This window comes from Sinohyriopsis cumingii, chromosome 6, assembly GCF_028554795.1.
Source record: "Sinohyriopsis cumingii isolate HCF-2022 chromosome 6, ASM2855479v2, whole genome shotgun sequence".
NCBI classification, from domain to species: Eukaryota; Metazoa; Mollusca; class Bivalvia; order Unionida; family Unionidae; genus Sinohyriopsis; species Sinohyriopsis cumingii.
This window is the reverse complement of record NC_142966.1, coordinates 118,614,601-118,686,689: the sequence shown is the minus strand read 5'-3', so window position 1 is coordinate 118,686,689 and position 72,089 is coordinate 118,614,601. Positions and strand designations below refer to the sequence as shown.

Genomic DNA, 72,089 nt, shown 5'->3' with positions numbered 1-72,089 from the left:
TTGTCTTATGACATTCTAGTAGGTTTGACGGATAGCGTAAGGAGAGTACAACATATAGTATTTACACTATTTATCTTGCTCTCTCTAGATTGTCTTATGACATTCTCGTAGGTTTGACGGGTAGCGTAAGGACAGTTCAACATATATATACACACATTATTTACCGTGCCCCCTCTAGATTGTCTTATTACATTCCAGTAGGCTTGACGGTTATGGACAGATAACTTATACTATGGACAGCACAGACAGATACGGGGTTATATTCTACGCTCAACAGGTTTGCACACCTCCCCCAAAATCAATCCCGCGTGGTGCAAAATGTCACCTCGTCGTGGTGATAACGCGGAAGGTGTGCAACTTTGTTGGGTTTCGAAACCCCAGTATATAATTCAAACGCTATAGTATATAAACTGACTGATACTTGTAAATTCAAAAATAGCTCACGCGATGGGCGTGGCTTAGTTTGCTGTTTTTGTATTTCTCTTTTTCTTAAATATAATCGCAGAAACAATACAGATGAACCAGAAAACCAAAAGAATTCAGTAAAGCAAGTATATTGTCTGTGAAAAAAATTATTTATTGTAAATAAACGATTACGCCTGCCCGTGTTGACAGTCATTGGTAAAATCCTTGATAAAATCAGGGGGAAGCAATTGGATAATTTTTACTTCGTGTTTATTTTACAATTGGTTACCTGTGAAAGGTAATAGCGTGTGTTGCGCAATCTCAGGAAGGTAAGTGCATCATTGACTTTTACACAATCGCTGCAGAGTTATCTCCCGTTATCTGCATCTACATAGGAAAACGAAATCCGGTTTGCCAACAGGGGTGAAAAAGCTGATTTGGCCACTTTATTTGCAACACGTTGGACCGAAAGCATACAGATACCAAAATACTTGCCAGCCGCGTTCATCGACTTAAATATTTTCTCTTCACCGGTCGCTATATTTAAAGATCTGACAGCTCTCTTTCCAATTCTCTTAAACCGACTAGTACCCCCTCGTGCAGCATTCTCACTCTGCGTGACAGTCTGAAGATTCTGTAAAGAATTATCGTTTCTTTTGCCGTTGATGTGATCGATCACAAGACCGTCTTTGATCTCTCCGTGATAAACCTCAAATACGAATCGATGACAGAAATACTTTTTCTTCCCAGCGGTAAATCTAAGATAGACATGATCAGCAACACCAACTGGTTTTTACAGCCTACAATGTCTAACTATTCCATTTCGAGACGCTTCATAATCCTTGATGGAGGGATGTCTGACAAATTCTTGATTCATTATACAATAATATATTTGTCTAATTTATAATTTGTCTGAAAAACTTATTTAAATAATCCTCTTCACACGCTATAACTCTACCCATGATTTTGTCAGGGACAGAGTCGGGTTTCTTTTATCATAATATCTTTTGACTTCCCTGTATCGCTTACCACCACAACTCGCACATAACTGTGTTTTACCCCTGACTCCAACATCACATCGCAGACATGGCATTGGTCCTAAACTCCCTCTTCGAACACTTTGTGAATGTTCCCCGCAAAATTCTTTTCTGCAGAATTTATTACAAGGGGTTACAGATCCCACTTTAAGCCACTTGCAGTGATTGGTTTGAGACATTATATATATATATATATTATTTAAATGTTTGTCTTAATTTTAATATGGATGAGTTTGAGAGATTATCTGCAATCAAGCCCTGGAAGGCTTCTAGTTTCGATCTTGACAGACTAACCCCCGCTCGCGGAGGCGAGCTCTGACTGATCTGATTGATATTATCAGGGATGCCAAAAAAGAATTTCGTGATGATGGGGCATCTCACGTGTGGTCTACATTCAAAATTATACGCGACACTGACGAAGTCAGCGTTGACTCTGTCAAGGACGCTACAATGAGCGATACACGAGCGAAAACGATCATCGATTACATCCCCCTTGATGAACATCAAAGTGATCAAAAATATTTTTTCAGAGTAAAATTTATCGTGCTAGCAGAAAGAGGTAATCGGATTATCCGTGACAAACGTGACCCTGTCCTTGCTAATGGAAAAACTGTCATAGTGAGTAAAAATTCCAAACCAGTAACGCAAAATGGGATTGATAAACCATATTATGAGCGAGCGTATCCTGTAACAGCAGTCATTTATGGAATTTATCCGATACAAAAAACCAACATTAATGATCTTGCCCCAATGAGATTTTCATCACTGAATTGTGTAGCTGAACGAGTAACAGAAATTTTACAAATGCGATGCGTAGAAACGGTCTAACGGCGTTACGACGTAAAAAAATAAACAAATGGGCTGAACGGGTCAAGGATACCAGAGCTACAATAAACGATGTTTCCGAGTTAGAAAAAAGACTAAGATTCCCAATAACCGTAGCAACGATAACAGGGGAAGCATTATACGAATCGAAATATAATCGGAAAGGAGCTCCAATAAATATCATTGATCATAACGCTCACGCTTGGACCAGTGCAATCACAATATTCCCACGAGATCGAACTGTAAGATTTTACCCCCCGGAGTTTTCCGGGGAGAACTCTGGGAGAAACATGTTTAATATTATTAATGAGATAGGTAAAAATGATCATGTGTCAGTGTGGTTATTTTCGAGTTCAGATAATGAAAAATATGATCAATTTGTACGCGTTAACGGTGAAATATACCGTAAAGAATCTGTATGAAACAATGAGCAAACTTGCGCAGAGATACTCAAAAGATACTGACCGATTACTAACTAATTGTTTCACTGTTCCATCAGTTGCGGCCCACGCTGCCAGAGAAAAAAAATTCCTGGAAGCCAACCCGAAGTGAGTTTCTCGAAGATGTACAATTAAATTGTTGTGAATACGGATACGGCGGATTGTAGAATACCAAGCATAATTACAAGGAAATGATATCAGTTGATATGGTTGCGTGTTATCCAGGAAGTTTTCTCGGGATGGGAGAATGCTCTGGATACTTTAAAAGATTTGGACATCCCACGAACTCCATGACGCGAGTGGCCATTAATGGGCCATTACCCGATTTTGACCTGACAGGATTCGCTCGTGTAGTGTCATTCGAAATGGCTAAGGGTCTTCATGTTATTTGTTATGTTTGGTTTGGTCAGCATTTTAGTGAGACAATTATATCACATCGGGCACAGACTGAAGTTTGGTTACCAACGCCTGAACTGGTTGATTGCGAAAGTGATGATTACAGTATATTAATCGCCAACCTCGAAGAGAAAAGAACCGCGAAGGATCTCGGTAGAAGAATAATTGGCAACTTTGCTCAAGGCGGTGCATATGATCATAAACGACATTATGTACGACTAATTATGTACGATGTTGAATACGATTTTATAATCGCTGATGCAACTGCGAGAGATATATTTGTAAGTCGAGAAAACGCTTATTTATCTGACGAAACTCGGCTGGGTACAATTGTAAGTTATACTGATGGCGAGTCACCTCAGTATACTCATTTAAGATCTTCAATGCTAGCTTATGTTTCCATCAATATGCTATCGATGATAAATAGATTCCCTGACACTGCAGTTCGAGTTGCAACGGATTCGTTTTACATCAACAAGAAATACCTGAATTCGGTAACTCGTTTTACAACTGATGATGCATCATGAGGTCCGTGATGAATAAAAGAAGAAATGGTATATGATTATTGTGAGTCCGCAGATGTTGAGATCAAAGACAGTTATTATAAATCAAAATTATCAGAAATGTCGAGTGCACCATCTGTGTACGATCCAGTATCCAGACACAAGACTGTTTATCTCACTGGGCCGGGAGAGTCTGGTAAAACGACTCGAACGATTGAATTATTTCAGAATTCAGATATGATCGTGTTAACACCTACACACAGACTCGCGCGAGAGATGAAACAACGAGGGGTTAACTCATGTACTTATCACAGCTTTTTCAGATACAAGGGCGACGCATGAACTCCTGATCGAATGGGAGAGAAATATATTCCAAGGATTATAATTTGGGATGAAATATATACGGTACCGTTAGAAACATTAAAAATATTTTTCGATTGGTTATTAACAAAAAATACAGCTGTGATAATGTGTGGCGATCATGGTCAACCACCGCCCTTTGTTGGACCATCTCCACATTTGTGGTTAAAAGATTTTGTTGATTATTATGAAGAAACAAATGATGATTATAGAGCGCTTGATGCAGAATTAAGCGAGTTCAAGAAATTAATCAGACTACAACCGAATATAATTCAATGCGAAATAATGCGTAAAATAATTTCAGAGACTTCAATGAGCGACTTTATACAAATGTGGAGACGAAACGATTTGTTAGTGGCAAGTAGAAAGATAGTCAGAGACACACTTCAACACCGGTTGTTTCAGTTAGAACGAGAAAAATTCCCGACGCTGCCAGTGCCGTTGGGTTATAGACCAGCTGATACACGACAGCAAAATATTGACGTTGATATACCAGGACAGACCGAGAAACAAAATCTCGTATTAAATGATATTGTCACAGTTGATGTCAATGTTGTTGAAGATGCACTGCGCGCTGATAAATCCCCGTGGACGCTAGGATACGCAATGACGATACTTTCATCACAAGGACTGACTATCTCTGATACAGTTGTTTGGATCGTTGATGATCATATCGAGTGGTCAAACTTAGTTTACTTGGCCGTGTCCAGAGTCAGCAGAATATCTCAACTGCGGTGTCTTGGATGAGCCAGTGATCAATAATGATGATATTGACAACGATATAATAAGAAAAAAATTAGCTGGTTGTAAACAAGGTGATAAAAAATAAGCGCGATTTTGATCTTGATGTTGAATTTATCATGACACTGAAGCAATAGCAGAATAATCATTGTGCAAGCTGTAATTGTATAATGTCGTGGCAGTATTCGGATAAACATCCAAGACAATTCACCGTAGATAGAAAGGATAACAGCCGTTTTCATACACGCGAGAATGTGATGCTGACCTGTCTTGAGTGTAATCGGCGTAGGGGTGCTAGTTAAGTGATCTGGGCGGTAGTTGTGTATCCTCGGGAATTACTTGTAGTTGTTCACGTGTAAACCCACGCTGAGGAGCAGTTGAATCCAGCCTGTAGATTGCTGGTCTACCCGAGGATCTAGTTATACTAGATATCTTGTGTGTAGTAATGCTCCAGATAGGATCAGTCGTTCTTTTTTTTTACCACCTTCGAGTTCACCTGGTTCATATAAATATCTCACAGTGACATTACCCAGTATTGGTTGTGCTGAAAACTCACGTCGTTGTACGGGTATATTTTTTTTTGGTAATTGCGTTAATAGGTTTCATGTTGGTTCTTCGAGTAATTTCATTATTTAATGCAGTTATCACACCTGGTAATCTTGCAACCCATTCGCGTGATCTCTTGTCCTGAATGAATTCCTTCGCGTACTGATATCCAAATAACCGCTCAGCAAGTGTTCGATTAAATCGGTCAACAATTCCCTGATCACGATGAATTGCAGTATGACCTCGTCTGATGGTGACATTATGTTGCTTCATCAACGATGATACTGGACCCTGAAATTCCTTGCCAGGATCAACTTGTAGCAGCTGTGGCCATCGTAGACCACCTCGTTGATAAATTCGTTCAAAACAGAAGCAACCTCAGCAGCCGTCTTCGTTGACAACGGTTCTGCATCTTATATCTACCTGCAACATCAACTACAGTTAGCGCATACTTGTATGTAATTTGACGTCTTTGTATTTTAACGGTATCATGACGTAAAAATAAAATATCAGCCTGATGAACTTCATTAGGAACACTAACATCAAAATGTGCAAAGTGAATTTGTTTAGGCGGTGGTTGGTAAATTTGCCATATTGCCCGTTTGGATAACCACTTTTTAGCAGTAACACGTGTAACTTTTGCTGCTTCAGCGAGTTTACTAATTGCTGCGCTACCCCTCCAGTATCCTCTTGGGGAATAATAAATCGATTCCATTATAATTAATTACCAGCACCTAGCGCTAATTTACCTTTCATTGCGGATCTAACCAACCAATTAGCTAATGATTCTTTGAAAGATTTATTTGTAATAGAATTTAACGCGTGAATTAATTTCACATCTGCGAGATGCCTATCTTGTAGATTTTTACTTTTATAAGCTACATCATGAGCATGACAAGCTCGATCAATAGATCAATAGCGTTTATTGGATACTCACCTGGTTTTGGTTGGTCTTGGTTGTCAAGTCTGATATCAAGTCGGGTTCCAGGGCCACAGTAATTATATCCTGGAAGATGTTTTTCTCCTGGGTATTTAGTCCACGGAGTCCCGGGTAATTTTGTTAATTTTGCTGCAATATCACCTCCGTGTTGCTTTTTTTTTACTCGACGCTGGCTTATTGCCTGAGGAAATAAATTTAATGTTTTTTTGTACCGCATCGTTCACACTTACCCGTAACCGCTGATCTGTTATTTTTTGTTGTAATGGTTGTTAGATCACCTGTTGGGGTACGCTTCCTGCATTTCACACAATATAAATCCATATTATTTTATATATTTTCTATATGGAAATCACTGACTTTTCTGCAACAAGGAAACGAGAACCAGTTAAGCATCATGCAGCGCTACCAAATTCTGTTCGTATGATTATTATAGGTCCATCTGGATGTGGTAAGACGCGGTTGTTACTTAATTTAATAATGAAGCGGATGAAGTGGGATAAGTTGTATTTGGTAGCACCTTCAGTTGATGATCAACGATGCTACGATGTGATAAAGGATTTTAATGAAAGTGCAAAATCGTTAAATGAGAACGGAGACGATGTTGTTGAATTTATCACTGATATTGATGAAGCACCAAGTATTGATGATATTGATGGATTTATTAATAATTTAGTTGTTTACGATGATGTAATATTGGATAAACAATCAAATCCATCTAGGATATTTTCGAGAGGTTGACACAAAAACACAGATATAATTTATGTAACCCAGCGGTATACAAAAATTCCTAAAGTGATCAGGGATAACTGTAATATTCTTACTGTATTTAACGGAGTTGATACTCACACGTTACGAAATATTCATCAGACCTGGTGTAGCGGTGACATGGACATAAATAAGTTATGAAATTTCTTTTCACGAGCGCAAGCTACTCCACATGGATTTATAACAATAAATTTGCACGATTCTCGAACACGATATCGAGTCGGTCTTGATACAATTTTTTAATTCATAGTAGCAGGGAGGGCGACGACTACGAGTTGGTTCATTTTTTGTAAATCGTATTCGCACACTTGGTCGTTTTCCAATGAAAAACAGCACAGCTAACTCGCAGAGGGTTCTCAAGGATACTCTTTTTCGGGCCCTAAAAAAAGTTAGCTGTTTGTTTTCGTGTTGTTAATCTTTTTTTATTGTGGAGGGCTTATTTCGACATTTGGAACCTTCTAAAGTTTGCAGAGTTCGCCCTCCCTGCTGCTACATAAATCAAGGTTGATCTCAAATTAGTCCCATATTAAAAGTGAAGAAATATATGGTCACATTTAAATAGTGATGAATGAAATAATGTAATACAATACAAGATCTGTCTGTCTCTCTTTATATATATATATATATATTTATTTATTTATTTATAAGCTTGTATTTGCGAATTTGATAAATGAATGGCTTTTATCAAAGAAAAATGAAACGATTTTTATATTTGGCAATGCATTTCATGTTCGGATTGATACAGTGAATATCACGAGAGTGGGACTTCTGTAGAAACTTGACAGAGCGGTCACATCCGACCGATTTTAGAGCGCAACATCTACTTTTGTGGATTCTGGATCTTCATTTTGTCAATTTCTGCATTCGAACATGAATGTTTGGCCTTGGAAAGGATGCAATTTAGTTTGGTAACAGATGTTAAAAATTTTTTGGACTATCACTCAGTTTTGCTTTGCAATTAAAACGCATCAATGTCCCATTTGTCCATCACTTTCAAAAATGATTATGACTTGGTTGAGAGTTAACATCGCTACAAAAATAATTTCATTACTATTTCAACCCAACCAGGAGTTTTACAAAAAATATATGACGTTTGTCGTGGAGATAAAAGGATACTGTATGGGTAACTCATAATATCGAGTATCAATAGGTAATGTATGTTCAGTCACTGATAATTTACATATTTCATGTGGAAAACTAATTCAGAAAGACTTTTGTTGTTTGGAGTACGTCATTTAGGCACTTTAGATAGCGCCACCTTGAGTAAATAGACAGACAGTTTATAGTCTTGACACAATTTAAGATCTTTATCCTAAGAGAGAGAGAGAGACAGACAGACAGACAGACAGACAGTCGATTACACTAAGAAGCGAGAGAAGAGAAATAAAATAGGTCTAATTATTGAAACTCAGATTTGAATAACATAGTTCCGGAAAGATGGATTTCTTAATTGGTGGAAAATAGATCAGTTCCAAAAGGGATATAACCACTGTTATGTATATCTGTAGTACGTGTATTATTTTTCATGATTGTTGATTGTAAGGGTCATTTAGTATATAATATTAAATATTAATTTTCTTTATTTTTGTAGATTTTTACATTAAGATGGTGTCATTTTTAATAAACACATTACAAGGTTTCAGGATAGAAGTAAACGTGTAGATGACATATGAGTTCAGGTCACCGGTTTTCTTGAAATATCAGGTACAACTATTTCCCGATTGGCTAGTTGATAAAGTCTTTGACCTTGTTACCATAGTTGGAGTGAGTTCGAAATGATTGTTCGACACTCATTCTGCATTTGAAATTATGTCTTATTTTTTTTATAGGGGATGATTTACTGAAAATTAGTTACTCTTAGCATAAGTTTCAGTCGAAAAGGCGTCAAATAGTTGTGTGCAATTCAGTCGTGTAGACTTAATGTATCTATTATAATTACTCATTGGAATTACAAAGTTCTCAGACTTTAGGACTTAGCATCTGTTTTGGATTTCATATGAATTCATTTAAATACATTTTGGGTTATATCATTGTGATATTTCAAGACTATCGGCATATCAGCACAATATATTGAACTAGGTGATGAATACCACTGGAATTTCATTTTGAATACTCGATACTTTTGCACTTGTGATAGAGCATTTAGGGGTATTTAGAATTTCATTCACCATACTGTAAGTTATATGTAATTTTTAATTTTCTCTTTAAGAGAAATACAATCGTTTGTTCAACTTGTTGGTTTACGCTTGTTTCTGTTATTTACATTAAGACCAATGAGTCATAGCACTCCCATTCATATATTTCAATGCCTCAGTATATTAAATTAAAAAACTACATGCATTTTAATATTGCTATGTGGACGTTTGTCCTCTTATACAATTAAAATTAAAATTCGATGTCAAATATCCAGTTTGAGTTAAACATGTATTCTCAAATATTAAGAATGATAAATTATATAAATTTGCAAATTTCATACTTGAAATTTTGCTTGAATAGAAAAGATATCATTTCCCATATTATCAAAGTCACAATGGGTAGATAAACGGACATTTGGACCTAATCACCTAGCCAACTGTCACTATATATCATACACATTTAAAAGGCCATAACATCTACATTTTTGAACAAACTGTGAGGCATTTCGGGTATAAACGTTTGGTCTATAATACTTCATAGATGCATAATTATCAAAATAATATTTTTTGTTTTGTAGTTGTGTTATACTAATGACTGGGTGTGGTTATCTTTACCTCTAGCGACAAATTAGTTAGTTCTATTTATTAGACACTCAATTCTCTATTGATATAGCAGATATTATCAGATATCAGTCTTTTCTCTACTGATATGCCAGTTAGTATGATATACCCGACTCTTAGTTAGCAGTATGATATGAGATATCAGTCTTTTTACCAGCGATATGTACTTTATTATTAAATATCAGAACCCAAGCTGCGACGTGACAAGTTTTGTCGATCTGAGTACTCTGCGTTGCGAAAATGTCTTTGGGGTAGACTATTAAAATAGATCACTTTTGTCAGTCTATGTTCCCTATTATTATGTACTACTTTTCTCTGTTAACTTTAAATTGTCAGAATAGTGAAGAATTACATGATGCTGAACACCTTGATATTGCACGCACGCATACGACATGTGTGCCTAAAAATAGTATACTGTATCAGGAACTAATTTGTAAACAAACCATGCACACTCATGTAGTAGACTTTAGGTTCCAATTATTAGATTTGTTTGTGGATGAACTAAAGCAGCTGTTTCTTCTATTTGAAAATAGAAATGATAAAGTGAAAAATGTGGACGAGTTTACTGAGTCACAAATTAAACTTTCAAACAAGCAAATGAATCAACGTGATATTCGCAGCAATTTCCACAAAAAACATGCGAGACGCAATACTGAAAATACCATTCTGATGATTTAAAGTTATTTAGGGGAAATGATCGTAACTTTTCCGACTATGGCCATTGCTCTCTGTGCTATATAAAAATAGCATAGAAAATGCATTTTGAGGGCAATGGCGACAGCATATCTATCAGAGACGTGCCATGTCAAAAATTAAGGTACAAAATTCGTCGGAACAAATTGCAACTTAATATTTTGGTAGAAAAATAAGGGCCTCAGAGGCACTAAGCGAAGATAACGAATTCTTATATTTCCGCTGGATGAATGGATTATCACACAACAGATGCTTTGCTATTTTCCGTGTTAACATCGTTGATATAATGTTTCGGATTAAGGCTAGCGATAGATGCCAGTCAGGCCATAACATAGCTGGGTCTCTTCAAAAAGCATGGAAGTGACCAGGCATAAGCATACCTTCTTTAGTTGGCAATGCGAATGGCAAAAAGTCCCTAGTCATCGGAATTGAGTAGAATCGACAATAACAAAATGTAAAAAAAAAATGCTATTTATTCCCGACCAACTAGAAAAGCTTCTGCAATGCGCATCCATTCACAATTTGACTCTAAATTTCAATTTTAAGTAGACCAAAACGACAGTTCATTTTGAAATTGATGTCTAGAGCCTGACTAAGTTTAAATTTCTCTGTGCAGAGTTATCTGCGCATTAATATTGTTGTTGTGTATTGATGAATCTGCGGTTGTGTATTTACTCTGGAAAACAGCATAAATTCAATTTCTTTGTTCCTTGTAGTGTACTCTTCATATAATTGAGCCGTAGGTAGAATAAGAAAATGAGTATATAATAAAAAGGTTACAGCATTTGTATGTGAAAATATGCACTCGTTTTCTCTACTTGATATTGTATTCCCACAGGTCGTGCAGTATCCACCTGAAAAAGTACCTCGTTCATATTTTCCTTTAAATGCAGTAACCGATGTTATTCGCATGATATCGTGGTATAATTGCCTTATTTATTTTATTTATTTATTTATCATAAAATGGGCACAAAGAACTGAATTTTTATTGAAATTGAATACATACTTAAATTAATTTAGAATCATCAAGACCAATTAGCTGATATAAAAGTACAATGAAAATGAAAATATCACGATTTTTAACGTATTATGTATAATTTATTGCAGTTTCTAGGTAGCTGTTGATTGTCCCCAAGCATTAAAATACAAGTTTTGTGTACCTATTTTCAGACTAAACAGGCATAAAGCTTATCCTGTCGTAACGTACATTATTATATTACTTGATGAACCCTCCTTAATTGTACATTTTTTTTGTTTCAGGCATTCCAATATCCAGGTACATTTTGACTGAAACATTGAAATGCACCGTTTTCATCTTATTATCTGGCTATTCGACATGTTTAGTAAGAAGTTTAAATTCTTAATGTAAGTATACTGAATTAGCAAAATACATGGCTACACTTTGACAGAATCGACGCTTTTGTAAGGCTACACTCTAACACTATCCAGACCTTGATGGCAACAATTTGACGTCATCCACACTTTTGTATAGCTACACTTTGACAGCATCCACACACTTGAATGGCTACACTGGATTAGCATCCACACTCTGGTATGGATACACTTTGACAGCATCCACGCTCTGATATGGCTACATTGCGACAGCATCCAAGCTTTTGTACTAACCAATGCGAAATATATTAACTTCTGAATGTTGACTTCTTATGACTTGTGTCTTTTCACTTAATTCTAAAGTTAAGGTAAATGTAGTTTGCAGATTTGTACTTCATGGACTGATTGATACATTGACTTAAACGGTACATTTAACACCGAGGAAATGGGAGACAAGTGTTTTTTTTTTCCCCAAGAACTTTCAGACGTTACCATTTCGATTCGGCTTGGACTGCGAGTTTGGCGCTCTAGCACTAAATATCCAATCATTTAGTGCAACTTGGAACTAACCGTTCCTGGTAAAACTGTAGCCTATATATGTAAAAACTGGGATGGGATCGATTATCAAACTGATCAGTGGATTGTTGTGTGCAAAATTATCAATGTTGTTAGATTTCGTTGATTAATATTTTCCAAAAACGTACTGAATGACGGACGCAGAGCAAAGGGTACGCACCATTTATTTATTTTGTGTAATCGTTTAGTACAAACTGAGAAAGTTTATATAAAAAACTGTTTAGTAACGAAAATAAATAAAATGCTGGAACTCTGAGACGGAAAGATATTTTATTATTTCAAAAAGGAGGAAAGAAACAGCCAAATACAGTTTCAATTTGTTTTAATAACCCTTTAATTACCGATTAAATCAGTTTATCAGTTTGGCCGTAACTCCAAATGATTCACCTGTTCCTGAAAATGATATCAATATAGCTGAATATTTGATGGCTGATCACTGCGGTAGCATAGGGCTGGGTGGGTGGGTGGTGGGTTGTTGCATGGTTTGTTTACAAACAATTGTGGACTATTTTATTGAGCAGTTGCATCGGTTACCTGCTTCCCAATCCCTTCCTGAAATTCTCCTCGAACGGGAAGAACGGGAATCTTGCTTCCAGTGTCAGTCACCACTCTAACAACAACAACAACAACAACCCCATTTTGAGCGGAGACACGCGTCTGACTTCCAGTAACCCCTCGGACAGTCACAGAACTCTGGAATTATGAACAATAACAACCAATTTTACTTAACCTTACCCATTGACAGTTCCATAGAGGTGTTTCCCAACAACACTTTGTGCTGTTACACGGCCAAGTTACCTCAGGCCATCCAGTTAGATCACGAAGCCCATTGGGAAGTGGCTTTAGTGGAAATGATTCACCCTACACAAATCCAAAACATCACCGAAAAGCAAAACACTTTCCAGGTGGAAATCCTGAATGCCCAATTGGAAGAAGAAATCAATTAAATCGGGTTTTTAGGGGACACAAGACCAGCCAGCAATCCAGCCTTCATTATCTACACCTTGAAAATTCCGTCAGGGTTTTATTTTAGTGGTGAACATTTGGTGGACACTATTGCGGACAGGTTCAACTTAGCCTTTGGCAAAGCACTGAACAGAGCCAAAAAAAGTGTGAAGATTGAGTACCATAATGTGGCTCATCGTCTCATGATCAAATTTCAAGATACGGACACATTGTCCCTCAGGTTCAATGGTAGTTTGTTTGAAATTTTGGGTGGACATGCAGAAATGGTCGCAAACAATTTGAGCCCCAAGATCAACAGTAATATGGATTTCTACAGAGCTTTTGGAAACCCGGTAGAACTGAACCAAGGACTGAATTTGATCTTTGTGTATTCCGATGTGGTGGAGTACAACATGGTGGGACACACCTCGGTACCGTTACTGCGTGTCATTCCTTTCAAAGTGGATAGTGCCACGACCAGTGACCAGGAAGGTGGAAACACCTATCACGTACACCGCGAATTTGTACATCCTCATTATTTGCCCGTCAGTAAGTCGTATTTGGACACTGTCAACATTGCTATAAAAGGAGATCTGGGACAAAATATTCCATTCACCAAAGGGAAAGTTACAGTGAAACTCGATTTTCGAAAACTGTTCTCTAACGAATTGTAAGTCAAGACAGCGACGAGGGACATTTCCACCCTATAAAATCCGGCCAAATTCGTGTGGAAATTCAGTTTGCAGAAAATCTAAGCGCAGATAATATGGTGAACGTCATCCTGTATGCTGAATTTGACAATACGATAGAAATCAACAGTTTGAGAGAAGTTGTTGTTGTTGTTGTTGTTATAGGGTTTAACGCCATTTTTCAGCACAAGATAGGCTATACATGGCGGCCAGTATTAATGGTGGAGGAAGAACCGGGAAAACCCCGGAAAGAACCACCGACCCACGAGAAGCTACCGGCAAGCTTTCTCACATATCCACATTTGCCGAGCCTTGGACTCGAACCCACGCAGACAGAGGTGAGATAGCAGTGATCCGTGACGGAGAGCGCTTTAGACCACTCGGCCACTCGGGGCCCCGTTTGAGAGAAGTCATTCTAGACTATTAGAAACCATGAAAGACTGTTATCCCTCTTTACCTACTGGAGAAACTTTGGACATGGAATGTGAAGATCCTGAGGAAGAAAAACCCCAAGACAAAGACGAAGAAGTCAGCATGATCAAGTCTAGATGACCAGAACAAGAAGCCCATTTAGTTTCCTGTTATGCTATAGTCTTGGCAGAAAAATTGAAGGAATTGATCAAGAAAGATTGCTGTGGATGTCATAACGATTATCCCAGTCAAATTCAACACGATAAATGCCTGATTTTGAGTCAAGAAGAAGAATTGGACGAATATCGGGACGAAGCTTGGAATCCCATCTCGGAGGAAGACGTGTTGCAACAGTGGTATAAAGGCTTGCGTGAACATTCTTGTCCACCATTAACCACTCAAGAGATCCATCGTATCGAAGCTCTCCTGAATCAGAGTGGGGAGACGAAGCGAAGAAATGGTTATTTGTCAGACATTTTCAAGCAGAAAGTCAGGATCGAATTGACCACTTATTATTACCTGTGAAGAAGAAAAAAACATGGATACCTGGGATCTTTATTACCTTTTGAACCACAGCCCAGCTCGTACACGGCTTCTTGGAATCCTGTCGTTTATGCTAAAGATGAACTCCCTCATCGCAAACCTCAAGACCATCTAGCTTATGTGATCAACACGGACGACAGTCATCTCCCAGGAACCCACTGGGTAGCCGTCTACTTTCCTCAAGAAGGATGTGTGGAATATATCGATTCGTATGGATTGCCTCCGTTGGAAGACGATATCATCGACTTTATGAGAAGAAATGCTCAGACCACCCGATTCAATAATGTGAAATTACAAGGAACAGATTCCTTTGTGTGTGGACAATATTGTGTGTATTTTCTGCATCATCGCAGCCTGGGCTATTCCTTAGAACATTTAGTGACTCATTTTGATCCTCGTTCTTCTTCCAGAAACGATGTGAAAGTTGATAAATGGTTTTGTGACCATTATGCTTATCTTTTGCCTCAAGCTAGGAAACGTAGTGTCCATCAATGGCCTAGTGACTTCCAACAGTGGAAATCACAATTTCATTCACAACGTTGTCAACCCTGTTTAAAGTAGAGTGTTAGTTGAAAAAAAAAATTTCGTGATTAGAAAAAAATGTTTGATGTTATATTGTTTAATTATTGTTAGTGTTAAGTGATTGTGAATAAAAAAATGTTGTGTTTTGAAGAAAGAAAAAATGCCTTTGTGGTTCGTTTGGCTATAGGAATCTTGATTCATGCTCTTTGACTTCTTACTATCCCTCTCATGACATTCATTGAACGTTCCGGCTCGAAAACCGTGTAGGGATGTTTTCCTTCACGTCCGCGCTTTAACTATAAAAACGGGACAATCTCCAGTCTGCCCATCCATTGTCGACTCATCCTCCTACGATGATGTGCTCGAGACTAGCTAAGCTAAACGAAGCCTACGTAAATTTGAATAGGGTCATGACAAGTCTGATATCGCGACCTGAAGAGATAGGCAATGTGAGAATGTTGAAAGTCACTGAAGACCTGAAAGAAGAGCTCTTCAAGGAGGAAATCAAGAAGGAGAAAGAAGAATGGACGGAGAAGTACAGACTTCATAAACAGCAGAGAGAGCAGCAACAGCAGCAGCAGCATGAACCTGACAGAGGCTTTGTCGACTGTCGTATCGATACCAAAGAGTCCTTCTTCTCTTTCCGAAGAAGCAGACCTTATCCTGTGAGAAAGCCTGTCGTCAGAGGAGGCCGCCATCTTATAACCTAAAAGATCGCAATAGCTTCAAGTTCACAAAAAAAAAAAATAAAAAAAATAAACTTTTCAGGGCTACCCCATACTTTCGAAAAGAAATAACATTCCATTGCCTATGATATGTTAGTAAGTTAAAAAAAAAACAAAAAAAAAAAAACAAAAAAAAAAAAAAAAACAGAAGTGAGTCTATAAGCACATGATTTCTTTATCTTGGTTAGAACGTGTGACTCTAAGCCCTTCATTTCCGTCGCCTATCAAAATTTTTAAAATAGTGATGGTCAGTAAAAAGTGAGTGAGTGTTTCTTTTAGGTCTGTGCGTTTCTTTTTTTTTTTTTTTTTTTTTTGGTGATAATATGGATAATGTAAGTTCGGGTACAACGAAATTAAAATAATTAGACCCAGAACTCGTTGTGGAGGGAAGAAATATACGCAACAGCAGCGGGAGCAAGAAATGCAGACCCAGCCAGTTAGCGCTCCACCCACCTCAAGACCACAAATAACATCTAGTCAACAGCCGACTATACCTAACAAACAACCCACCCCGGAAAGAGTGGTGGCAGAACAAAGGGCCAATTATGTTAGACAAAAGGTATGGCAAACTCAGACTCAATTATCGGAGGCACTACGTTCTTCTCTCACTCCGATACTACAGGCAATCCCAGCTGAAATAACAACCACAACAACAATAACAGCGACAGACACCATAGCAGCGGATTTGAAACAATCTACCTCAACTGAAGAATTAGTATCAGAACCAGAAGAGGAAATAGAGGCGGTTGAAGAGGAAGAGGGGGACGCTGACCCTCGTTGAGAAGTACACCGAAATGGGGCTAAATCAAGCATTGTATGACGTCAACAAAGCAAGTTAGTCTATAAGAGCCATACAATACGTTGCCTGCAAATCTCTAGACACCTTTAAACCAAGACCTTCTCAGTGGGGATTTGGGGTCAGAGTTCTCCCCCTCCCCCCAATTCTACAGACAAGCCTATACTGGATACCCCATCAGTCAACTTGTAGAAGCTGCTGCTTACATTGTGCCCATCATGGCTACGCATTTCCTGATATCAAGAATCATGAGACTAGGAGTACGGGAAAGATCGTGACGGCGAAAGAGAGACGTGGTACCTTCTAGCAGAAGAAACAGCCCTTTTTAGGGCTCCAAAAGATTGCCTTTTATTAAATAGGGAACCATATTTGGCTTGGTATCCCTCTTTGACTAAACTATTCTCTAACAAACTTGACCCATTGGAACACCACAACAAACTTAACTTGTTAAACCCAACAGTGACAAAACTTGTATATGTCGCTTAGACATATTAATTTAAATAAGACCAGTATGGTTATTTTTATGTATACTAAGTACTAATATTAGATAGATACATTAGGAAGTAGGAAATTTAACAGACTCGTTAGATTTGAACTAATTGCACAGGTGGAAAACACATTATTGGTACTTTTTATTGTCCATTAGTAAAAACGGGACTTGATTTGAAATAAGTACGGGCTAGCGTTTTGGGGAGTACTTAACATCCATCGCTGGCTTGCTGAACACCTTTTTTCCTCCTTTACCACGCTCGGACATCGTACACGTGGCAGAATGTGGAACGATTTCCACCTGCCACACGCCCATGTGTCCTAATGTGACGTCATCGCTACCGACCAATCGTAGCGGGCTTTACATACTGCTTGGGTTGACACCTGAGGCATTTCAAACCAACTAAGAAAAATGAGTGTGTGGTGAGACTACTCCCACTCATGTTTAAAGCCTTTCCGTCAGGTTGTTAAGGACTAGTTAGTCCTACACCTGAGTGGCTAAATTTAAAAGTAGTCTGTGAGTACATAAAAGCCTGGGGGATGAGGCTCTCTTTCCTTCCCCAGGAGTAATTAAAAATCACGCGGTGCGTGATTAAACCAGTGATACATGCTCCATTGGAGCGAAAATCACTTTAATTCAAGTAAGCAAGCAAGCAAGTTCGGGTACCGTCTCTAGCACTCTTGATGACACCAACTGTCTGGGTTATTTTCTTTCTTGCAAGCCCCTATGTTCCACTTCTGTTTGTGATAATAACTTGTGATATTTCACATTTTCTAAAGTGGAAATCTTTACAAGCCGTACAAAATACAGAACTTATATGACTTTGGCTTTTGACACTTGCACAGACTCTTCACTTTATAAGTGTCACAAGAAAATTGTATATCCAATTTTTACCATTTTCCAAAACACGCACACACTTGCAGCTTGACCAGAAATATGTACATCTTGTTTTGTGGATAAGTCACAGACATGTCCAAGCATATATAGGTGCTTATGAACGTTAGGAATATCCCCTCATTTTTTCAGAAATATCAAAGCTTTTATGTGCATTTTCCCTTTTCCACTCTATATTAGTGCTTAGATTTGTTCCAAAAAAGAAAAAAGAAACGAAACAATTTTGAAGAAAAAAACAAACAACTGAATTTTGAATTCAGATTTCTCTCTGTTTTTAATTTTTTTCAAGTTGATGGTGCATGACAGATTACGTTCGCCTACCTTTCCAAAGTGAGAGACATTTATTCACATGTCATTGCCTTTGTTAAATTCGGTTTCATTGGTTAGTTATAGTTAATCTTTAATTTTTTGATGCATTTCTTTTTGATAGAAGATTTAAGGCTTTCTAGTGTTGCAACGGTATCTATGTTGTTTAGTCTGTTGATGAAATTATCTATAGCAAAGTGCTTAAGATTTTTCAGTTTTTTTTATTTCAAGCCCTACAAAAGGAGACCAAGTTTGTCTTGAAAGAGGATTGAAACTCTAAATTACACGGGCGTGAAGGAAAACATCGTTGTGTTCATTCTAATCATGCTTGCCGTATCTCTTTGTGTTTTAGAGGTCATATTTCTTCTTAAGTAAATACACGCATCAATAGACAGACAGATTGGGTCATCATCCTTGAGTTTCACTGTACTTTCGGTTCTTTACTTCATACAAACCCCAAATTTATTAGTTTGAAAAAGAAAAGATAACATGCCCCTCAATACTGTAACACGTCTGTTCTGACTCTACCGATGTGAGTGTGAGTGTTTATGTTAAAATGTTTAAGTAAGATATAAAACAAATGGTCAGCTTGAAAACGCGAACCAATACTGTGACGCTCAGTATTTTGATGTGGTAAGAAGAAATGGTACAATACACAAAGAGGGCTTGTAAGTTCACGTTCCAGTCTGTCTGCACTGTAATGGTAACAACGCAAGAGCGTAGGGAGTATTATGCCGCACAGACCTAGAACAAAACAATGCATCACCCGTTGTAAGCCATTTCATTGGCTATACTTATTTTCTTAACGCGTTCACTTTGAATTGACTTGAGAAGCTATTTACACAGTGACGAGAATGGCCATGTTTTACTGGGTCTATCCTACAGGCGATTTATATAAAAAATATTTAAAAAAAATTAAACTAATTCACGAACAATGGTACCATGGGCGATCCCATGGAAATTGTGTCCGTCTTATTGTAAAATACATCAACATTTAATTTAACCGTGAGATCGCTAGAACAAACCTCTAATAATACACATTTTGAAAAGTGTTGTGTGACACGGATCGCCATTGTCGCTTGGTGTCTGCTTTCTTCTTCGAAAAGAGATCGTTTCGTCTTGACTATAAAAATTTAATTTGACTAAGTTTTACGCACTACTTGAACTCATACATTTCACGTTGTAGGTGTAAGCCGTCGTTCTCAGTTTTCTGGAAGTTCGTTTTTGCGTTTCTCAGATGTGATACTATTTTTTATGGACCGAACGAAATTTCTTTTGGCGGGAATCAGGACTCGTGGTTTTGTGGCATAAATGGAGAGCATTGATTAAAGCTCAGTTATGTCGTCTTCGAAATCGCTGACACGGATTTGAGCTAACACTTCAGCTTGTGTGAGGCGAAACGGGACGTCATTGCCTTTTACTTTCTCAATGAAATCGTTTCATCTTATTGCAAAATGACATTTGACTAGGTTTCATACGCAGCAGGTCCCTGTATATAAGGAGAGTGTCTTAGCGTCAGAGTATTCCTTCCACTCTCAAACGATCAAGAAGATGGAAGAGTCAGCACAGATCGACCTGCTGGTCAAATATATGCTAAAAGTCATACGAAAGCATAATTCACAGGCGAAAGTGGCAAACAAACTTACTCTTTTGGTCGTTGATTTGATGAGAGTCATACGAAAGTGTGTAAGTGCTGATGAAGTTTGCTATATCTGCAAAGGTAAATGGGTATTTGTCTCCAGAATACCTGCTTCGTCTAAGAAAGAGAGACAAAAGTCAAGATACCATATATCGTTGTCAGGAGAAAGGACACTGGGATTCAGAGTGCCCTAAGAGAAAAGAGAAGAAACAGAAACAAGACGAAAAAGAGAAGAGGGATTCAGAAGAAGAAGAAATTGAAGATGAGGAAGAACTTGTGCCAGTGAAGACATGGAAATGGAAAAATTGACAATGTGAGCCGATGCGTTGGCCCTGATGTGAAATTTCATACTACCTTCTAAAAGAGAATAGACCAGAAAGAAAACGTAAGTTTCTCTTGGTCTTGACATTGTATAATAAGGATGGCGTGTTTTGTTTTTACTCACACTTTATGAAATTGTGCTCTTTCACCTCTCTCTATTCCTCTGGATCATGTTTTAGTTAGAAATGAAATGGAAGGATGTTTTCCTTCACGCACGCTCTTTAGGCATGCAAGTAGGTAAACAATAGTCAGTCTATTCATCCATCATTTTGTGTCTTGATGTTTCCTAAATCACACACTGATGCCATAAAATAACGGGTGAAATGGGTTTTGTAGTGTTGGGGGTGGGGGGTGGGGTGGGGTGTAGGTGTTTGGCAGAGTTGGTCATTGCAGGTGAGGGCTTAGGTGCTTTCAAAAAACTTTTTCTTCTTCACTCTGTGTTGATGGAATATAATGGGTTATTTTCTTCACTCTCTGTTGATAGTATATATAAAGGGTTATTTCTTCACTCCGTGTGGATAGTGTATAATGGTTTTCTTCTTCTTCCCTCTGTTGTGTGCGTGTGTGTGTGTGTGTGTGTGTGTGTGTTCGCGTACGTTGTGTAGATCGTATATTTGGTTGTTTTCTTTTCTTCTTCCTCCCGAGTGTGGATAGTATATTTGGGGTTTGTATGCGTTAGCGACGTTGTTTGGATAGTATATTTGGGGTTTGTGTGCGTCAGCGACGTTGTGTGGATAGTATATTTGGGGTTTGTATGCGTTAGCGTACGTTTGTATGGATAGTATATTCGGGGTTTGTATGCGTTCGCGTACGTTTGTGAGGATAGTATATCTGGGGTTTGTATGCGTTAGCGACGTTGTGTGGATAGTATATTTGGGGTTTGTATGCGTTAGCGTACGTTTGTATGGATAGTATATTTGGGGTTTGTATGCGTTCGCGTACGTTTGTGTGGATAGTATATTTGGGGTTTGTATGCGTTAGCGACGTTGTGTGGATAGTATATTTGGGGTTTGTATGCGTTAGCGACGTTGTGTGGATGGTATATTTGGGGTTTGTATGCGTTAGCGTACGTTTGTATGGATAGTATATTTGGGGTTTGTATGCGTTCGCGTACGCTTGTATGGATAGTATATTTGGGGTTTGTATGCGTTAGCGTACGTTTGTATGGATAGTATATTTGGGGTTTAAATGCGTTCGCGTACTTTTGTATGGATAGTATATTTGGGGTTTGTATGCGTTCGCGTATGTTTGTATGGATAGTATATTTTAATTTTGGTTTTATTCTTCGATCTGTGTGTGTGTGTGTGTGTTAGTGTAAGAACGTCTGGATAGTATATTTGTTGGTTTTTTTCCTCTTCCCTGTGTGAATAGTATATTTTGGGTTTGTTTTTTCTTCTTCCCTCTGTGGTGTGCGTGTGTGTGTGTGTTTGTGTGTGTGCGTGTGTGTGTGTGTATTGGTCTCTGTTTGTCCCTATAAAAGTCCCTTTATCCCTATCAAATACATTCTACCTACCTACCTACAGTAGCGCGTATTCATGTCAGCCACTTGCAACACTGTTGCCATTTATCCCCTAGTTTCCAGTATAGTGACGTCACTGACGCTGGAAATTTTGAGACTATAAATATGGACTTGGGTTTTCCACAGGTTGTAGCTATACATATGTACTAGAGTTCATAAACAGGAACGTCACTCAAGCTGAGGCTATTAAAAGATAGTGGGGTTTTCCAAAGGAATAACCCATAAGTTGTAGCTATAAATAGATAGTGAGATTTCATAGGAATTTCAGCGGATTATAAATAGATACATGGGTGTTTATCCACGATCGTCACACAAGTTGATATTGTAAGTAGTTACTAATTTTATCCATTTTAGTCTAAACCATTGTAACTTAATTTTCGGGGATATGTTTATTTTCCTTTAAATTCTGGGACAATTTCGTCATTTTAGCGTTACTTTTAGTCACATCCATTTTGTCGTTGAGCAAATCCTTGATTATAGCTATTTATAGCATCATTACAATTATGCAAATTTTTGAACACCCCAGCAAGATTTCAGGTCTTGGTAATGCTTTATATATAAATCTCACGCTTGTACTAGTGTATGCATGTCTCTGTCTCTGTTGTGTTTGACCCTCTACCATCATTGTCCCTAGACAGTCCCACCATATTCAATTCCCCTTGACGCTATACAGACCCACCATGTTCAATTTCCATATGTTAAATTCCCCTTGAGGCTAGAGTTGCCCAAGACTTTTTCCCATGTTAAATTCCCTTGAGGCTATATCTCCCCAGGGGTTTCCGTAATGTTAAATTTCCCATTGTCCCTAGACAGTCCCACGATCTATTCCCCATGTTCAATTTCCCCTTGTCGCTAAACAGGCCCACGATTTATTCCCATGTGCAATTTCCCCTTGTCGCTCAACAGACCCACGATTTATTCCCATGTTCAATTTCCCTTGTCGCTCAACAGACCCACGATTTATTCCCATGTTCAATTTCGCTTGTCGCTCAACAGACCCAAAATATATTCCCATGTTAATTTCCCATTGTCGCTAAAGTGACCCAGGGGTTTTCGTAGTGTTAAATTTCCCATTGTCGCCATATTGACCCAGGGTGGTTTTTAATGCTAATTCCCATTGTCTCCAAAGTGACCCTATTCACTACTATTGGCTAGCTAAGGTCATGTGACATGAATAGGAGTCTATAAATATGAGTGCGGACAGTATACTGGCAGATAGGTGTCAGATCGGCAAAGTATGAACACCTAAGAAGAAAAGAAATCCGGCCATGTATTCTAAAACCATCAATTACATAATTTTACATAACCGATATTAACTTTGGCACTTCAAAATCCCAAAACTGAATCAAAGTGTTATGAAAAATTTGAATAGATTTATTACATGATTTCTACTGAATTTAAATGCTTTATAATTATTATATAATTCTTTATAAAGCCGCTGCTGTCTCCCACCACACTGCTTAAGTACACTAGTACTACATTAAAAAAATTAATTGAGATCACGCTACTATGTCAAGTATTACAGTCAATCTGATAAATTTAGCTGTTAATATACGCATGAATTTAATAATATAATTAATTTCACCATGATATGGTATATTATAAAGTTGTCTTTTGGCATTTAGACAAACAAGACTGCTCTATATTATCAGAAGTTGATATTGCTGTGAGAAACATTGTGTTGCTGTAAAGTCACTATGCGATATTGAAAGGCATGCTCCATTTCACCTTTATTATTTATAGAAAGCATTTTTAAGTCTTGAACTCTGGTCTTTTTTATATATAACACACGGGGTGTTAGAACGTTTTGGTAGCAGCGGTGGAATGGTAAAAATAGCTCTGGCTATATCTTCACGGGAATTTTCCCTTCCGTCGCCAGGACCCTCATCATATATATAATCGCCCTGATCAGCCTCAGATTCACCGAAGTCAGCTCTAAATACAACTTCAAAATCAGGAGAATCAGCCATTTTTTCAAAATTTACACGTATTTACAGTAATTTACAAGTGTCACTGTTCACCACACTTTAGGTTCGAATCCTGGATGGCAAAACTATATTTACCATTCCACCGCTGCTACCAAAACGTTCTAACACCCCGTGTGTTATATATAAAAAAAGACCAGAGTTCAAGACTTAAAAATGCTTTTTATAAACAATAAAGGTGAAATAAATCATGTCTTTCAATGTCTGAATTTATTAGAAAGAGAAGGGCATGAGCATGCCATAAACAATTTAAAACAAGACTTTAATGATGTTGAGGGATTTCATTTTCATTCACGTCCATCAATGCAGCCGACACCTTATAACGGGAGCGACGTCTGGGATGAGTACATTTCCCACTTTGAGAACTGGGCAGAGCTTGGACGATGCAATGACCGTGACAAAATTCTGGCCCTTAGTGCAAGCCTTATGGATGCTGCACACACTTTCTACATCAATCTCTCTGTTGATAAGAAACAGTCATATTCAGCTCTGGTTGGGAAACCTGGGCAAAGGTTCGGAAGCACCCAACAGCAAAACCGATGGCTTTCAAGATGCGAAGCAAGAAAACGTCAACCCAGTGAGTCCATTGCCGGACTTGGGGGCACTGTATTCGTCATATGGCACAAAAGGCTTATTCCAACTTGGGCGCAGTTGCACAAGAAGCCATTGTACTGGATAAGCATCTTTGATAGTTGCGTAATTCAGTTTTCCATAGTCTATTATACAAAGCAATTTCATTAGATATGAAGTGTAGATGCATTGATAGGGAATGCAAAACTGTTGGAGAAGCAGTTGATGTGATTGAAAGATATGAAGCAGTAATTGGAGATAGTAATGCAAAAAAGTTAAGTGTCAGAGGTGTAGCTGGGCTAAATGACCAGTCAGAAGAAACAACTTCGTACTAAAATGGACGAGCTGACCCAGCTCTAGAAAATACCCTGAAACAAGTTATGGAAAAGCTAGATAAAATTGAAATGAAGAATAAATCTAGATGGGAGACGAAGCCTCAAACTCAACCGTTTAAAAGTAGAACCTACTTTATCTGCAATTCTCCAGATCACTTGTTCCGTAAGTGCCCAATTTACCAAATGTGAAAAAGACAGATGGAAGCTGGAAATTCTGCATACAAAGGAGCGAACACTCAGCAGACCCAGTAGAAACAGCAAACCATCAACTCATTAGGTCAGAGGTTGATCGAAGGACAATGGCCTAAAGAAAATGATTTGACCAAAGAGATGAAGGATAAAACTGTAGATAATAAACGTTTAGGTCAGGTTGGAGAAGAGATAGGAAAATGGGACAATGGACTTTATACAGCTGGAAGTATTCTAGGCGTCGAGGCGAAGTTTCTTTGTTGACAGTGGCTCCACTTTTACTCTTTTGTCGCACTCTGTGTTTCAAAAGATACCTTATGAAAAACGACCTAAGCAGTTCAGAGAGTAAATGGTCAACATCTACAAGTTTACGGACAAATTCTACTGAATATTGTGTTTGGTGGTGTTCCATACGCACAGACTGTGACTGTTGTGTGACATTATGCCCGAATGTATCCTTGGACAAGATTTATGCTTAAGTTTGCCAGTAAAATTGACTATAAGAACTTGAGCATTCAGACAAGTTATGCTGATATACAATGTTGGATTGGTGGAGAGGTTTCATTGTCATGTAGAGTTGTTGCAAAATGTACCATTATTATACCTGCTAATTCCTACATGTGGCTATCAGTCATGATACCAGGAATTGAACACCTTTTGGACATTAAACTTGTTGAATCAAACAGAGATATCTTTGAAAAAGAACATTTATATATTGTTGAGAGCGTTATTGACATAAGGAAGGAATACAAAGTGTTGCAGGTCGTCAACGAAAATGACTCGGATATTAGTGTATACCCAAATATGAAGCTGGGCTCTTGTGAATCGGTATAACAGAAGAAACGACAGAACAGAGATGTATTACAGTTCTTACGAACAATGCAGATGATGCGCCTGGGCATCTAAAAGAATTGTTGCAAAGAAGTTCCAAATATTTGAGTAATGATGAAAAACAAGCCTTCTTGGAACTACTCATTAAGCATCATGATGTTTTCTCCAAATCAAAAGATGATCTAGGGCGCACTGACAGAGTGTTACACCACATCAATACCCTCCACGCCGCTCCTATACGCCAACCACCAAGAAGACAACCAGTCGATGAGCAAGAGATACGGAAAATGCTGGAACAGAAAATTATTAAGCCATCAAATAGCCCCTGGACTTCCCGTGTAGTTTTGGTTACCAAGAAAGATTGTTCAACATGCTTCTGCGTAGACTATAGAAAAATGAATGATGCAACTGTCAAAGATTCTTATCCATTACCAAAATTTGATGAATGCCTAGACACCTTAAGTGGATCAAAATTGTTTCATTGTATGGACCTCAAATCAGGATTCTGGCAGATCGGCTTAGACCCAAACGAAAAAAAGTGAAAACAACTTTTGCAACCGGCCTTAGCCTATGCCAATGTACTGTAATGCCATTTGGGCTTGCTGGAAGTCCTTCAACATTTGAATGATTAATGGAAGATATATTAAGGGTACTGCAGTGGAAGGAAAGCTTGCTGCACATGGACGACATTCTCGCACTTGCGATTTCCTTTTCTTAGATCTTGGAACGCTTGGAACACATTATCTAAAGACTGTCGGCTGTCAAATCTGAAGCTGAAGCCATCGAAATGTAACTTCTTCCAACGCAGCGCAAACTTTTCGGACATTTCGTTTCGGAAGATGACGTACATACCCACCCAAATAAAATTTCATCTGTTAAAGAGTGGCCACAACCAAATAATCCTAAGCAAGTTCGCAGCTTCTTAGATATACGCTCTTATTACAGACGGTTTGTGAAAATATTTGCTGATACTGCTAGACCTTTGCATAAATTCTGTGAAAAAAGTGTCACATTTGCTTGGACGGAGGAGTACCATGCATCTTTTGATGCTTTGAAACTAGCCCTAACCACTACTCCAATCCTTGCTTACCCACGATAATGGGCTTCGCTTTATTTTAGACACTGATGCTAGTAAGTATGCAGTTGGAGCTGTACTTTCCCAAGAGCAAGATGGTCATGAGAGGGTGATTGCTTACATGACCAAAGCCTTAAATAAGAATGAAGTAGCTTCATGCTGTGTGACCAGAAATGAATTGATTGCTGTGGTCTCTGCACTTCAGAAATTTCATCATTATCTTTATGGGCAAGAGGTCCTCGTGCGCAGGTATTATTCTGCAGTCAGTTAGATACAAAATCTGAAATGTCCAACAAGGCAAGTTGAACGATTTAGACTTCGTGAGGGTCGTAATTCGAGTTCAGAAGGCACATAAGAAGGCTGGTCCAAAACCTACTCAGTTTGTTATGGTGGGATGGTCCAGCGACTAAAGACGTCAAGATCAACCGCAGGATACCAATATTGCCCCTAACAAGGTTCCAGGTGAAGAAGGTTCTGGCAGACCTGAGTGGTCAAATATCTCAGGCAGTCCAGCAGAGCTGACGACGTTATGGCGCAGTTGGGATAGGCTACATCTGAAGGATGGCATGCTGTACCATAAATGTATACGTAAAGATGGCAAGACCACCCATTACTAGCTTGTTGTCCCGACAAAAATGAGGGCAGATGTACTCAAGTACTTTCACGACTTTCCATCGACTGGCCATCTGGGTGCAGATAAGACACATGAGATAACCAAACATAGCTTTGACTGGCCAAATATGAGAAGGGAGATAGAAAGCTACTGCATGCATCATCAAGCAATGAAACTGATGAAAGATTCAATCGGACTCTGACAGCTATGCTTTCAATGTATTGCAAAAAGAATCAACACATTTGGGATGAGTATCTCCAACAAGTAATGATGGCCTATGGATCATCAGTTAACGCCAATACTGGATTTACACCAAACATGATGACTTTAGAAAGAGAAATTACATTACCAATAAAGGCAGTAATATGCACTCCGACTAAGTTGAACAACCAGGATACAACTGAAATTGAAAGTGCAGATTATGTCAAAAATCTTTAGTTGAAGTTGAAGTTGAAGGAATCACACCACATCGCTCGTACACATCTTAAAGTCAGCTCGCAATACCAGAAGAAATACTATGATCTAACGGCAAAGAAGAGATTATTTTGAAGTTGGACAAGCAGTTGGGCTGTACAATCCATTAAGAGAAGTAGGAATCTATCAGAAGTTCGTTCCAAAACGGAAAGGACCTTATCTGATCACAAAGAATCTAGACGATTTAACCTATTTAGTTAAGAAATCGAAGAAACAGACAGCAAAAGCTTATCACGTTGACCGTCTATTGCAGTATAGAGGAAAGAAGATACCAGTTTGGTTCTACCTAAAGAAGTATACGCACCATAAATTGAGTAGCAGGAACCATGTGTATGTTAAAATTATTTCAGTTTTCTCGACGGATATGAAGAGCCAAGAGTAGATAATTGGGAGGGCAGGTAAAGAAATTCCTAGAGTAGGAGACGATCACATGATGGTGGACGGCTTCGTGCAGGCAGGGAATATTTAAATAGCTTGACTCTGAGGAGTCATTGCTGGAAGGTAGCGCTACCAATGATTGTTCGGTTTGGGCTAGGTCTGGCCAACCTGTGCGCGCGAAATCACTGGATCTCTGTCCTCCCTGGTTATAAATAAATACAACGAGAGAAACCTGCGTGGTTAAATGTACAATTACTTGATATTGTTGTGACAAACACTGTGTTGATTTAAAGTCACTATGCGATATTGAAAGAAATGTTCTATCTCACCTTTATTATTTTTTTTTTTGAAAAAGCATTTTTAAGTCTTGAACTCTGGTCTTTTCTTATATATATATATATATATATATATATATATATATATATATATATATATATATATATATATAACACGGGGTGTTACATAATATATAAGAGAGAAGGTACGTAACTTCCAAATACTTGGTTCCACCCAGACCGTCGATTTCCTTCTGTTATCTCCGTCTTTAAAGGCACACGACCATACTCTAAAGATTGTCTTACTCCGGAGATATTTTTCCATTCATCAAGCCATCATTGATTTTTCTGCGTTGTACCAAACTGAAGTTACGGGCTCCGAAACGTATGATTTTCGCCAATATTGCCTCACGGGATAACGCCGTGCTCATGTAACAACTGTTGAAAAGAGCTACATATACCATGTTTGCGACTCTACAATATATCTCTTCTTTAATTACAAAACAGTGCAAGATGCAAAAGATTTTACTTACCATTAGCTCGATTCAACTTTAGGAATCATGTCCCATGGAAGAATAGTTTTCTTCACTGTAAACATCCTATACAAGCGACCCTCATTTTCAAAACATGTACACTATGGGGACACACGTCAACGGCGAAATATGATTGGCTCAAAAGGTTATACTTTAATGTATACTCTCATTAATTTAACACATTTAAATGATTCCTAACATGATGCGATCATGTTATTACCTATTTTTGCCTGGGTACAAATAGTCTACATCATGAAATGGTTCTCTGATGCATGTATGTTATTTTTTTCTATAAATAATCATTGTGAAAACTGACTAAATATACACATGCAATACTAGCTTATGCTTGTTTGAATATTCGAACAAAAATTGTGGGTTTTGTTAGAATTGTGGTTTTTTTGGCTCTGTTGGTTGTGGGTTTTGTCAGGAGTATATAAGGCTTTGCGGGCTGCTTGTGGGGGGTCCAGTCAGCTAGCAGCAATCAAACTAGTCAGCTGATAAGAAGCATACTCATCCCTGGTGCCATACTCCAATGTAGTATTATCAGGACCTAGCTCGGCTGTTAAAATACTTTCTTCACTTTGAGAAAATTGACGAAAATTGTAAGTGGCCAATGGTGCACTGGATCGTATGATTGGAAAATGTACTTTGTCATGAAGCAAGTGAAGTCTGTACTTTACTGTTAGTACAACAGAGCTCTGATTACGATGTGGTTAAGGAATCCTACTACTTTGGCATATCAACAAATGTTTAGGAATTCATGAAAAAGGAAACTAGACAAACCCATGTCTAATTTACCAGGGAAAAAGAATATTTGATAGGTGGTGTCAACCAATAAAGTTGATAATGATTACAATAACCTTAATATTAATTAAAGCAGTGCGTCCATTGTAATGACATATTTTGATGAGTAAAAGTTGGAACATTTGGGAAATTGCTACTCGTTCAGCTGATTCTTATTACTTGACCCACGATGTTTCATTTCTCAGCGTATTTTTTGTAAAAATTATTCCAGGACAACACTTATGCTTCCAGATTTCGTTCCAGTAAAAATTTAGAAATCAAACAACTGATAAGAATGATTATAAACCAACATCACTTCTAAGTGTAAGTATATAAAAAGAAATGGCGCATCATTTATAATTCCTAAATAATGAAAAAAGAAAAAAAAAGAATTTATGGAGTCAAATAAACCCAAGTCTGATTCTATTGATGGGACGTATAAACCATTCACAAGTTTCCTTATCACTTATTGACAACTCGGTCATGCCGATCCCTATTAAAATATTAAGGGACAACGGAGCTTCTTTTATTGCCAGGCATGTTGCTGTTTTCTGAGAAGTCTTCATCTAGATAGTGTTCTCATTTTGGGAGTATAGCGTGACTTTGTTAATATTCCTCTCCATTGTGTCAATTTGGCATCAGACATAATTTCTGGACCCGTGACTCTCAAGCAGTGATTTCATTTATTACTATGCCATGACATAGCTGGAGATAAGATTGTGGTTAATTCAGTAGTAACTGACAAGCCTTGTTTGGATCAAAATGTTGATGATATTAAGAGTGAAATCTATTATTTCTATCCTGCGTGTGCAGTTACCAGAACTATGGAGAGAAGAGATCTTGAGAATGATTTTGAGAAGGAAATTATTCCTTGAGATGACAAATTTACTGGTCAGTCTTTTGATAAGGTCACTTGATTTTTATGCATTGATCAATCAATATGCATTGAACACTGATCATCGTTTTACTACTCATTCACTTCATTATAACCAGGATGATGCAATACAATCACCCTTTGTTGAATACAAACAAGATCATGAGATCTCATGTTTATTTCAGAGGGCTATTAGAGAAACTGAAGTCACCTTAGTCCTGAATAGTTACTTTGCAAAAGATGGGGTCCTTATGAGAAAATGGAGACAACCTGAAGTACCCGCTGGTGACGAGTGATCAGTGACCTATCAAGTTCTTGGTCCTAGATCATATCAAAATTAAATTCTTGGGCTAGTCCACGAAACACATTGGCTGGTCATTTTGGAATCAAAAGGACTTATCAACGATTTCTAATCATTTTTATTGGCAGGAATTTGAAATTGATGTTTCTAAATAATATAGATCTTAGTACAATCAGAAGATACATAAGTCTGAGTTGAAACCTATTCCTTGTTTTGAACAACATTAATCAAAATAATGGTAGATCATATCTGTCCCTTACCTTAGGGCAAGTCAAGCGACCAATACTTGTTGACCACAATTTGTGCGCCCAAAAGATTTCCTGGTGCAATTCCTGTGAGAAATAATTAAAAACTAAAACCACTGTAAAGTTTTGATCAAAGAATTCTCAGTGTTGGGCCTTCCCAAATCTGTCCAGTCTTACCAAGAGTCAAATTATGTCTGGAATTTTCCAACAAGTAATGCATGAATTAGGTATTCAACAGTTTATATCCTCTATCACCCTGAGAGTCAAGGGGTTTTGGGATGATTTCATCAAACTTTGAAGGTGATTCGGTCATAATGTTTTGAAACAAAAGAATACTGGGACGAGTATGTCCATTAGCTGTTGTTTGCTCTTAGGTAATCAGTTTATCTCCTCTATCACCCTGAGAGTCAAGGGGTTTTGGAATGATTTCATCAAACTTTGAAGGTGATTCGGTCATATTGTTTTGAAACAAAAGAAGACTGGGATGAGTATGTCCATTAGCTGTTGTTTGCTGTTACGTAATCAGTTCAGTTTGTCTTGGTCCTTTAAAACAAGTTTGGACATGCTATCCATGAACCACTGAATTTATTAAAATATAAACTTTTATCAAATGAAGATTCAAAGATTAATCTTCTGGTCTATGTCTCTTCTTTCTAATATAAGTTGTCAAACGCTTTTGAAGTAGCAATAACTAATCTTCAATCGACTCAGCCAAAACAAAAATGAAATTAATGACAGAAATATACAAAAACTGAGGTTTCAGCCAGATGACAACATTTTGGCCCATAGCTCCAACTCCTACTAGGGCTAAATTTTATAGCTCTTATGCAAATGAAAGAAAGTAACTGACTTTTATAATTTCATTAACACTTCTGGGAGTTTGAAACAGAAACAACTTTTCATCTGAATAAATTAAAGGAGTATTTTGATGGAGATAGCAGAATTATTATTCAGTCCATTTAGTTGTACCTGTCCTACACTGTGAGGAAGTAAATGAAGTGATCAAGAAATTTAACACCTACAGCCAAAAGAAAAGAGGGAAACTAAAACAGCTATTATGAGAATATGAGCACTTGTTTCCAGATGTTCCAACACGCACAAATAAAATCTATCTTGACATTCAGTTTTTGACTTCACACCTGTAAAACAGCATCTTTGCAGGATGAATCTTCTCAAGCAGGATTATTTGAAAAATTAATTAAAGCAGATTTTGTCCCTAATGCTCATTCGACTATGCCACTTAAATTGAAAGTCATCAAGGATGGATTTAGAACAACTACACAGTGAATTCACAGCAGTGCTTGTACAATCCTAAACCTCAAAGACACCAAAGCAATTAATTATGAAATCGATAAAAGAATTGAAAGATTCTCAAACCATTGGGAAAAAAAATACACCATTGCAAGATCGGGATTGACTCCTGACCAATGTTCACAAGTCGAGGTACATATCTCTCCACATCAACGCTTTTGTGGATCCACCAACACCAGCATGTGTTCTGCAACAATCAGTATTAAATGTAAAGAATTTTGACAACAAATGTCTTGAATGGGCAATATTATCCACATTACATCCTGCTAGTAGGAATAAAGACCAACTTACAAATACTGGCAACATGTAAGTGAACTTAATTTTGGCAATACAGTATTTTCTGCTGGTTACTAAGACCACACTGAACAATTTAAAATGCTAACCCTGGTATTGCCATTAATGTGTTTACCTGGGATAAAGGATTTAATCTGCTTGCACTATACCCACATGAACAATCCCAGATTGACTTGCTGCTGAGTGATTCAGAGCTGCTATCGCACTTCATATGGCTAAAGACTCTTGCCTGGGTTGTTTAACTGACACAGCAGGCATGAGAGTAAGAAATATCCATGATGACGTTGCATTTATGTACTAACAGCTGCTCCATGACCATGATTTTTACTGTGGTGGCATCAATGAAAAACTGCAGCGGACAATATTGCCAGAATCTGGTAAAAAATTCTCAAATTTACAGTAATGCAATGAAAGATGAAAGTTCCATATATCATCAACACAGATTTGGAATCTCTCAATGTTTTTACTTACGGTTTCAGCCATCAGGACCTGAACAATAAAACAAACACAACTCCCATGCAGGTTTTTATAAACAGCAAGATGATGTTACATGCAAACTGAACCACCAATGTTGTATCATGGCAAGGACTTGGTTGAGGGGTGTGTGTGTGTGTAATTTGAATTTTTAACAAAGCTTTAACAATTTTTCAGTCATATCACTACAATGTCTGCAGTGTGACAGTTTATAGTGATGTCTAGCACTGGGGGATCATGCCGCAGACATGTAGCATGATGTCCCACCCAGTCACATTATCCTGACACCAGGCTGACCAGTCCTAACACCAACCTCTTAATGCTGAGCACACAAGGCAGCTGTTAGTACCATTTTTGTAAGTTTTTGGTATGACTCGGCCTGGGATTGAACCCATGACCTCCCACATCTGAGGCGGACGCTCTAACCACTAGGCCAAGAGAGCGGTACGGTTGAGGTGTTTCTTAAACTGAGTGAAGTTACAGCTAAATGAATTCGGCAACAGCTCTATTTACCCAGGCATGACTATGACTCACTTTTATATTCATGAGTTTTTCCACAACCACTCATTGCTGGATCTGTGATGATCCCTTTGGTGAAGGGAAAAGCCCTTCACCTGGATGTCCCAAAACAAATGACCATTATCACATCATTTGCATGTACAGAAGGAGCCACACACAGCTCATGTTGTGAATTTACGCAAGCAAAACAAAAATCCATGTAGTGCTTCATAACCTCTTTGGATATGACAGACTGCCAACTATGATGAGTCTGTCTCAGTAAGGCAGTTGATTTTTTTTCAGTAAGTTTGACCAGTTTTCAGTAAGGTGTAACAAAATATCATAAACTGTTATTGTGAAGCTGGAAAACATAATGAAAAGTTTGGTATCTGAAACATGCTGTGAAGATAAACATTATGTTTAACTGAAAAGTTTGTAAAGTACACGAAGACTTTATTAACCACTAGTACAGTTGCACAAACTTTAGTTCCAAACCCTATGCAGTTCAATGGCTTGCTGCTATCTCTCAATGTAATTCTTGGAAATTGGTTTTCCATTTCACATGACGATGGCAATCATATCTCCCGCCACAAGTCATACTCAAATTGGCACGTGATGTCCAATAAATGTAATTGTGTCCCTTCCAGCTTTTATTCACAAGAATCTGAATATTCCTTTTTATTCTTTTGTGTTGATTATTAACACTTTTCAAGAGGCTTATTTTCTCTTTCGTTTTAAACATACATCGCTTGCTGGATGCCATTTTAAAATAATTCTGTAATCAACAGTTTGATCATGCAGATGCTTTGCATGAACAAATAGGTTCAGTTCAAAGCATCTGAGATTCTGCTGTAAAGATAGTCCCTGACCAATTTCATTAATTCTAGTATGAAACCCGGGTCCAAATCAAACATGGATCAACAAATTTTCATGATTTTTCAGCAATGATCCTTTATCAGCAGTTTTTGCTTTTATGCCATAAGTCTGTATTTTACGGTTATGTTTTGTAAGACTTAACGGCAAAATTGTAAGGGTTGGCAGGTCTGGGTATGATGGTCACTTGATTATGTAAGCAGTAGCCATGGCATCAAAATTACAAGTAATTACTGTTCTGAAAAACACTGCATTTTGACTGGGGCAATTATTGTTTGTCGATTCATTAGTTTCTGAATTTGTCCATAGACAAGTTAGTGGGCAATCTTGCAGTGGAAAGCTACATAATTACTTGTCAATATTATTCTCAGGGTGCTGGCACCCCAAACACTGACCTGTTAACGAGAAAAGGTATCCATACTGGGACAGGTTTACTTAAACTCAGTTGCACCCACTAAGGCATTTCATTCATCGTTGTCATCATGTGAAGGTATTTCGAAAAGAGATTACATGCACATGATGTTTGGTCAGCATTCGAATGCACGACCATGGGTGACTGTCATGCTCTGTAACTGTGCACTTATGTGTTGTTGCTTGCTGATGCGTCTGAAAAATGATTTTGAAGTCAACACCATTACAACTACTCGGAGACAAGCTTGTTTGGTATTTGTAGGCACCTGGAGAGTTGGAACAACATTGTGCCACTGACCCAATATGGTCTGTGGATGTGTTTACCATTTTCGAATGGATTGGTACTCCAAGACAAACAACCAATCATCAATTGGGCCCATCATCACTTGGTGGACCAATATCTCCCAGCCAAGCATTTGTGTGAGAATGCTTGCAAGTCATTCCAGCAGATATGGAACTACTGCCATGGTTTGTGTTGTACTGAACTAACTAGTATCAATTGCAATAGTATGATGACCAAACATGTTAAATGGTGATTCCATCTGGGAGTATGCATAAACTGGTATTCGGTGGGAAAAACTCACTTTGGTGTATTGGTATACACCCATGTGATGGTTCTTGGATCAGGTCATATATGTGGTGTGTACGAATTCATGACAGTATCAAAGACTTTTAATTTTAAAATTCATTGGTGGCCTATGTGCGTAGGTCCATATTCGTGTGAACATACGGAGCCATCTAAGCTTGCTGGCAAAATACAAACACTCTAAGGATCTTGGAGACATGCATGCCCCATTGCAAATACAACTGCAGGTTTCGTACGTGCGGTACATAATTGTGTTTGGTCCAAAGACTGTATCTATTTAGTACAATTGAGCACTGACATGGGGATAACCCCATACATGGCACTGACAAAGCTTCTGGGGCCAGCAGATAATCACTGTATGCTTAGTGTAAATGTCGAGATGTTCCAGGTTGACTTCAAAAAAGTATCTGTGGTCACCATAGATGTTATGATCATGCACGTCTTATTAGAGATCAATGTCCACTGAAATCCACCAATTTCTACAGATTAATAGCATCTAAATACATGATATAACTTTTGAGGTCAACGGGGTTATACCCTTCCACAGTTTGGTCGTTTTCACAAGCATTATCTATAGCTCCCTATGGCTAATCCAACACATAGTGATCGCTTGATAATTAAACACTGGTCAATGTCACTGAGCAACTCGAGCTCAATTTTGGTCTAGAACAATAATGCATCCCAGCCCATACCCGGTGACAAAAAGTAACATATGGTATCAACTTGTACATGTGCATGGCAGTGCCAGGAAATGAATGCCTCAAACATGACAGCAAGCAACAATACATCCGTGTGCAAATACAGATTGTGATAGTCACTGAGGTTTTTGGATTCGAATGCAGGCCGAACTACCTCTGCATGTCCATAGTCATTGGCGGAAATACCTTCGCATGACAACGATGAATAAAATGCACAATTTTGCCTCTGTCAAAGGACGACAAGAACGAACATAATTTTGAAGCACAGAGTCGCAATTAATTTTTTGCTTAATATATTTTGTGGGAATGTCATTTGATTCTTCTACTTTTTTAATATTAAATTGATTATTATTCCATGTGAATTCATTTATGCTTTGTACACATCATTCGTCATAGTTGTTTGAAGAAAAAAAATTCACATTGTAATTCTTTTTCTGACCATATGTTCAAGTAAGCTTATACTTATGGTGTGGCCCTGGGTCTAGTGTTTATTGTCTCATGTATATCATTTTGTTTTAAATTCCTTAAAAACTGGGAGACTGATTTCAGCCAAATCGGACACTGAGTTTCCTGTCTCTATGCACTTTCAAGTTTGTACAAAATGATGCTGATTCCCTATAAAAAAAGGCAGCCATTTTGTAAAAACAAGAAATCATTTTAAAATTTTCTTTTTTCTAAAAGAAATCTTAACATAATTAGACTAAATCTGATAGAAAACATCCTGGCAAAAAGGGCTTTTAAGCTTGCAGAAAAGATGCTAATTCTTCATCAAATATGGCCACCATTACTAAAAATATGAAAACCTTTAAACAACTTCACAAGAACCACTCAACAGATGCTACAAAATTTCACAGATAGCAAACTGGTAGGAAGGACTTTAACGTTTCTACAAATGATGCCAAATATGGTTACTGTTACTGAATATAAAAAACATATAAACAACTTAAATTCACAAACAACCACTCACAACAAAATCTGATCAACTTGGACAGAGCTTCATGGTTTAAAGCTGAAATCCACAAAAGTTGGTTCTAAACTATGAATAATAGCAAACTCACTGAATTTTCAATTGATAGAAGATAATATAGTAGAAATAAAACAAATGGAGTTTTCAAGCCAGAAAATATTTAATTCAAAAGACTGAACTGTCATGTTTTCTCTGCATTACTTGTTTCTTCGTCACTATCATCCTGGTCAGTAGAATTTTCATCACCATCATCTGTATCCTCCTCCTCATTATCTGTGTTTTCACATTTCTTATCATCTTCATCTGCAAGGTCTGAAAAGAAATCATCTTTCTTTGCAGAACTCAGAAACTTGGGTTTATTTGTCTTTTTGGCCTTTCTACTAGTGTCTACAGTTTCACTTTTCACATCCTCGATATCCCAGAATTTGATCAGAGTGTCATGTGAACAGCTTGCAAGTAATGACTTGTCCCATGACAAGGACAGATTTTCTATTGGAAATTCCTCTTCATGAATTCCTACAATACCTAGAAATCTGTTAGGAAGAATGCTCACTGCTCTGAAATGACAAGGAAACGAATGATATTAATTAATTTTTGTTTGAATGTATACTTGCATAAGGGCAAGTAAAATTTAAATTTTTACTTACCCAATAAAAAATTTCACTTTCCCTGCTTATGGATGTTACAGGCATTATTAGGTATCTCCGTTTCCAATAGGTTACTACATCTGGATATTTCCTTGCCTATGTCAAAATTAACTTGGTCTGTAATTTTTATCTATAGGTCCTGCGATGATTCAGCACTGCAAATCACCTTTCTTTTTACTGCATGTTCCAAACCCCCCTCCAACCCCCACTATGTATTCCTAAACAGTGACCAAGAGGACATAAAGCAAATTCCATTATACATATCTTGTACCTTCCTGCTAGGACCGCATGTATGAAGTTTGATCATAAAATAGTTTAAAATTATCAAAACACTGAAATATGTAAATGTTTTGTACATATGGACTTTGATCCTCTCCCAAGAACTCGAGACCTCTCCATCATAAAATTCTACTCAACATTTTGAGTAATAATGTAATTCTAAACTTCTATATCATCCTAAATCTTGACAAATGCAGCATTTTGACTGGTCACAATATGTTTAGTTACATTTAGGTAAACTCAAGTCTGATGATGGAGTTGCAATTGTTGTGACTTTAAAATGATAACTGCTTGCAGATGGTTAAAACAGGGTAAAAGAAGACATGAATATACAAGATTTTGACCTCCTCACCAATGGACTGAAAATAATGATCAATGTAACATATGATCCAGATTTATGATGAAACTCTTCCTGACACGCCAGAAAAAAAGACAAAAATAAATAATAATATCTCTTTTAAACACAGAAATTGATTCCATTCAAAAATACATGAATTCCCAACCACACCTGTTTTTCTTGGACCCTGAAGTCAAGCATGCATGGGAAACAAAGCTATGTATAAATTTGATTATGATCATTGAAGACCGAAAATATTGGTCAAAGCTTTTGGTAATATTGTGTTACCAATTGGAAGGGTGGCATTCAATGTCAATGGACCACATGGCGATCTACAACTGGAAGGGTACTCAGATACATCAACACTGCAGACATTGTAGTGATATGACTGAAAAATTGTTAAAGCTACATTAAAAATCCAATTTATACTTGCACACTCAACACATATAGCTGCATAACTCTGTGGCTGATACTATTCAAGAAAGTAACCTAAGCACAAAATTGAAATGAAAGTCAATGAAGCATTAAATTAGGCCACAGTGACCCACTTTCAAAAGAATGTCATTCTACTTAACAACACATATCTGCATGTAAGGCTGTATGAGTCTGGGGCTAATATTACCTGAAAATAGATCATCAATACACAAAACTTAGCTGAAGTCAATGAAACCAAAAATTTAGGTCACAATGACTTTTTTTGGTAAAATTGTTTCCACCAAGACAGATCTACAAACAAGCTATATTACTCTAGTGCTTACAGAATCTTAGAAACTAATCTAAATGCAAAACTTCAAATCACTTACGGTTGAAATTTTGATCACAGTAACCAACCTTTGCAAAAATGGCATTGTATTTACCAAAATGTCGTCTACATACAAAGCTGCATGACTGTAGGGTTCACAGTACCTAATAAACTGACCTAGACACACAACTTAACCAAAGTCACAGAAGTGTGAAATATTCACTTCCTGATAGAATCACACTGCACTCACCTGCACACAACTACATACACTAATTCCCAAGGATAGGGCAATACCATATGCCCCACCCTCTCTTATGATTGTGCATCAAGGTTCAATCTAAGCCGCATTTTTGTACCATTAGGCAAAAGATTTATCAATGGCTCACTCGAGACACATTCTTATGGTCTAGTGTCAAAATGATTGGTGCTATTTTCAAGTCTCTGTGCCTCTCATGTTCCTGGCTGCTATTCAGCCCTTTACCTGTGATAAGCATTTAAATCATACACACTGATAGTTTAGCTAGACTAAGGTCTTATTACTCTGCCTTATGCCAGTGAATTTACATTTACCACACCAATAAATGATAATCAGTCACACCACATGCAAATAAATCTCTTCACAAGAGGTGATTCACAAACATTTTGGTTACCATTTTCATGAAAAACTCTCAGTATTAATAATGAAAGTAAAATGGATTCAGGTTGCCGTTTTAATCACAACAAATAAACAGTAATGAATAATGATCACATCATACTGGCTGACTCAAGAGTAAAGCACCTTATGAAATTTAATTAAATATAAAAAATTTACAAGATCTGTTGCTTCTCTACATTAAGTCTATCTTTCACAAGCAATCCTTCATAAACAGCCAACTTTGCTGTAAATTGGTGAATAGTTCCTTCCATAGAAAATGGAGAAAGTGTTGCTGACATTATCATATAAAATCCAACATAAATGAAAAATGAATTTGTCAAGTCGATTCTTCAGGTTCATTGTGTAAAACACAAGATATGAGATAACTTCAGAGATCATTTGTCCTCCAACTAACATGCTGGGTTAATTATGGAGAGGAAAGGAAAGTACAATCGAAAACTGAAAGTACTGAGCTGTAACCTTGACCTTGAAGATAGAACCCTTAATGTGGTATGCAAAACACATTCCAGTGCTGTTGTATAATTAAAGCATTAAACCAAGTTTCTTTCCTTAATCTCAAACAGCCTTAATGTTACAGGGCAGAATGGAAAGTGTGATAGTTGTAGTTGTAGTAGGGTTGAACGCCATTTTTCAGCACACGATAGGCTATACATGGCGGCGAGTATTAATGGTGGAGGAAGAACCTGGGAAAACCACAAAAAGAGCCACCAACCCATGAGAAGCTACTGGCAAGCTTTCTCACATACACACATTGGCTGAATCCGAGACTCGAACCCACACAGACAGAGGTGAGATGGCAGTGATCCGTAACGGAGAGTGCTTTAGACCACTTGGCCACTCAGGGCCCCGGAAAGTGTGATAGAAAACTTAAAACAGTGAGTCTTGGCTTTGACCCTGAAGACAGTACCCTCGATGTGGTATGTGACAGACCTAGTGATGATTTACAAGTATACTCAACATCATGCCGTAATCTCAACTGACCTTAAAGTTATGGAGCAGAAGGTAATGGATGATTGTAGACTCAAAATACTGAACCATGACCTTGGCCTTAAAGATAGTACTTCAATGTGGTAAGTGATGCACCTTTTTGTGATGACGTAAAAAGTATACATTCATTCTGTAATCTCACACAGCTTTCAAGTTACTGAGCAGATGAAGAAGTGATAGAAACAAAATAATGAACCATGACCTTGAATTTGAAGATAGAAACCCCAACTGGAATGCAACACACATGATAATGATGATGTATAAGTATACCAAGTTTCATCCTTTAATCTCAAATGGTCTTGAAGTTATGGAGCAGACAGGGCAAGTTTGATGAAAATGTAACAAACTGAGTTTTGACACAGACCTTGAAGATAGTATCCCCAATCAAGCATGTGTCACTCCTTGTAGAATATGAAGTGTAAATGTATACCAAGTTTCATCGCTTGATCTCAAATTGTTTAAATATTATAAAGCAGAAGGGAAAGTATGATGGAAAACATAAAAAGTCATTACCTTGACAAGACAGGACACCTAATGTGGCATGGAACACACTTTCTATGGATGATAAGTGTCAGTGAATTCCCCTGATAATATGTATGCCCTGCAAAAACTCCTTCAATTTCAATCATTTAGGACCAACTAGGAACTCTTTTCAATCATTATTCCAAGATTCATTCAATAATATCAAATGGCTTTAAAGTTATAGAGCAGAATGGAAGGTGATGGATGGAGGAAACCACACACTATGTCCACTCCTTTTCTTTTGGAAGGGCAGGGGATGATAAAAGCTTATTTTTTTTTATTATAAAAGAAAAACCAAACAGAAACCACGTAAACTCTTACCTTACCTGTTTAAAAAAAACATCAAGGAGAAACTGGTCCCATATCTCAAAATCCTATATTGAACCTTGGGCATAATAAATTATAGGGAATCATCCAAATCTGATAAATTAGTTTCTTTACATTGAAACTGAAAGCATATGACATGTTGAATTGAACCTTACTACAAGCACCGCTCATTTGTTAATCCATTCCCTAATAACTCATGAACTCAGTCACAATGCAATTAAGGTCTATAAATCCCAATGGGTGAGAGAGAGGTAAAAGTTGGTAACAAAAATAAATAAACCAATAGTGACAAAGCAATTACAAAATAGCCAGTCATTCTGATCATCCCTGTATTCCTCCATTTGATTGGTTAAAAAGTCTGATGTTTGATAGTAATGGAGCATAACAGATAAATACCTGAACATAACAGCATATAAATATGTCCACTGACACAACATAGCTCAGCCTTGTGTGTTAGGAAATAGTGCATCAAAAGCATTGTGAAATAAAAAGGATAAACAAGAGTATTTTGAAGGGACAGATGCTCCACTGGGGCAAAAAGAAATTCCAGGAAGTCAAGATAAGACCATTTCTCCCTTTTAAAGGTTGAGTGTTGATACCATCCAGTGATTCATAAGTTTTTTTAATTAAATTTTGATTGCGCATACCTTTATATGGCAATTATTCACTCAATCTGAATCCTCATACAGCCATATTCCTTTTGAAAGTTGTTGTTTACATGCCTGAAGGAGTATGGCAAAAATGAAAAAGCATGTGTTGAGGTCAACCAAAAGGTGTGAGCCAGTACAGACTATACTGAATGTCATGCAGTGTAAGGTGACATTGAAAGCTGCATGTGTTGAAACAAAAAAAATTGTGCCACCCGGTTATTTGTTATGACAGATCCAACATCCACTTTTCTTGACCCTGTCTAGTACCTATTCAGCATTGGAAAACTCCATAGTAATCAATAATTTTCATCTGGTGTGTGTGTGTGTGTGAGAGAGAGAGAGAGAGTGAGAGAGAGAGTGTGATTTCGATTTTTAATGCAGCTTTAAAACAAATTCAGTCATATCACTATGATGTCTGCACTGTAGCAGATTATAGTGATGTCTAGCACTGAGGCATCATGCCACAGACATGTAGCATAATGTCCCAACCAGTAACATTATCCTGACACCAGGCCAACTAGTCCTAATACTAACCTCTCAATGGTGAGTGCTAAGTGAGGCAGCTCTTAGTACCATTTTCATAAGTCATTGACATGACTCCACTGGGGATCAAACCAATGACCTCCTGCATCCATGGAGGATGCTATAACCACTAGGCCACCGGAATGGTCTAATTTTCATCTGGAAGCTTTTTTTGAGTATTTAATTTTTAAACAACAATGAATATTTGAGTAAATGTATTACCACACTGACATACACCTTAAATGCTGAGTGCTGAAGCCATCTCTGATTTTCTTCACCGATAACAAGATTTTTCAAATTAGCTGCTGTGGTAGACATAATGGATGTCAGACTGACATCATTTTCATTTGGACCAAGTAGTCATTAAAAGTTTTTTGATCAATAGCCCATATCAATATAACCATTCATTCAGGAAGATGAGTGACAGCAAGATTTTCAAGACAGACTGCATGGCAGCCATATTTGTTGTTATCATTAAGAACTAGTCAAGTATTGTAAAACATCTATGGTGAAAATCCCATGTATATGGCTGAAAACCATCCATTTGGGAGGAGTACAGATAACAATATTTTCAGAATGGCCACCACTTTGCATCATTTTTATTTAGAACCAAACAGACACCATAAGAATTCTTTTTATGAAAACCGCATGATCCGCAGGCCCGATACAGCTCACCAGACTCATTAGTCTAGTCTGCAGACAGGTCTATTCTTAGTGTCAAATTTGTTGGTACCTTTGATTGTTGTGGTTATTATTAATAATGAGATAAAGAATTATCATGGATATAATCTATGGCTACATTACTTTATTTTAAGAACCAGATATAAAATATTTGTATGCTCATCATAGTTCATGATATGCATGGCCCAAGTGAAGTACATTTACTTCAAATTTGGCCTACCTTGGGAAATGAGATGACACCCCTGAATTAGACCATATGATGAAAGTGTTTTATGGCCACAATCCTCCAAGTAGTTAGGAGGAGTAGAAATAACAAGCTTACGCTAATAGATGAATGAACAGCAAATGAAAAATTATCCCATTAAGTCTTCTGTTTTATGACCTGTAAAGATAAAAAGTATCTGTAATAACTTACTCAGTACTAAGATGGCATTTTGACAACTGCTGTGGCTTGAATGGTCATGTGATATGGTAAAACAAGCTAATTAACTGATTAATCATCTCCACTTGTTAACAATATATGAAAGTGCCAACATCACAGTAACATCTGAGTGTAGGATAAGTAATTTTAGTGCAAATCACACAGCAGACATTCCAAAGTTTCTGCCTTTGGCCAATTTGCAAATTATTCTTATAAAATAATTTGCAAATTCTCATAAAATGCACATATTTATCTTATCCATTTTTGCAGTCAATATTTTTTTCCATCTTAGTATAGTGTTTTGTGACTGTGACTGCTGCATGCCAGCAATGTTATTAGTATATACAACTTAAGACTGCAACATTTAATGGGATGATACAATACTCCAGTTGCTGCAAGTTACATGTAGCATATTATATTCCCCCTCTCATTTAAGAAATTTCTTATTAACACTTATATTAACACTTATAAACCGTTTTATAAGAAATTTCATATATAAGTAAATATTACCTGATCATGCCATCACAAGAGCCTGTACATATGATATCCTCGGTAATGGCAACCATACAGTCTATTGAGAGTGGATGACCAGGGAAGCGGTCACTGATGTTACCCCACTCACTCCAGTTGAAAATGTTTAACTCACCATTTCCACATCCACACACAACTTTCTTCTCTTCCTGAGCAAAAAAATATCTTTGCTTAGTTGTAGGAATAGGACAGAATAAAAAAGATACGACATTAAAGGTTACCATGCAAAAACACAAGACTTCTGTGGAATGCTATATCTCAACTTCTCCTCCGTGGCACAATCTAAAGACCTTGCATAGTCAATAGTGTAAGAAAAGTAAGTCACCATGACCATAACAGTAAGTCACTGAGTGATTATTATTGATATTATATAGGAGTCATGGTGTCCCAAGGGTTAGTGTGCCAAACTCATGACCAAAAGGGTGCAGGTTTGAATCCTACCACTGGACTAGCCTGGGTCAGCTAGTGTGGTGTCTACTCCAGGCAAGGCACTTTATTCCAAACCTACCCAAAATATAAATATACCCATTAAGTTTCATCACAGTATAAAAACAGCGTCAAAGGAACTGGGCAAAATACAAATACATAATGTAATCACTAAATCATGAAAATGATGTTAATGTCACCAACTTTGTCCAGATGCTAAGTAATACCATCTAAAATATCCACATGCTAAGTAATACCATCTAAAATATCCACATGCTAAGTAATACCATCTAAAATAAAGACACATATCAAATTAAAAAACTGCATGAGAAACTAAGATACATTAATAAGATAACCACGTAAAAGTTGACACTGTTTTAAGCGTCCATTAAAATGAATAAACCCTCAAGTTTCATTACTTGAATTCATGAGTTTCTGAGAAACTGAGCTAAATTCAAAATCTTAATGTAATTGATGGCATGTGAACTGTGGATCACTGTGACCTACTTGTGCTAAAGGTGAGTAGTACTCTCCAAGATAATTAAACCCATACAGTTTCAAGATGGTACATAAAACAGTGTCAGAGAAAATAAGCTAAATGCAAAGAGTTAACATAACCTACTGAGCATGAAAAGTCACTGTGACCTACATTGATGACACTCAAAACTATCTGAAAATGATCACATTTGCAAATATTCATACAAAGTGAAAACTATGCCATGCAAAATAATTCAGACACAGTAGTATATTTTCCCATTTTTGACTAACTCAATCATAGATATGAAAATCTTGTGCCACAGTTACACATAAAAATGCAAAATTGAAACAAAAATGTGTACAAATTCTAAATAAAGACATTTTTTAAACATTTGTCATTGTAATTATCTTATTCATATAGTGCTTCAAACTTATGATGAAAACTTCTGTTAATGAATTGTTGGAATTGCACATTCCAAACAATATATTTAACAAATTTATAGTATGCTGTAAAATACAAGTTTTCATTTGTTAAGTACAAAGCCTATATCTTCAATTAAAATGTGCCATACTTGTTTCCTTATAAATCATTAGCTATGGCTAATTATGTTGATATTGTTTTCATAAACAATATTGTAAAGTATATTTAAATTATATTGTGTGCTTAATGTTTGTCCATGATTAATGATTGATTTTTGTAGTTTGTTCTACTGACTAGACCAAAAAACTGCACAGACCCATATCTACCAGAACATTATGCAGTTTGATATTGGATCCAATGTAGACACATGTATATACAGAGTTACTGTGATTTACCTGAGGGTTATGTTTTTGAAGCGTGCACATAATTTGAGATTCACATAAACTGAGATCATTTTCTCTGTATAAATTCAGTATGTTAAAATTAGGGGATGCTTCTGCAAAGTAGATTAAAACAAAAAAAGAATACAAGTTTTCATAAAAAGCATCAGGAAACAAACTTAAAACCTAGGAAACATAAAAACATGAAATTATGAATTTTAATCAATAGAACATATGTACATGCAATTAAAAAATGAAAGCTGCATTGAACAGTTGTGTTCATCAAGCCATGTTGCCAACATCCTTTCAATCATGTCCATTATGTTAGGGTGGGTATAACTTTTTCTGGTTTGAAAGTGATGTTCCAGCTTTTACAATTGCTTTTATTTTTTCCGCATTGTCACATATTGTTCTATATGTAATTTCACTAAGGTTCAAAGCATGCTTTATCATGGCAGTACTCTGACCAGCTACATACCTTTCACTACTTCAAGTTTAACCTCTACAGAAATAGCCTTCCTTGGTCTCTTTGGACTATCACTTGCTTGTCTTTTAGATGTCACCACTAATAACATCCCAAAGTTGAAACAAACAATTTGTACATGTACATATGTACGCAGTACTGAGGCCACAATAAACAGAATGGTGGGGGAGTAAGAGCTAAGCATTGTGCGTAATGTTTGCCTGAGAACGATGCTCCAATCTAGTCTTATATTATGGTACAGTGTGAGCACGTAAATTGTGATCACACTGTACCATAATAAAAGACTAGACATAAAGGTTTGAAATTCACCAAAGACTACCTTCACGATTGCAACTGACAGAAACTCTGAATCGAACAGCTCTGACTGTAACTCCATCTGCCTTTTACGAATATTGAAGGCTGTCAGTGTGCCGTCACCACTGTAAATGAAAAGATATTTGAAATAATGAAGATTCATTTACTTGTGTCAATGTAATGTGTTCGGGTGTGTATAAAAAAGAACAGATTAATTAATTCCTAATTCAGTGATGTGTCTCATTCTAACTTTGATGTGGTTCTACAAGGACAGAGTTTCAATTTCACTAGCTTTGAATCAATGTTTGCATCAACCATACAATTCCCCAGAATGGTACTCTGCCAATAAAACTGAATTAGTGAGAGATGAATTCATAATAAAATAGTGTATCAAATAGGCTGGATACACAGTTTAAGCTTTTTGTTCAATTGTTACAACAAATTATTGCTCACAGTTGGAGAGATGATAAAAAAAGCCAAGAGAGTTGGTAAATTTACTCCAGCAGTGCTCAAAGAAAAATATTTTTTGACACAAATGGTTTATACCTGACCTCTTTGCCTTTAATTGCCACTATTTAAACTGTTTTACAAAGGCTCCAGTCATGACTGTTTATCATTTTTTACATGCTACATGTAATGGGCAAATACTGAAAGTTTTTGAAGATTACTGAAAATTGTGTTTTCTCGTAAAACCTTGTCAGGGGGTTCAGGAGTACATAATCATATTTTCAGCTGTGCATCAATTTGATTAAAATTAATCTCAACTTCCTGTAGGACAGTGGTGATCCGATTTTAATTGTGTGAAGTTTTGGCAGGTATGTAAAAATCTTGAAAACACATACATTTCATCAGCAAGATCCAGGTTTTCTCAGGCAAATTAGTTTTCTTTTTGACAAGCCTTGTGCGTCGGGCTACTGGATCTGTTTTAGCACTGCAACCATAGGGTTATTATACCGTAATGAATATATTCATATTTGCATTTAAATACTTCATGTAAGGCTTTATTTTCATTAATGCTTCAACTTACAACTACAAAACTTAAGCAAAAGAAAAGAAAGCATAAATTCTCTGGAAACAGGTAATTTGAAACAATTATCAATGTCAGGTTTCTCCCTAAATAGTAGGCCAGCAGCTTTGTGAGACAAGATATCAATATCAAATTTCCCCCTGAACAGTAGGCCAGGAGCTTTGTGAGACAAGATATCAATGTCAAATTTCTCCCTATACAGTTGGCAAGGAGCTTTGTGAGACAAGATATTAATGTCAATTTTCTCTCTATACAGTTGGCCAGGAGCTTTGTGATATGAGATATTAATGTCAATTTTCTCTTCATGCAGTTAGCCTGGAGCTTTGTAAGACAAGATATCAATGTCTATTTTCTTTCTATACAGCTGGCCAGGTCAGGAGCTTTGTGAGACAAGATATCAATGTCAATTTCTCTCTATACAGCTGGCCAGGCCAAGAGCTTTGTAAGACAAGATATCAATGTCAAGTTTCTCCCTATACAGTAGGCCAGGAGCTTTTTTGTGAGACAAGATATCAATGTCAATTTTCTTCCTATACAGTTGGCTAGCAGCTTTGTGAAACAAGATATCAATGTCAATTTTCTTTCTATACAGCTGGCTAGGAGCTTTGTGAGACAAGATATCAATGTCAATTTTCTTTCTATACAGCTGGCCAGGCCAAGAGCTTTGTCAGATATGATATCAATGTCAATTTTCTCCCTAAACAGTAGGCCAGGAGCTTTGTGAGACAAAATATCAATGTCAATTTTCTCCCTATAAAGTTGGCTAGCAGCTTTGTGAAACAAGATATCAATGTCAATTTTCTCCCTATACAGTTGGCTAGGAGCTTTGTGAGACAAGATATCAATGTCAATTTTCTTTCTATACAGCTGGCCAGGTCAGGAGCTTTGTGAGACAAGATATCAATGTCAATTTCTCTCTATACAGCTGGCCAGGCCAAGAGCTTTGTGAGACATGATATCAATGTCAATTTTCTCCCTAAACAGTAGGCCAGGAGCTTTGTGAGACAGATCTTATTGAAAAACTACTCATCCCGTAACTGGGTTGTACAAACAAGATGGCCTTGTGCCCAAAAGTGGCTGATGTCTCTCTCAGACAAGTGTCTGATAACAAGAATTTGGGCTGGGATAACAGCAATTTTGTAACAAAAGTCATTCAAAAACAGAGTCATATTTACTGGCTGAAAAGAACTTTCATGAATTCAAGATAAGACCATGCTTCATTTTGACTGATGACTGTTGGAACCATTTCCAATATTCCTGACCAATACGATTTTCACATACATTATTGTGGCAGCTATAAAGGATGTAAGATTGGCACCATTCTCATTACGATTCATTAAGACCAAACCATTGGGATATATTTGGTGAAACCTTCATCTTTATATGACCATGTGTTCAAGAGAGAGTGTCAAGATTTTCAATATGTCCATATTTGTGGTCAGATTAGCGCCATTTACTTTCAGAACCAACTAGATATAATCTTCTGGTGTCAACCCCATGAAGATATGACTTTCCATGGAGGGAGGAGTAGTGATACAATTTTTTTGATTGACACTACCGTAGCTATACTTAGTATCAGTTTAGCCTAATTTTTGTTTAAGGTCAACTGGACACCATAAAAGTCTTCTGTTGAAAACTTTGTGTTGATATATCTTTATTTTCAGAAAGAGTAGCAATAGCAAGATTTTTAAGATGTCTGCTGTGATGGCCATACTGGATGTCACAGCGGCACTATTTTCATTAGGAAATTGGGATCAACTAGACCGTACAGGAGGTCTTAGTGGAAACCCAGTGCTGATATGACCATCCATTCAGATGGAATAGTGATAATTTAGAGTGCAATACAGTCATAGCTACATAATTATAAATGTATATATCTCATTCTGCAAAATGAATAGCAAGATTTTCAAGGTGTCTGTGGCACAATATGGAACAAGATCAAGATTTTCAAGGTGTCTGTGGCACAATATGGAATTAGATCAAGATTTTCAAGGTGTCTGTGGCACAATATGGAACTAGATCAAGATTTTCAAGGTGTCTGAAGCACAATATGGAATCAGATCACGATTTTCAAGGTGTCTGTGGTACAATATGGAATCAGATCACAATTAATACTTCTTTCAGTACCCAAGAATGTAGTCCCAATCTATATTTTTAGCATTTATTCATGTCTCCTTATGGTGTTGATACAAGAGTTAGATTTATGCATTCCTGGTATGGATTTAAAGGTAATTGTTTATTATTTGAAAATAAGCTTATCGACTGGTTGCCTGCATGTGTTTCGGCAACAGTGTACAGTGAGCAACAAGGTCTTGGTGATGATCTGGAAGTGAAATCGGCATTCCATTGCAAGTTGGTTTGCTTACAGTCTAGCCTCCCAAAGAAATGCCTGTGAACCTATGACAAGAACTTCACAGTGAAGTCATCTTTGAAGGTATTTTAGATTAACTTATGATCTGTACTGATTGCCACATAATGGAAAGTTCAGTACTGAGAAACAAATGTAGAGAATGTATAGTAAAATTGTGTTCTGGGTCCATATTCATTAAGGACCAACTAGACATCATAAGATGTCTTCTGGTAAAAAAAAATACAAATGTGACTTTTTTTGCAAAAACAATTATATAAAGAGGCACAAAATTATTACTATTTATGGTTAGGACCAACTTGACATTATAAAATGTTTTCTGGTAAACCTCCAAGCCAATATGACTTTCCATCAAGCAAAAACAAGAATTTCAACAGGACTGTCATGGTGGCCATAATGGATTCCAAATTGACATCATTGTCATTTCAGACCAACAAAGCATCATAAAGGTTTAGTAAAATCACCATTTTGATAATGCCCTTCCATTCAGGTGGAGATGTGGCAATCAATTTCTCAAGATGGTCACTGTGTTGGCCATATTGGATGTCTGTGCAGAATGTTTTTCATCTGGAGCAGCTAGACAACAAAAGAAGTCTTCTTGTGAAAACACCATGTCAACATCACTTTCTTTTCATTAGAAGAAGCATTAACAAGATTTTCAATATGACTGCTGTTGTAGCCATACTGGACACCAGATGAGCACCATTTTCACTCAGAATCAACTAAACATCATAAGAAGTCTTCTAGTGAAACCCTCAGTTTTGATGTAACCATTTAGTCATAAGTATGGATAATGAAATTTCCAAGACAGCCACTTCAGAGGCCATACTGGATGTCCAAGCAGAACTATTTTTATTTTTGACCAAATAGACATCATAAGAACTCTTCTGAAGAAAACCCCATGTTGAAATGACTATCCAATCAGAAGGCTTTAAAATGATCTTCAAGATAGCTGATATGGCGGCAGTCATATCTCAGACCAGCAACATTTTCATTTATTACCAACTAGACATCTTAAATAGTCTTGTAGCAAAATGTTTTTCTGTGAATTATATTTGTCTGATAATACTTATCTGGTCACATTACATTAGGATATATTTCTCAGCTACCTCCAAATCCAGCCCTCACTGAAGGATGAAAAATATCTGTCTATATATTATATTTACAAAGGGAATCAATTCTTACAGGCTAACTTGTGTTTCTACCCACTGCATGGGTCCTGCCTATCTAGACATTGTAAGACAGTCCATCAGGACAATTTTATATCCTAAGTCTGCAGGGGTTCTGCCTATCTAGACATGTAAGACAGTCCATCGGGACAATTTTATATCCTAAGTCTGCAGGGGTTCTGTCTATCTAGACATGTAAGACAGTCCATCGGGACAATTTTATATCCTAAGTCTGCATGGGTCCTGCCTATCTAGACATGTAAGACAGTCCATCGGGACAATTTTATATCTTAAGTCTGCATGGGACTTGCCTATCTAGACATGTAAGACAGTCCATCGGGACAATTTTATATCCTAAGTCTGCATGGGTCCTGCCTATCTAGACATGTAAGACAGTCCATCGGGACAATTTTATATCCTAAGTCTGCAGGGGTTCTGTCTATCTAGACATGTAAGACAGTCCATCGGGACAATTTTATATCCTAGGTCTGCATGGGTTCTGCCTATCTAGACATGTAAGACAGTCCATCGGGACAATTTTATATCCTAAGTCTGCAGGGGTTCTGTCTATCTAGACATGTAAGACAGTCCATCGGGACAATTTTATATCCTAAGTCTGCATGGGTCCTGCCTATCTAGACATGTAAGACAGTCCATCGGGACAATTTTATATCCTAAGTCTGCAGGGGTTCTGTCTATCTAGACATGTAAGACAGTCCATCGGGACAATTTTATATCCTAAGTCTGCAGGGGTTCTGCCTATCTAGACATGTAAGACAGTCCATCGGGACAATTTTATATCCTAAGTCTGCAGGGGTTCTGTCTATCTAGACATGTAAGACAGTCCATCGGGACAATTTTATATCCTAAGTCTGCAGGGGTTCTGCCTATCTAGACATGTAAGACAGTCCATCGGGACAATTTTATATCCTAAGTCTGCAGGGGTTCTGTCTATCTAGACATGTAAGACAGTCCATCGGGACAATTTTATATCTTAAGTCTGCATGGGACTTTGCCTATCTAGACATGTAAGACAGTCCATCGGGACAATTTTATATCCTAAGTCTGCAGGGGTTCAGCCTATCTAGTCATGCATGAGAGTCCATCTAGAAAATTTTACATCCCTAAATTTGCAGGGGGGTTTATTACTAGAGGAATACAGTAACATATAATTATCTAGTCAATGTATTCAAGTGACATGGAAATGTCTAATGGAATAGTGCTATGTTGGTTAAATGGAATATATGAATGCATAAGCCAAAAAAAAAAGAAGGATGCAGATGTAGCAAAGGCAGAAGGTGATAGCTATAAGGTTTCAATATCTGTTGGAAGATTTATGCAAGCAAATGAAATAAAGGCCTAACCGGAAATCGCCTTGGACATTCGCCTCGGCCAAATATCCTGTTTATTGGTACTATTCGAAAGTATTCGCCTCAGCAAATAATACACGCACAAATGGTTACAAGTAAAATAATTCAATAAATATCGAACTTTTAAAAAAAAGTTTTTAATACATAATAATTTAGTTAAAAATAAATTATAATAACACAAACAGTTAACATTCCATTGGACTTCATGAATCATGATTGATGTTGCACCTACTACTCGGTTCGTGCCTGGATCTGGCAAATAGTACATCCAAATACTCGGATTCGGTACTTGGTGAAAATTATCTACTCGGTTAGGCCCTAAAATGAAAGAATGGTGGGAAAAAATAACCAAGACAACATGAATAATGAAAATAGAACTAGTTTTACAGATTCACTATCTAACCTTGTAACTAACAAAATCTTTCTCTGGCTGTCAAGAGCCATATCACTGATGAAGTCATCATTTTGTTTCAGCTCCATTGCAGCTGTCTTTTTTCTCAGATCCCACACCTGAATAAACAAACAACCTCATCAGTGTGGTACTTTAAAATCTATATGGCATGAACTGGAAGAAAACTGTACAAGAGTGACAACGAGAGAGTTTATATTTTTCTGATACCAATAAAGTCATGAATATAAATACTATATGGCAACTGAAAACTGTGAAATGATGCATGTTATTTACCACAGAATCATTTTCGTTGAAAACTGTGACATGACACATGTTATTTACTGTGGAATCATTTTAGCTGAAAACTGTGACATGATGCATGTTATTTTACCATGGAATCATTTCAGATCAAAAATGTGACATGATACATGTTATTTACTGTTTGAAATCATTATCAATGCAATCTTTTCCTCTGTGGCATATATAGATATATATATATAGATACATATACATACATACACACACACACACACTGAATATGACTTGATGAGCAAACATTTCTTGCTTGTATTTGATGTACTCCAGTCATGCTGACAGTGTAACTCAAAGGTGTCACTACGTAAAAATCAAAAGTGAGTCAGTTTTTATCAGTGGGATAAAGGGTCAAAGCAATTTGTTTGCTGGATGGTGGGAAAAGTAGTTTTGCTATAGCTGAAATGGAAATTGTATTTTGTGCCAATGAGACAGATATAGTTCAATATCTTTGTCTATCTCCCTGTGAATTAAAGCTATATGTGATGAAAGCAGTTTATCTTTGTGAACCTAAATCCCATTTTATTAGGGTCGGGGTAATTTAATATTTAAAACTTGACTGTAAAACCAGGTGAAGTTTGAGTTCATGGATCACAGAATGGCAATCTATGGCTTCTTTTGAATTCCTATTTATCACATGCATCTCACATATGCAGAATGTAGTTTGAACCTGATCTGCTGAGCAACTCGATAATCCAGATAGTATTGTCAAAGCATAAAAAGCTGTTTCCAAATGAAGCTTACACAAGCTGGCTGACCAGAAAGCCAGTCCTGTTTTACAGTCATACATCAGCTATCAGTCAGTAGTGAAATTATGTTGTCACATTCATTACATAAAACAAAGAACAATTAATTTAAATCATTGATGACTTAATTTATATTTATGAGATGGATTAAAGTGAGCAGGATACAGTAATCTTGTGTGGACCATAAACATGGGAAAGAACATGTATGTATATCTTATAATTTTGTTGGACCATAAACATGGGAAAGAACATGTATGTATATCTTATAATTTTGTTGGACCATAAACATGGGAAAGAACATGTATGTATATCTTATAATTTTGTTGAAAAGTGTACACAAAACAATACTGATAATAATAATAACAATATTGATACTAATACTAATAATAATAATAACAATATTCATAATACTAATAACAATATCAATAATAATAATAACAATATTGATAATAATAATAACAATATTAATAATAATAATAACAATATTGACAATAATAATAATAATTATGACATTTGCTTGAAAAACCAATTTTACAAGATCAACTTGTGTATATATGACACCTATAAACAAAGGCCAGTGCTACCTTTTCTTATAGGTGACTACTTTAACAGAATTTTGGGGCAAATATGTATCACAATAGTTTAATACATGAAATTCACATCTGAAAGTCCCCCAGACTCTTTGATTCCTGCCAAGGCAAAGCTTTGTTCTGGCCTGTCTATAATCAACAATGGCTTCTGTCAATAAAACAAGAAACTTGCATCAATTTTGAGCCAGACAGGTGCAGATGATTTAACTCAAGTATTCTGAATAAACCTCAGTTGTCATGCTCATTACTGTTAACTACAGAATAATTCTCATAAATGTGTATGTTGACCATCCAAAATCAGACATGTAGGAATAACTTCATTTTCATTTTAAAATTCTATTTAAAACACAGATTTAGTGTTGCCAATACCTCTTAACATACAAGATGAATCTTAGTAATCTACAAAATGTACAGGATTACAAAGTTTCCACACATGACGAATATGTGAAATCTATAAAATGTACACGATTACAAAGTTTCCACACATGATGAATATGTGAAATCTATAAAATGTACAGGATTACAAAGTTTCCACACATGATGAATATGTGAAATCTATAAAATGTACAGGATTACAAAGTTTCCACAAATGATGAATATGTGAAATCTATAAAAAGTACAGGATTACAAAGTTTCCACACATGATGAATATGTGAAATCTATCAAATGTACAGGATTACAAAGTTTCCACACATGATGAATATGTGAAATCTATCAAATGTACAGGATTACAAAGTTTCCACACATGATGAATATGTGAAATCTATAAAATGTACAGGATTACAAAGTTTCCACACACGATGAATATGTGAAATCTATAAAATGTACAGGATTACAAAGTTTCCACACACGATGAATATGTGAAATCTATAAAATGTACAGGATTACAAAGTTTCCACACATGATGAATATGTGAAATTTATAAAATGTATAGGATTACAAAGTTTCCACACACGATGAATATGTGAAATCTATAAAATGTATAGGATTACAAAGTTTTCACACATGATGAATATGTGAAATCTATAAAATGTATAGGATTACAAAGTTTCCACACACGATGAATATGTGAAATCTATAAAATGTATAGGATAACAAAGTCTTGCCTACTACCTTCTCCACACATGATGAATCTGAAATCTATAAAACTGTAAAGGATTACAATATTATTTATATAAACATGAGCATGGAGTAACAATAAATTGACCAGAATGTCAAAAGCATTACCTTTAAAGTTCCATCATCATCACCAGTTGCAATGAAAGTTTCTCCAGTCACACAAATAGTATAGATTGGTGATCTGAAAAGCAAATTCAGGTATAATAATTTGTACATCTATCAATACTTACATCTATCCCATCCTATCAATATCTAAATTTATATCAAAAACCAATAACTGTTTTATCAATACTTATATCCTATCAAACCCAATATCTGTCATGTAAATACCAACACCTATGCTGTCAATACTTATATCCTATCAATATGAACATCTATTCTATCAATAATTATATCTTTTCAATATCAACATATGTGCTATCAATACCAACATTTATTCTATAAGTACCAATATCTATCCTATCAATACCAATACCTACCCTATCAATACCAACACATATTCGATCAATACTAATATTTATCCTATCAATATCTATAATATCTATTATTATATTATCAATACCAACACCTATTCTATTAATACCAATATCAACTCTATCAATACCAATATCTATGCTATCAATACCAATATCTACTCTATCAATACCAACACCTATTCTACCAATACCTATATCCTATAAACACCAATACCTACCCTAGTAGTACCAATATATATCCAATCAATACCAATATATATTCTATCATTATCTATTATATCAATACCATTAATATATCCTATCAATACCAATTTAACCAATACCATTATCTATTATAGCAATACCAAAATATATCCTACCAATACCTATTCTACCTGACCAATGAGGCTTAAAGACTATCTAATGAGACTGACAGATGGTCAGGAAATGATTAAAGAGAGCTCTGATGAAATGTATACATTTTAAGTTAGATCATTTCACATAAATGATTCTTTAATATTCTCTATAAAAAAAACATATATTATACAACCATAAATTTAAATCAAATTTTTTAATTTCCTTACTCATGAGCGTTCTTGATCTTCCTTCTCACTTTTCCTGTATTAAGGTCCAGACTTTTTATTGATTTGTCCTTGGACACAGAATGAAGTTCCTCTCCAATGGGTGAGAATCTAAGTGATCTACAGGACTTTTTATGGTGTTTTGACTTCAGTAATTCTTTGTTATCCTTTGCAGGTTCACATGAATAAGAGTACCTAAAATCATTTTAAAAAAATAACACAGGATGAATATATTACAGCATATCTACCTGAATTACCCATACCATACTTGGATTAAATGTACATTAAAGTCAAAATTAATGAAGAATTAGATAGTCCTATTGTATTCAACTCCTGACCTTGGTACAGTTTGGTGTTATGTGTGAAGTAATTTCAGAATGATATGAACATCCATAATTGTAGAAGTGGGATTGATGGTAATGGCTATTTCAAGTTGTTTTTTTGCGTGATAATATGCAGACACAGGGCATGGTCCTTAAGGGCTTGATGACCTACTGCTTATTCTAACTTTTTTCTCACACACAAGTATATTCAAAGGGATCAAATCATCACTACTGGGTAATCCCTTTGAACTCTCAGAAAGAATTTAAACTTAGATTTCAGCAACATCTTCAATGTCAACTGAAATTTTAGATGATAGAAACAGAGAGATTGAGAGAGAGGAGAAAGAGAGAAACAATAATGAAAAATTGGTAGTCACTCTTCATAAGGGACAGGAATGAAAAAATTGGAACAACATTTCTTTATTAAAATTTTTGTTCAACCAAATTAATGAAGAATAAATGCAGCATATATCAAGAAAAAGAAATTATGAAAAATGTTACATGATTAAAGGTCATATTTAAGCAGTCTTCCCTTATACTCCATCTCTATTAAGTATAGTGCATTCTCAAGGCTTGTTGCTGCTAATTTGTAATTGATTTACCTTTGTCATATGCAAGATATCAGGCATAGAAAATATAAGTACATCTATGACAAAAACAGAAACAGACCCAATGCATTATGCCCATCTGGCAGTTAATTTTATGCAAGCAGGTCTATGGCTGACCAAAAAAAAATAAGTAATGAAATTTAGCTATGAATGCCACATCAAATGATAAAAAAGTTTTTTCCCCCCATAAAATGCATCACGCTAATTCTGTCAAGAACAAATGGTTAATTCTAACTGCTACAACACACACATTAATAAATTACTTCTGATTATTCTAATTTTTTTGTAAGTTTTGTATTAAATTTGTGAGACATTAAGATGCAGTTTATTAAAGGGTCAAACCATTTGCCTAATATACAGTCCAAAAAGTTGAGATATTAGAAAAATAAAGAAATAGAAGGGATTAAGGGAATGAGAAATAAAGTTCTTAAAATATATTTTTTTAAAAGGAAACATCAATGGATGTTTTCAAAATTTTCGTTTTTTTATGAAGCTAACTGCTCTTTATTTCATAGTGACTGTTTTGTTTGCACAGGAGCTTTCTGGTTGGTTGGAATTACCCGATGTGAAATCTGAACACAACTGAAATCTTGAAATAAATTTGTAGTTTTTTCCCCCCATTTTTTTCGTATATTTTTAGCACTTTTTATTATTGGGCACATGCATCATATTTGGCATAGGCTTAACTGTTCTAAAACTTTCAGTGATATGTACTGTTAACAGTGGCATGGCAACAGCATAAGAAATCCTCACAAATGGCTCAAATCCAGAGGGGACCCAATACTTCCCATCAAACACCTTCTTTTTAATGAGGGGTCCCACACTGAGTTTTGCATTGGGGACTACAATTCTTACTACATCACTTCCTTCTAGCCTTGTTACTTTGGGAAGAACTGACCTGTACCTCATTTAATATTTATGTGCAATGACACAAAAACTTTTTGCATGTAGGTATTTTGCAACAGTTTAAGTCAGTATTGGTCAGAATCTGACCATCTTGCCCAAGAGTGCACTCTATTGGTTGTCATTCTTCCAAACATTTTTTAGTATTATTTTGTTTCTATTTAGCCATATGTAACTACAGTGACTGAAGGTACTGACTTAGTTGTTTCAAATTTTTATTTCCATGAGACTACAGTTCATTCTGTTGTTGTTGTTGTTGTTGTTGTGGGGTTTAACGCCATTTTTCAGCACAAGATAGGCTATACATGGCAGCCAGAATTAATGGTGGAGGAAGAAACCAGGAAAACCCCGGGAAGAACCACCAACCCATGAGGAGCTACTGGTAAGCTTTCTCACATACCCACAATAGCTGAATCCTAGACTCGAACCCATGCAGACAGAGGTTAGATGGCAGTGATCCATAACGGAGAGCGCTTTAGACCACTCGGGGCCCCAGTTCATTCTGTAACTGATCACAAATTCTAAATGTGATAGTGTCTACTTTTGTGAGTTATGTTTGTAGTGGGAATAAACCAATTTTCAAATGTCATGCAACTTCATTACTCAGCATAACCTTGACTAACCCTGCAAACCATATTCTGGAACCTGTAGTCTTCTTTCACTTTTTTGCATTTATTTTCTTAACTTTGTTTATAAGTCTAAATATCAAAACTGATTTTTGGTTCCGTGTATGTTTTATTGGAGATTTTATATTCTTTAGGATTAAAATTCTCCTGTATTTTCTAACACGCTTTCCAACTGCCTTGTACAGGAGGTACGTAAAGTCTGATTGGCTTGTACAGGAGGTGTGCAAAGTCTGATTAGCTAGTACAGGAGGAATGTAAAGTCTGACTGCAGGGCTGAGCAAATCCCATAGCCCGAAGTCCCAGATTAGTCATTTTTGAAGTCGGGAAAGTAAAATTTTCCAAGTCTCTAGTCCGAGACAAGTGCTTTTTAAAAAAGTCAGGCTAGTCCTTATTTTCGTGCTTTAATCACTACATCTACCTTTATTTGGCCAATCATGCCCTCCGGGCGTACTGAATACTTGATTCTACCCCTATTTGTGTATACATTTACATCCTGTTACTGCTTGACTGCATATTGGGCTAAGCGACCAAATTATCGGCAAATCAAAACACGTCAAACAAAAGAAAGCCAGTATGATCAATTAGCAGTGTTGTAAGCGGTTTTGTTGCAATGAGTTTACTCAATCTAGATCATAACCAGCGGCTCACTATGATTTTAATCCAGCGAGTCAGCGTAATTAAATTAATGAAAGGTACTTTACCGACATCAGTGTTGGTTTTCTTTATGAACTGATTAAATGACAGTAATGATTCTTTAATTTAAAATTGATTATACAGATGATTAACTTCCACATGCGATACTGTGTTTGAAGCAAAACAATTATGCTAATTAATGAGCTGTTTCAGTTTGTATTTAAAAGATAAAATTGATCTTATGATCACTTTAGAAGTAGTTGTCAAGCAAGCTGATAGTTACTCTGTGGATAAAATAAGTTTGGTAAATTATTTTCGCAAGGATGGTAATAACGGCGATTCTGAGAAGGTAAATTTGTTTGAAAATGGAGGGATAAAACGTAATCTGGATACTGAGTGTGCTTGTTATCCCTGGCTTGAATATATGACTCGGAAGGTGGCAGACATATACATGGACATATTTTCAAATCCATCAGCTAAAACATATATACATGAACCTGAAGAAGCCAAATGTATAACAACCAATGTTTTTAAAAATTAAATTCTTTTAAGAAATAATTATGTTGTATATTATTTCGTTTTGTTTTTTTCTGTGGATTAAGTACATACGTCTCATCAAATCTCAGCAAGTGATTACCATTTTGGGACCAGTGAAAAGTAAGGAGGGGCTAGTGAAGAGTAAGGTGGGGCTAGTGAAGAGAAAGGTGGGACTAGTGAATTTTCTGAAACCACTTGTCCTGGACTAGTGGTTAAAAAAAAATTGCTCAGCCCTGGTCTGGCATGTACAGGAGGTGTGCAAAGTCTGAATGGCTTGTACAGGAGGAATGTAAAATCTGATTGGCTTGTAAAGCAGGCATGCAAAGTCTGAAGCTCTGGACAGGTATCCAAGTCACACCTGCTGTTAGTTTATTCAGCTTGATTGCTGCACATCTCTGGAGCACATGTTTGCCTAAGGGCATAGGATATTTTTCATCTTTTTAGTTTTATGCCTTGGCACACATACAGGAGGTAGCTTTTATTTTCTTTGTTAGGATTCTAGTTTTGTAACAGTCAAATTAACAATTTAGCTGGGTGGTTTTAAACCCATTTTCCTTACATCTTGTATATGTATTCAAGTCTGAGATAGTTTAAGTGGCTGGGTTTGCAATATTTATCTTGAGTTACACATAGGACTTGTTTCTCAAATTTCCTGGAGATTCTTATGATCAGTGGTGGTTGGTATATATAATGGGACAATTTATGGCATAAAATGCATTCACACATTTTGTATCTTCATTTTCATACATTCCACAAAAATATTTGATCATCTTTGTTAGATATAATTGTTTGCATTTGACCTCAGCATTTTGAGTTACCCAACTCTGTCCAGATCAAAACTAAAAACTGATCTTACACCTTAACAGGAGCAGAAATAAATCCCTAGTCTAACATATAATCCTGTTAGATTTAACTTGTGCACATTAATGCCTGCTGGAATCCAAATTCAGAAGGGTAAGTGTTTTCTTCAGCTTTCCAAGAATGCATGCCGTAAGAATCCTATGCATAAGGTTTATGTGCTCTTTTGCACTTCCTGAGGGACCTGCCTTTATTTGAATATTTATTTAATACATGCTTATTAGATCATCACAAATATCAACATTTACATTAATTTTTTATAACATTATTGCAGTTAATTCTTACTAATAGTTCTCTTTGGTAGCAAATAATTGTTGAAAGTAATCTTTCTTTAAAAATGTGTGCCCTGCATTGTTGGATGAAGTGTATCCATATATCAAAATAAAGATATCACGCAGAATGGATGCCCCAGTGTGTTGTTATACATAAGCTCTATACTGAGGCCACACCCAAAACAAATGTCTATGTTGAATGTGTAATAGATGAAAACAAGAAAGAATTTTTCCAAGCAGAAAAAAACAAAATGTGTTCTCTTGTCCTAGGAGATTTTAGTCACTCAGAATAGAAACAATGATGCATTCAAAGTGGCTTTTCAACACATCTGCTACACAATAACCAATGTGTATTCTCATTTGTGCATAAAAAACAGCATTATAATGTGTAATTTCATGTTTTTACCTGATAAAGATCTGGAAATTTCTATTTTTCCCCACAAGGAAGAATATATTATGCCCAACTGTCCACAAAAAAGGTTAACTGATCTTGTTGTTGTTGTTGTAGGGTTTAATGCCATTTTTCAGCACAAGATAGGCTATACATGGCGGCCAGTATAATTGGTGGAGGAAGAACCCTGGAAAACCCCGGGAAGAACCACCGACCCACGAGAAGCTACTGGCAGGCTTTCTCATGTACCAACATTAGCCGAGGCTGAGACTTGAACTCACGCAGACAGAGGTGAGATGGCAGTGATCCATAACGGCGAGCACTTTAGACCACTCGGACACTTGGGGCCCCTGTTAACTAATCTTTGAAATTGCCCAATGACCATTTCTTTTCGTTGGGTGTCACCCTGGAACAGGATTATGTAAAAAGTGAAAGTACCAGATCATGCCGATCTGGTATGTTGGATTCATTTAACCTTTTCATTACAGATACTTTAAATTGCACCTGAAAATGTCAGATTTTTTTCTTTATTTTTTATGGAACAATAGTGACTATATATATTTTTTCTCCTGGTATTAGTGTACACTGTGTTTAAACCCCCACTTTTGAACTCTGGCTTCAATAACCTCTTCAGGATCTGACCAATGTTGATACCATCAAAAGCATGAGATCCCATATTATCACATGTTCTGATTCAATATAACAATTTCCATAGCACAAATTCAATCAAACTGAGGTAAAACTACCAACACATAAAGCAGCTCATCATAAGAATTCTTTCCAAATGCTGCACAGTTGTTAACAAAATGAAATCTTAATTTTTCATTATGACCATTTTTATTCTGGTTGTAAGCATTGCGATTATTCCATTTTATTGTCCAATCTTTAATACCCGATTTCCCAAACTATCAATCCATCTAATTGGATCAAAATGCAATGTCCAATTATCATTTATTTTATTTCAATAATTTTCTGTGGTCTCTAAATTATTGTAACAGCAGTTATATTACAATCAGTCATTGTTCTGTGTCACTGATTTAAAGTGAAAATTTAGATATTCTTTTATTTTTAACAATTCACTCACATCAGAATTCTATTAAAGGAGATAGTAATCATGAACAATCAAAAACTTACTGCATCAAGCTCAGTGATTATATCATGCATCAGACTTAGCAGACATGGCAAATAGTTAGAACAGAGCACATGGCACCATAAAAAACTGTCACTTCTGTGTCTTTTGTTATGCATAGACATGTTTACTTGAGCCCTATTGAATTTTACAGTAAAAAAAGGCACATGGACAATATGGAGAAAACACTGCTGGACAACAATTTAAAAACAGCAGACTGTAAATTAGGCAACAAGATATTATAACAATGAATTTGGATTTTCAGGTATGGGGGATCAGATGTTAAAAAATGCTATGCAAATACACTTTCCCTTTCTGGTAAGTACTACAAATTTTACTCAATTTGAACAACCCATCATTAAACGAATCCCTTAATTATACAAATATGCTAAATTCAATCATGTGGATGGCTGGGTTTTTTTTGTTGTTTTTTTAATAAAAAATGTTGTCCCTTCCAATGATAGTTGAAATGAATTTACAAAATGAAACCAGTCTACTCTATCTCCAGTTCCAGTATGGTTTGGGTATTTATGGCAAAGCAATACAAGTTTGTTATTTAGTAAAAGAGGGAACTGAAATAAAGTGCCTTGCCCATGAACACACCAAAGTAACCAACTGGGCTGCCCCAATAGTAGCATTAAAATCTGCATGAGTTTAGTCGCAAGTCTAGCATAAAATCATCTTCAACAGCCAAGGTTATGATGTCATAACCATATCTACACCTTGGTGTATCAAGCAGATATTTCTGTTCTTCGTGTCTGTGAATTTCACTGGATTTGGCAGCAAGCCACTGCATCCAATCAAAATTAACTTGTTCAAATTTGAAAACTGCTCCAAAGTGATTGAGACAAGGGGAGCACACACAACTTGAATGGACCAATAAATAAGCAATTTTCCAGTGCTAGTCTGTTTGCACAAATACCTTTCACTCAAATACAACTATAATGGCTTCTCTCTGGTTTATAGTCATTCTTTGATGTTAAACTTCCAAAGTATCCTTTTTTATAGGTCAATTGCCCCCATCATTTTCAGCCAATTTACAACGCACCACACTACTGGTTAGCTGTCATTACAGACTAAGGGAGGCAACTCATGAAATCCAGTAGATGTTGCTAGGACAAAACACCAATATAACTATTTGATCTACAAGGTGTAGATAGGGTTATCATATTGGAATGCTGGCTAGTGAAGATGGCATAAATATCACCATAATGATGAGTGAAAGTTAAGTGCTTGTATGAACTTCATCAACACAACTGAAAAACTAGAAACTAAAAGCAAATTTCACACCGTCCTCAGCAGAACAGCCTTTCCATTAAAGAAAAACAGACTGAATTAGCTCTCTACCAACTGGGCAGTTGACTGGAAGATGCATTCCATCACCCAAAATTTTCAGCTGAAATTTGTAGTTGTGAATGTGAATTTCCAAACCCTAAGTATTCAAAATAAAGTGTAAATAAAAACCTCCATATCTTTACCATTCAATGAACTCAGTACTTTAAGGAGTAATTTCTTAACCCTATTATAAAAGTATTTTTGGCAACCATAAATTACCAGCAGAAATCAATAGATGTTGCAGATTCCTACATGTCTTCCTTAATGGCCTATTACAATATATGGCTGTTAACAGCCAGGTTTATGCTGTGACATATGGAGGGTGTGTGTGTAAAGGAATATTTATAACTTTGGTAGCAAACCTGAAGCTGCTGTTAGTAATCTGTTCTTACTAGAGACTGGTATCAGTAGCTGATAAATTTTTAAGCTCTGGTGCTTGTCCATGTGAAGAAGACAAAAACAACAATTCCCTTTATTGTACCGCTCCGGTGGCCTAGTGGTTAGTGTCCACCTCGGAAGCGGGAGGTCGTGGGTTCAAACCCCGGCAGAGTCATACCAAAGATTTTAAAAAGTGGTACTAACACTAAATTAATAGTAATATCCAATCAGATGACATATATACAGCATAAATTGATTATCCACAGCAATTTAATTTAAAATTTTAAAGTTAGGATTTCAATTATTTACCTTTTTCAAGCTACAGACATATACATACATTCAAATCCCTACTTAAGTTAGTCCTATTATCTCATCAAATAAAGCTACATGCAAAAACTGAGGTTTCTGTAACAGGTAGGAATTCTTCAAACATGTGCATGCATAATTTGCTCCCTTGATTGTTCCATGTTGGCCTGAAGAGAACAACATTATCTTAGCCCCATGCAATAAAACGCGGTGAAGTCAGCTGACTGAAAATTTAGCTTTGTTCCACCTCACCTAACTGTTTGAGTCCTGTAATTTCATATACAACTGCTGTAAAATTAAGTTCAGCTGAATTTGCTTACACAATAATTTCTCCTTCAATGGTCCCTGCAGCAACTATATCTTTGATGGGGTGAAAATCAACGTCAATCACAATGTCTGCCAATTCTATGTCTTTGGGTTTCTTTTCCTCATCCTTAAAATAAACTGAACAAGCATAAATAAAAGAAAACAAAGCAAATAATGAAATTTCAATTCAACAATGTAATATAATGTGTATCATTTCCAACTATTTGATCTTGATTGCATCCTTTAATATCACACTCTTAATTAATATATGTTTAGGTGACGTTGAAGTTTTAGGCCTGTTTTCCAGTTTTATTTACAACTTTATGTTCTTTTAAAAAAAATATAAATATTTTTGTTTGTACTTATATTACAAAAATAAGGCATTAGGGGCTAATGTAGTTGCTTGCAATCTATCTATCAGTCATACATGTACTAATAGCGACAATGTAGTTTTTTATAGTACATGTATAACTGATAGTAGTCCCACAATGGAAGACATTGGCCCTGATGTTTATGTTTTGGGGTCAACATGTTACTGCCTAAATAATGGCATTGTAAAGTGTGTTCCCAGGTTGAATGACAGGGAAATGAGGCCAAATATTCAGGAATATCTCACAAATTTGTCAGCCCATATTGATGCTTTACTACCAATTAAAGTTATTGCTTTAGTTGGACTTTCCAAACTCATGTCTATTTTTCTAATAAATTCAAATTCTGACAGAAGCAAATGGACAAATTTTCAAATTCCACTGACCTACATTTCTGTTGGCTTGAATTGGTCTGACTAAAGACTCCAAGACACCCCAAGACTACCCGTACACACACACACCAAGACTACCCAAAAACACAAGTGTCTCCCAAAACACCCTCAGCTACCCAGGAAACATGTATATAATTAACTAAAATCAAACAAAATACAGATCAGTTTTACACAAAAAAATCAGTAAAATTCTGTATTGTATGATTACTGAGGAAGATTAGTAGAGTTGTTTTCCTTGTTGGTAATCACCATGGGAAAGAAATCTTTCGTTCTTAACACAGGTCAGGCATGAGATGTGAGAAATTTACAGAAATAATGGTTTAAAAAAATATGAACACAGAAATACAATGAATGTTAATGTCTGATAAATTTATGATAACTTAATGAAATATGCGACTTTTGCAGCATCCTCTCTCTCTTTCTCTCTCTTGGATGGAAGATAATGACAAGTATTCTAGAAGTTTAAAACTCAACAAAGTCTAAGTAAACCACTTTTATATGACAAAAAGAGGTGCTCTTAATAAGTCAGAATGACAGGTTGATACAAAAATATTTCTGAAATTCTTTAAAATCTCTTTTATAATCTTTAATATGATAAAGAGTGGTACTCTGAATACGTCAGAACATATGGGTGCTGCACTTATATTTCTTAAATTCTTTACTGAATATATGTAAAATCTTTTTTTTTTAAAAGCGGTTAAGTCAGAATCACAGGGCACAACATTAAATTTTATCTTTATTTTATTTACTAAACCTGAGTCATGGTGTGGCCTGGATACATCTGGATAAATGCAAAAATACTACGCAGCACCTTATGGTATTCATTTATCCATATGTTACCGAACACCCTTAATTCAGTACTTAGTATCTGATGCATGAACAATAACTTTTTCATGATAAAGTTTTAAAAAATTTGTTGGATTTTTTCATTTCAATTTTTTGTTATTTAAGATTAAATTAAATGATTTCTGTTCAATTGTGAAATGAATATCAACTGTAAAACATAATTTGGGGTGTCTTGGGGTGTTTTCAAGAGTCTTGGGATGCCTGGGTGGTTTGTCATGTGGCTGGAATGGGATGGAAGCAGAGATTGCCAAAGTCTGTTAAATGAGTGATAAATATCTTGAACAAAACAATGTTATCTAAATACCTTCTTGAACATTAGTGTTTTTATTCACTTCGTGAAAGAAACATTTCAACTTCATTCCGATTTCGGCTTTCCCAACTTCCATTCCATTCCAGGCAACTGAACTAGATATCAAAGGAACTAGAAAACATGTCCCTTTGTCAGAATTTCAATTTATTATGAAAAAGATATCATATTAAGTACAATCCGTCTAAAGCAATATGACTTACCAATTAAAGTCATACTGTTTTAGACGGATTTGTAGAAATGCATCGATATGGACTGCCAAGTGTGTAAAATATTCAGGAAAATTTGGCCTCTCGTCCCCACAGGTGCTCAACGCAAGCTTAATGTTGAGAAGGAAAAAAAACAATAATCTTAAGGGGACAAAAATCATAAAGAGTAACAAAAATACCTTAGATTACCCCCACGACCCATTCTGACATAGGACCCTCTCTATCATACTATACTATATGAGAGATGGTCGTGGGGGTAATCTAAGGTATTTTTGTCACTGTATGATTTTTTTCCTTCAGATTATTTTTTTCCTCTTCTCAACATCAAGCTCGTGTCGAGCAACTGTGCTCCTTTTCTGGTCAGTCAACAGGGTAGTCCTACAATGTAAGTTTTAGTGCTATGTCTTACTATCCATATAACGGCCTTGTATAATATGTTCCAATGTCGTTGACATCGGAATGAGTAGTCAAAGTTTCAGAAATATCACACACATTTGGCAGCATATATGAACACTCTTCCAATAATCTGCGTGTAATTAATATATTTACTGTGCTGTCTTTATCCTGGCAGAATGAAAATATGACACTAGCAAATGGACACATTTACAAGTTCCTTTGACATACACTTGAATTTGTTGCAACTTGCAATGCGACGGTAGTTGAGGTATGCTGAAGTATGTTTAAGTAGATTCATGTGGCAGATGTTTCTTAAACGAAACATTGCTTTACAGTCCCAATAGGCATAATATATTTTTATTCGTTTCGATAAAGAATAATATTTCAACTTAACCCAATTTCAGCATTCCTGGCTTTCACTGCTTTCCAGACAATTGAAATGTAGACCAACGAAACTTGAAAAAAGGATCATTTGTTTTGTGAGAATTCGAATTTATTTGAGAAAATACATCAGGGTAAGTAATGTCTGACAAAAACATTATAACTTTACTATGTAGGAAAGCGTCATTATTGGTTGCTAGTTGTGTTAGTCCGACAATTTAAGACATAGCACATGTTGGTTTTGTTTTAATGCTATGTCTTACTATTAAAAAAACAGCATTGTATAGTGTGTTCCGATGTCGTTGACATCAGAATGAGTAGTCAAAGTTTCAGGAATATCTCACACACTTGGCTGCATATAACGACACTCTTCTATTAATGTATGTGTAATTAATATACTTACTGTGCTATCTTTATCCTGGTGGAATGAAAATATGACACTAGCAAATGGATGCATTTTCATGTTCCAATATACATTTGAATTTGTTGCGTGTATGTGTGTGATTTGGATTTTTAACATAGCTTTAAAAAAATTTCAGTCATATTGCTACAATGTCTGCAGTGTGACAGTTTTATAGTGATGTCTAGCACTGGGGCATCATGCTGCAGACATGTATCATGATGTCCGACCCAGTCACATTATCCTGACACCAGGCTGACCAGTCCTAACACTAACCTCTTAAAGCTGAGCGTCAAGCGAGACAGTTGTTAGTACCATTTTTGTAAGTCTTTGGTATGACTCGGATGGGGATCAAACCCATGACCTCCTGCATCCGAGGCAGACGCTATAACCATTAGGCCACATGAGTGGTGTGAATTTGTTGCAATGTGATGGTAGTCAAAGAATGCCAAAGTATGTTTAAGAAGGTTCATGTGGCTAATGTGTTTCTTGAATGAAACGAAATGTTGCTTTACAGTTCCAATAGGCATAACATACTTTTATTCATTTCATTACAGAATAAAATTTCAACTTTACCCGATTTCGGCATTCCTGGCTTTCACTGCTTTCCAGTCAACCGAAATGTAGGCCAATGAAACTGGAAAACAGGCCCATTTCTTTTGTGAGAATTTGAATTTATTAGAGAAAAGACAACAGATTAAGTAAAGTCTTGACTAAAACATTATGACTTTACTTTGTAGAAAAGTGCCATTATTTTAGTTGCCAGTTGTGCGAGATATTCCTGAAAATTTGTCTTTCGTTAGAATGCTAGTCGACTTCAAAACACACTACACAGCGCTGTTAGTTAGGTTGTAAGACCCCGACGCCCAAAACATAAATATCAGCGTCAAGGTCTTACATGTGGGACTACTATAGTCTGATAATACAAACCCATTTGTTTGTACGCCCCTACCGATTTAAATAATGGAAGCTTTTAATGTGATAAAAAGTGCAAGGAACATAGTCAATTCATTCATTGATTTATAGTTTCTAACCTGACTCTGAGTAGAGTGGCCCTAACATCGTCATCTTATGCACGTTTCATGCTTAACGGAAGTTGTCAGTGTAATAGACAGACATGCTCGGATCCATTTCCAGTTTCTGGACAAGTCCATTTTCAGCAAAGGGGTGTATCACACAACAAATGTACATACATAAGTCGTGTGCTTCCAATATTTACAATGTCGAATCAAGCAAACGAAAATAATGACAACTACAAATTTGCTTTTCATGTGGATTTAACAAGTGGTTTAATTTCTATGTTCTGGTATGCAGAGGGATATAATTCCAAACTCTCAGCGTTATGTAATTTACGCAATTATTCAGCATTTGCTGAACAGGATGAACTATGTCATTATGTTTTCTGATGGAAATACACTAGCCTATAGTGTACGCAGTATTGCGCCGTGTTAGTATGGAAAGTCTGTTAAGCATGAAATGGTGCAGGAGATGCCAGCATTAGTGCCATTCTGGTCAAAGTCAGGTTAGAAATTATAAATCAATGATTCAATTAACTTAGTTCTGTGCACTTTTTATCACATTAAACATTCTCGTTTTTGAAATCCTCAGAGGGGGGACAAACAAACGGGGATGTAGAGTCAGACTATAGTTGTGTGTGATATTTCTGAAAATCTGACTTTCGTCATACTGTTAGTCGACATCAAAACACGCTAAACAGCGCCCTTATTTAGGCAATAAGACCCATCACCCCCAAGAACAAACTTATCGGGTGATGTGTCTTATGTTGTAGGACTTTCGAAGGGAAACACGCTACAGACCTGAACAATGTTATGGATAGTACGATAGTGAAGCAACAACATCAATATCAGGGTAGTTGTTTTACATTGTAGAACAAAAGTGATATGTAAATTTTAAGCAGCGATACGATCCCCAGCGAACTAAAGAACTTCTACGAATATAATTTATTTCTTGTTTCAAAAATGTTTCTCTTATAAGGAATAGTTACAATTGCGTCCTTCGTCGCCATGCTTGTTCCGGAGTAGGGTTCTGTAGCTCACATCCGATAAAAGAACCAAAATATCTCTGCACTTAATATCTGCTCTGGGAACCAATAGCCATACCTAAAACGCAGGACGAAGCAATACTGAGTCCGGTACGTATGACATTATTCCGGGTTAGACTTACATTATTATTATTATTATTATTATTATTGGTGTTGTTGTTGTTGTTCGTTACCACATTGCTGATTAAAGTTAAACATAGTATCATTGCCCAATTATTGATATAGCATAACTATTAGGAGCTTGTTATTGATGTAGGCCCTTAATTCATATAAAAGATATCATATTTAACATCTAAGAAAATGCCCTTTACTTCTTTACTGACTTTCCTTAATGAAATTGAAAATATTTTGATGAACTTACATAGGCTCAACTACAATTAGTTCAAAACCTAGGTAAAAATTACAGAAAATTTACTAATTACATGAATGAGAAGTGAATATATTATTTAATTCATACTGATGACAACATTATAGATTTAAAATGTTTTCATTTCACATTACTTTCAAAGTTACAATGTATTTCA

General features: G+C 36.4%; 1 protein-coding gene across 3 annotated transcripts; it reads right to left on the bottom strand.

Annotated features, from left to right (window-relative positions):
- Window positions 1–37,829: 37,829 nt before the first annotated feature.
- Window positions 37,830–71,637, bottom strand: LOC149797823 (WD repeat-containing protein 55-like). Of its 3 annotated transcripts, none has more exons than XM_089962831.1 (8): window positions 71,509–71,637; window positions 66,219–66,331; window positions 57,603–57,794; window positions 56,672–56,744; window positions 53,809–53,915; window positions 47,497–47,596; window positions 44,969–45,138; window positions 37,830–38,245 (listed from the first exon to the last, which is right to left on the bottom strand). In XM_089962831.1, the coding sequence occupies exons 1-8, from the start codon at window positions 71,527–71,529 to the stop codon at window positions 37,870–37,872; spliced, it is 1,152 nt and encodes a 383-aa protein (XP_089818957.1). In that variant the 5' UTR covers window positions 71,530–71,637; the 3' UTR covers window positions 37,830–37,869. The 3 variants fall into 3 exon arrangements, with proteins under 3 accessions (XP_089818957.1, XP_089818956.1, XP_089818955.1); XM_089962830.1 differs by lacking the exon at window positions 71,509–71,637 and adding an exon at window positions 71,321–71,455; XM_089962829.1 differs by lacking the exon at window positions 71,509–71,637 and adding an exon at window positions 68,876–69,021.
- Between the last annotated feature and the right edge of the window lie 452 nt (window positions 71,638–72,089).

Coding starts and splice junctions, on each gene's coding strand:
- LOC149797823 (XM_089962829.1), bottom strand. CDS start 68,929: ATGTGTCCATTTGCTAGTGTCATATTTTCATTCTGCCAGGATAAAGAC. Junction 57,795..66,218: donor ATTGAAGGAGAAATTATTGT/GTAAGCAAATTC, acceptor AAATGATTTTAG/GTACTCTTATTCATGTGAAC. Junction 45,139..47,496: donor TGTCAGTTGCAATCGTGAAG/GTAGTCTTTGGT, acceptor TTTTTTGCTCAG/GAAGAGAAGAAAGTTGTGTG.